We start from the raw sequence: 72,089 nt of genomic DNA, 5'->3' as shown, positions 1-72,089 counted from the left end.
AACGCGCTAAAAAACATAGTCACGCCCTCGATTCGATGAAACAAAGAAACAGTTCTGTTGTCTCGATCTTTTTGAACAAGTAATGTTGTAATATTCATCTCTAAATTACGAAGAATTTAGCAACAAATATTAACGAGATAAACAATCGATCTCAAGCGAACCTTCAAAGTACTCGTCTTTGACAATCCGAGTGAAGAACAATCTCAAACGCCAAAGTGTTAAACTTTGATAAGTTTTATTTGAGAAACACATAAGATGTATACAAAGCCAAGCTTTTAAATTTGAGAGAAAAGCTCACAAAATATGAGTAAAACTCAAGAATTATTCTAAAGTTGTTTACAATGAATAAAATTCGTTCATATATTGTTTACAAATCAAAAAAATACTCAAAATATAATTACCTAATTAACTAGGACTATAAACTAGGTAAAGATCAAATCTTCCGCAGGTAGGCGCGCTCGGCCGCGAGATTATGTTGCTCGGGCGCCAGATCATCTGGACTGGGCGCGCTCTGGCAGTAAGATGTTACTGCTCGAGCGCGGAGGGTTTTGGAATTCATGTTCTGGACAGTCACTTTGGCGCTCGGGCGGTAGGATTTGACCGCTCGGACGCAGAGGCTTCTGTCTTCCTCTCCGTTCTAAACAGTGACTTTGGCTCATTTCCATGCTTTACGAACCCTTCAAGGCTTGGAACCTTGATTGCAAGCTCTTCTCGATTGCTCATAAGTCCATGCAATGCTCCTTTGAACCTCCTTCCAATCATTTGCATGCCATGTTCCGCCAGATTCATATCACACTCCTCTTCTTCAAAAAGATTTGTCATCAAATCTTGGCTACCTACAAAAAAACGAAGCAAGTTGGTAATAAAAAGAATTAAATTATCAACATGCTTACTTTTCAACACTAGATTGTAAATGTCATCATTTGCTCGCTCCATTAGCATTAGGAAATTCCAACACCACCGTTGTCTTTTCTATAAACTCATCAACTTCACCACATACCAAATAAAAAATGACACCAAATGATAAAATATCACTAAGTATCACAAATGTCAGATTTCTCCCCTTCTTAGACCTAGTCAACATCAAAATAATATCCATACACGTGTACGACCATAGCTCACTAGGAATAAGGCATAGTTCATGCATAATATAAAAATTTTGCCAAAATGTCAATCTCTTATATGCAATGCATGTTTCACAATTTTAATCAATATACATCTTCATTTGCAACAAACACATATAATTATGCAATTTATCAAAGATAAAACTACCAGAATACTCCTCACTATCACGTAGCTCATGCAATGAATATAGAATGAAAAATTTGTTCTCTTTAAACATATATTTATCATGAATGAAAAAAATTATCATAATCAACCATACACTTTTCACCTCTATCACCAATCAAATAATATTCATGCAAATAGGATACACTAAATGTACTATCCATGCAATCATTTAACTCATCACAAATGTTTGATTCTAGTGCATATATTTCATTGCCACGATAGAGTCTCATCAATTTGACAATTTTTAAGAAATCAAAATCAATAACATTTGAAATCAAATCAAGCAATATTTCACCACTCTCAGTTTCACGCCACTTACACAAGCAAATTGAATCATAGTCATACCTCCTAAATATCACAGTTTCAACCCGTTCTCTAAACTCTTGAAAACAAAACAACATACAATCAAGGTAATGAAGAAACTCATACCTCATAGTTGTTGCGGTGGTAACTAAGCTTATCTTACGGTGATTGCTCTCAACGTCACATGGATAATCTCATTGCATTTTTATACTATCAACATTTTCTTGCCTCCTCCTCATGACTTCATCGAAATCCTGCAAATGAGAAATAACAATGCTCGAGATTGAACCGGATAAATTATCACAATGATAATAAACATCTTTGTACAAAGGTACTTTAAGGGGTTTATACAAAATTAATAACTCTCAACCTCACTCTTTTGGGCCTTCAATTTATTTTTTTTCTTTTTCTTTTTCATATTTCCCTCATTTTTCTTTTTTATGGTCATCTCACTATTTTGTTCTCTCTTTCTTTCGGCCATTTTAAATTCCTTTCACACACTTTTGAATAAATTTCAATTGATCCTCAAGAATATTTGGATTTAATTGAACCAATGAAACATTTTGTTCCTCAAGAAATTGATGTACAATAGTTCCTCCTTGCCTACTCTCCTCCTCCATAGTACACAAAATAGGCACTTGTCCTCCACCTAATGATTCATTTTTCATTATACATCATTTAACATCATTCGACTCACCAACTAATGGAATACTATCACCAACAACTTTATTAACGACAACCTCAAATTCAGGTTCCACTACAACATCAATTCCAAGTTCAGGCTCAACTACAAGCTCAACATCAGATTTAAATTCAACTACAACCTCAAACTAAAACTCAAACTTAAATTCAACTACAACCTCAATTTGAGATTCAAGCTCAACATAAGACTCTGTTGCTCTAACCTCTTTACTTGGATATTGGCTAATATCATGCCCAACTTCGAAACACCAACAACATATAATATCATAAGTACGAGAAATTGAATTTTTAAATGTACCTTAATATTCATATTTGGTAGTTTCACGTCTAAACTCCTCCATTGGCCTAGCAATGATTTCTTCTTCCAATCTCGTCCGCCAAGTGGATGTCAAAGGAGTCTCACACAAGCCATGCTCATCTCTCCTTCCACCTCTCTTATTATCATGATTTGCAACAAATCGCATCTAGATTCCAAGATTATCTAGATAGGAAGATAAATTTTGATTTGTAAATTCAGAAACTCGGACACTCATTATCCAGTTTATTATAAAAAAATTCTCATTTTGAAGACATTTTAAAATTCTGATCAATTGGATAGGAGTTTTATCCTAGGATTTAAAAGCATTACCCAAGTAAATATAGAGAAATCATCTACAATAACAATAGTTTATTTCATTTACCCTAAACTCATTATTGGCATGAGAAATATTCTAAGCATCGGGCTGATGAGTAACACCCTTTACACTACAAGAAAAAAGGCCTACGACAACGGTTTTTCACCGTTGTCGTAGGTCTTTTAAAATTGTTGTTAAAGCCCATGTTGTTAAAGGGTGCGCTCAAAGACAACGGTTTTTTTCCGTTGTTGTAGCTACAATTTGCGACGGTTTATGAGAAACTATCGCCTACAAAATTAGCAACGGATTTATGTAAAATCATCACTATTTAACGACGGATTAGAAAACCGTCGCCTACAAATGTAGCGACGGAAATAAAAAACCGTCGCTAAAATTAGCGACCGTTTGCTCATGCATTCCGTCGCTACCTTAGCGACGGTTGTATCATGATGTCTGTCGCTAATATTTTCGATAAAATAAAAAAATAATTTACTTTTAATTAATTAATAAATCTAAAAAAACTTACAATATTACTATGATAACATAATTCTTGATCTTAACTAACACTTAAAAATTTACCAAAAATTAAATGGAAAAAATTTACATTATATTGAAACTAAAATCGTGTAAGAGATGAAAATTTTAAGTTTTGTGAAGTGGTAAAATTGTGTAAGAGAGAAAAATTTTAAGTGTTGTGAAGTGGGGGTAAGAAAATGGATTGAAAGTGGTGGCATTTATAGAAATTTTTGCGACGGTTATTTGTTTAAACCGTCGCTAATTATGGCGGTATTTTCAAAATTTAAATTTTGCGACGGTAGCTCTTATGCCCGTCACTATATTTAGCGACGGTAAAGCTACAACCGTCGCTAATATTAGCGACGGGTTTAGTAAAATCGTCGCTACGTGAAAACATGCGACGTTTTCTTTAACCGTCGCTAAAGGTAGCGACGATTTTAATAAAACCCTCGCTAAAGTTAGCGACGTTTTTATGTCAAACCGTCGCAATTTTGAAACAACGACGGGTTTGATTTAACCGTCGCCAAATTTAGCGACGGTTTTTGCAAAACCGTCGCTAAATATGGCAACAGCTTACACAAACCGTTGTCGATTGTCCAAAAAATATGCTAATAGACAAAAGTTCACAGAGCCGTTGTCATAAATGCTCAAGGACAACGGTTTTATAGAACCGTTGTCATTGACCCTACAAACCGTTGTCTTTGACCCCTAAAAGACAACGGTTTTTATAAAATCATTGTTTTTTGCTTAAAAAAACGCTCTACAACAACGGTTTTAGTTAAAACCGTTGTTAAAAAACTTTTTAACCAGCAGGATTTTTAACTATGAATGGGTGTTTGTGAAATTCTACCACATATCGATTATAAAATAATTGACTTATACTAATCAAAATGTAGCACAAACTTTCAAATAGAAGTATATCATTAATGATAACGTTATTACGGATAATTTTACTCTTGCCCATAGTTTTACCTTTGGAGTCATCACCAAAAGTAATTCTACGATCATGGCAGTTAATTACTTTATATAACAGCTTGATGTTTCTACTCGTATGTCTAGAACATCCACTATCCAGATATCAGGTGGATTTCCTCAGCAGCTCAGTCTCGTTAACCCGAAATCACATATTAAAACAACTTTGGTACCCACCACCTATTTGGTTCCATATCAGATTAGTCTTTTTGGGACCCAAATTTTAATTATCCGAAAAGATTTTCCTTTGTGTGTGTCAAAAAAGGTATGTTCTTGTGCTGAAAATCTACCAGTGTTATGTGGGTCTGTGCTTAACAAAACTCTTTCTAGGGATTTCCTTCGAATCAGTCAGAATATATCCTTTCTGAACTGGTTTTCAATTGTAGTATTGGTTATGTATGACCTTCATAAAGCTTTGCCCAGATTGATATATATCCGACCAGACCGATCTGAAATGAGAACCATATCCAGTCTTGGTGAGTTTTTTATGAAGCTAGATTGGATTATAACTCTCAATTTTTTCTTATTCAAGACCACAATGCATCCCTTTGTTCTATTGATACACAAGAAGGTTGGGCTGAATTTTGGACTCTAAATATTCATGTATTGTGTTGTATCTAACAAAAATTTTTCGATTTAGATTTACCATCTTCTATATACAACTGAATATTTGATTAAAAAGAACTACAATCATTATTGTCAAAGCCTAAGCTTATTGTGTCACCAGCTTGTTTTGCCTTTCATGAAATTTTCCAAGTGAAACCGAAGATTTTGTTCAAGTGTTGACTAAATTGTTCAACCTCTGATTTTCAATCATTATAATTTGGAATTCAAATTGCATATTTTCATTTTCAGTCATCAGCATACTTACTTTGGTCCTTAGCATGTCTAATTCATCAAGTTGAATATAGCTCGATTTGTTGTATTATCTGTTATACATTGTTTTCTTCTTTAAATTCCCCAAATGTCTGTGAAAGTCTTTTGTACTCAATTATCTTCTCGTTAAGTGCAATAACTAGATCATCATGTGTAAATTCATCAGATGTAAAGTCAAAAACCTCATCACTAATTCCATATCATCATCCGCCAGAAGACACTTGGTTGAATCATCGCCCTCATTGGATGAATCATCTAAGCTTGAGGTTTTTAAACATGATTCATCACATTAGCTCTTGCTTCTTTTTGCTACCAAGACCTTACGTTCTCTTTTCTTTTTGAAGGATCTCTTCTCATCTTTAGTTCTTCTCTTATAGGAAGACCTCTTGTCATCCTTCTTTTGTCTGGTATAGCCAATAATGAAGTGACATGTTTTGCCACAAATAAAACATGTTTGATAAGATGGATTTGATTACTTTTCATAATTATTTTTCTTATCATTAAAATTATGTCGATTCTTCCTCATAAACTTCTCAAATTTCTTAACAAAGAGGGACATGGTGTCATTGCTTAGTTATTCTGCAAATTTTGATGGTAATTATTCTGCTAAAACAAGAGTTTTTGCCGGTTGAGAAGTAGGTGGCTCTTCTTCATTTCTGGTTCCCAGATCAAACTCATAAGCTTTTAGATCGGCAAACAAGTCATGCAGCTCAAGCTTATTCAGATATTTTGATCACATGGCTATGGTTTTGACATCTCATTATATTGGTAAGGCTTTCATTACTTTCAGCGCGACTTCACTATTGTTGTATTCCTTTCCAATAGTAGTCATTTCGATCATATAATTGTTAAGCCTCTCATCAAACTCAATAATCTCTCCAGCTTTCATCTTGATTCTATCGAACTTTTGAATGGTCACTGCTAGCATGTTGTCTTTGGTCTGGTCGTTCTTTTCAAAATATTGGGTAAGCTTCTCCCAAATTTCTTTAACTATAGACAAATTTTAATTTTATTGAACATGTTTTCATCAAGGGTTTTATATAAGATATCATGGGTCACGTTGTGAAATAGATTCCTTTTTGTCCTCAGCAACCCATTTAATCCATGTCCTCTTGATCATTTGTGGAGCTATGTCTGATATAGCAACTAATGTATTGGCTTACATGATCTTCATGGGTCCATCAGTGATTATGTACCACCTGTCATCATCTTGGGCTTCCAAGTGTATATGCATTCGTATTTTTCAATCATTATATTCTTCTTTTGAAAAAATAGGACTCTTAGGAAAAGAAACCATTGTGTATATGTACGTTCAGAGATCCGAGAACCTGCTCTGATACAATTTATTGGATCAAAATAAAAATTTAGAAGGGGTGAATTAGCTTTTATACGGTTTCAACAACATTTTGCAAACCAAGTTCTTTTATCAACTCTAGATGAGATTACAATAACAATGAGTGAGTCGAGCTATTAAAAGGTTTTCTTAAATTGTGGGAACAACTTGATACATAAAGTGATTTAAATAGACAAAAATGAAATATAAACCAATAAATAATATAAAGTAAAATGTTTGAGAGTTTATTTATGAAAATTTGAATACTAAGCTTTTCTGTCTCCTCTTGTTATGTTTCCAAAAGGATTCCACTTGAAGATTTGATCGATACAATTCTTTTACAAACTCATTTCATCTCGCTTTACCAACCCTATTGAGTTGAAACTCCTAGTCTCAAAGCTACAACTTTATCTATTTCGAAACACACTTCTGAAAGTTACAATGCTTATCACTCTACAATATAACTCGTGTAAACAAATGATAAATGAGAATAATAAGTGCACAAAGTGATCCTAAATTGATCTGATGGAGGTAGTAAGCGTCTGCATTAATATCAGCTCGAATATGATGAGTCTTTTTTGAGTTCTAATAAATTTTTGGGAATACAAGCATTCAAGATTTTCAATAATGTGGACATTCATTTCTATGTCTGATAAATAGTCGGAGATTGCAACATTGATAAATTTGAACGATACTCATGTTTGTACTAAAGGAACAACAATTTTTCAACCTGTGTCAAGTGTCTCTTGTCAGTTTATAAAGATAGTACTTAGGAATTTAATACCCCTAGTCAAAAGCTATAAACGTAGCCAGCATTTCTTACTAACTGTCGCAAACAAAGTGATATATGAGATTCTTAAAGTACGAGGAATATTTAGATTGATAGTATCATCTGTCTTGTATTACATTAGCTTGATTCAATTTTCTTTATAACATCTTTAGCTGAATGACTTTCATATCAATTCAGTTTAATATTGTAGCATGTTTGTTTCGTTGCTTAGCTTTCATATCGATTCAATATAGGTTTTCAGCTCAAATGTGTTCAATTTAATTTGTATCACCAAAATTTTTTATTAATATAACTTACACACACACATATATCTAATAAAATTTTGAGATAAGTGCTATTTTTTTTTATCCCTTTTGTAGTTTTGTCTGTGCTTATGATTAAGCTATAATCATTTTGGTCTTTCTTATTTATGGTATGCCAAAAGATCCAACAAATTATAAATTTATTGTACTATCAACTATAATTGTTAATAAATTGACAAACGTTTGATCTTATAATTGGTAATAACTCAATGTCACATGCTTGTTTCTCATGGATTGTAAGAAAGGCTATTATCGAGATGATTAGTTGAAAAACAATAATTGTATGTCCCTCTCTGGAGAACGATTAAAATTTTTCGGATTGATTGTTATTTGGTTTAAAAAATTGTAGTTGCATCATTATCATAAATTAATAATTTTTTTATAATTAAGCCACATAGATATTTAACCCTAAAATGTTTGAACTTTAAGCATGATAAATATTTAACATTATTAAAATATTAATCATCTATCACTATACGTAAAATCAATCAATTTATTCTAAAAAAAACCCAATCAAATTGACAACAAGGTCCTCACATAGAGAATGGAGTGAAATTATACCATATAAAAAAATACATGCATTTAATTATTCTCTAGCCGGTCACTACAAGAAAATAATGAATACACAACACTTAAAAGACAACGGTTTTACAAAAAAAACAGTTGTCTTTTAGTTTTTAACAACTTTGAGCATTTTTAAAGCAAAGACAACGGTTGTCTGAAAATCGTTGTCTTTTAGTGTTTTTTTTTGCGTATAAACCGTTGTCTATTAGCGTGTTTTTTAGATAAACGACAACGGTTTTAGGGAACCGTTGTTAATTAACGACGGATTTGGAAAATATTTTGCGACGATTTTAATAAAAGCGTCGCAATTTTTAAAATAGCGACGGTTTTTGCTAGCAATGATTTAATAAACAACCGTCGCCAATAGAGACAGTTTTGGGTAACCGTAGCTAATAGCGACGGTTTAATATACAACCGTCGCTAATAGCGACAGTTTTATCAAAAACCGTCATAAATTGTCTATAAATACTCGCGTTTTCGGTCCATTTTCTTCCACATCGTCCACAAAAAATTTCTCTCTTAGGCGATTTTACTTTCGATTTAGGGTAAGCTTTTTCGCTTCAATTCTTGGTAAATTTCTAAGTGTTAGATAAGATAATGAATATTATTAGCTTAGTTAGATTGTAAGTTTTTTTGATAGATTTATTAAATTATAAAAGTAATTTTTTTATTTTACTTAAAAAATTAACGACGGATTATGTCTAAACCGTCGTTAATTGACGACGGTTTAGTCGAAAACCGTCGCTAATGAGCGACGGCTTATTCCAAAACCATCGCTAATTATAGCGACGGTATATCTTAAACTGTCGCTAAATAACGACGGTTTTTTATATGACAGCTACAACGTTCAAAACTGTTGTCGTTGAGCGGACTTTTGACAACACTGTCAATTAGAACAGTTTTATATTAACTACGACAACAGATAAAATCTATTGTCATTTAGCTTTTTTGTTATAGTGGGTGTTTGGGATACGCCTTGGATGGTGGGAGCTCATGCCTCCCCAAAATTTCAATGAATGTCTATGTAACGTACCGTACTTTTGAACTACTTGAAATTTACGAAAAAATAAAATTTTTCTTAAATACAAAATAAAATTTCAAATTTGCATTAAAATAACTTGTTCGTCTAAAAACATTTGCAATAAAAATAACCAAAATCAAGTTTGCCAAAAGTAATGATCGTTTAAACATCATAAACCACTTCATGAAATCAGAGTATTAAAAATCGTCATGCATAAAATCTTAAAACATGGGCGGTCCTTGGGTTTAGCCTCATGCGCAGTCCAAGCCGGCTCATTGGTCCCCACCCCTCGTCTCCTCAAAGTCATCCTCACCTGCATCGATCAAGTCTAATGAGTCTAAAGACTCAACATGTATAAACTAGAGATAACAAGTACTACATAATAAAACCACATGCATCTTTAAAGTAGGGCTTACATACTTGAAACTTGAACGTAATAGCATAAACATACTTGAAACTTGAACGTAGTAGCATGTAGTATAAACATACTTGAAACTTGAACGTAGTAGCATGTAGTATAAACATACTTGAAACTTGAACGTAGTAGCTTAAACGTAGACGTGCCATCATCATAAGATTTTTCTTAAATATACTTGCATCATACATACTTGAGCATACATAACATCATTTTGCGTAGAGATATGTTTCAAAGCAAGTGACCTGCCTGATCAGACTAAATAACAGTACTGAGCTGACAGGGAAGATCCACTGCCACATACATGAGATCCCCATTCATGCTTTAACGAGTGGATTGGTCCCTGGTCATGCTTTACCGCTTTCCAATCTTGATATAAACCCGATCATGCTTTACCGGGGTGGATTGGTCGCTGGTCATGTTTTACCGCTTTCCAATCCCATAAATAATTTGGTCACAAGACATTTAGCATACCTCAAAAACATGAAAATATTTTCTTTTGCACGTCGAACATACTTACTTGGCGTTGAGGGATTCGTTGGATCTCGCTTGAGGCCACTGCTGCACATACTAACGTGAGTTCAAACCCTTATCTTTCATAACTTAGACGTAGGTACTCGTGCTCACTACCGAAGTAAATAAATAGCTTATGACATTCTAGATCACTCGGGACTTGACCTCGTTTAATCGTACTAAACCATGATATAGAACCCCAAATCAAATCCTATGTTTTATATTCATAACAACAAAAAAAATCCTATATTTTATATTAAAAATTTTTTTGGATTTTTTATAAACGGGGGTTACACGGACCCCGTGTAGGGGTCCGGGTAGGCACTGGAATTTCGTATTTTTGAAGTAAAAGTGACACGCACTCCGTGTCGGGGTCTGGTTAGCCTCTGGACATGGAAACTCACGAAAATTCGCTTTCTTATTCATTCATTCTTCCAATCTAAGCCTAAGGACCATGAACCAACACCTTGAGACTCATTCTAGGATGCTATTACATTGATTCAAACCCGTACAAACACCCCAAACGTCCCCAAGCATCGACAAGAAACTTCAATACAACAATAACCCGTAATTCGACATCGTTTCGCTTCCTACGACTTCTATTACATCCCAAGCCAATCTCGACCCAAATGAACCACCAAATAACACTTAAATACAACCCATAACATATCTAAATGTATTAGCACAAGCCCGGCGGTGCCCAACGAAGCCTGCAACTCATAAACTTCAAGAATACATCAATAACATATTTTTCAGAAAGACGCAGTTTGAGCAGTCTCACGAAAACAATCATAATTCACTCAATTCTTATCCAAATACTTTGAATTTTATATCAAATCGAAGGTATCAAAAAGTTCTACGATTTATATGTTGAAAGTTTTTCCATAAAACAGACCGAAAAATCGAAGTATTTAAAAGAACAGTAAATTTCGAGTTTTGGATCCAAAAACGTTTCAGAAATCAATCCAACAAATTTCTGCTCAAACTTTGCATATCATACATGGTTTTTTACGCATAATAAACATCACGACACATAATATGACGAGATCGACGTAGGAAAAACAGAATATACATGCCTTTTGATGATTTGAAATACAGGAACGACAATACCGAAGCGGGAAAGATGCGAGGTTGATCCGGAATGATTTGTGGCTCGATTTTCTTGAAGAAACCCAACGAAAACTGCTGGAAGAATTTCAGAGGAGTGGGGCGGCTGCTACTAGAGACAAGAACCCTAGCTTTTCTTTTAAAAAAAATGAAAGTAAACAATGAAGTGTGTGTCTGTTAACGTATAAGTGTGTGTGTTAAAGTGTGTGTGTGTGTTTAGATTTAATGAGGGGTAATAAAATGCTTGATTAAAATAAAAGTATTAATCAAAAAGTTAATCCTCCCTATTTTTACAAACTCCCCTAATTAATAAAATAAAACACACAAATGCTAACTTTAAAAGTTTTAAAATTCTAAAATCACTAAATAAATAATTTAGGCTTTAAAATGCTTAAAACTTAATAAATAATTTAAAATGCCCCAATCTTAACTAAAATAAAATATCATATTTTAAAATATCCAAAAATCGTCGCCGGTCTCTTTTCCTCAATCCTGCATCGATTAATCGCCTGAAACATGAAACTCAAGAAAACATTTAACGTGCATCACATAAACATAAATAATTAAAATAATGCAATTTAATAAATCATGCGTCGCTAAAAATCATTTTAAACTTAAATAAATAATTTAATAATTAAATAAATGCTTGGGTTCTACGTGTACTGATTTTGTGCTCTACAATATACATATTTTTTCGACATATTCTGTATAGTGGGATGAAAAAATTGTTAAGGTGGGCAATATTAAGTATTCTCTAAATAAAAGAAAAAAATAATTTATCCGAAAAAATGTTTTCTTTTAAGAATATCAAATACCATTGTTGTATGTGAATAATTTATATTTTCATTTGTAATTCTGTTGTATTCACACAACACGGCGACTTACGACAACGTATTTGCTCCCCGGAGGCTTTCTGAATTGACCGTGGCGTTGTTCTTCGAGTCAAATAGATATTATTTTCCACTTGTTAATTTTCAGGCGCATTTTAACTATACATATATTATTCAATATAATGATTCCCTTCACGCCACGTTTGGCACGAAACTCGTAAACGCGTCGGTAACGGTTCAGACAAAACCATTTCCTCGTTGACATCAAATTTGGAGCTAATAGTAAATTTTTTTTAAATAGAGCTAAATGGGATGCCAAAGGCAGAAAAAAAAAAAACGAAAAAGAAAAGAAGCTAAATGTAAAAATTTATTTTAGTAGTTATTATTATTAATTTTTTGTAATTTTAATTTTTTTCAATATGGGGTCGACACGGATATAACGTGACAATGTATGTAGTGCCACAATAGTACTCGAGAAATAACACTGAAGTTAAAAAAAATGATTGAAAGATATATAATTATATCTTAAATTTGATATCATAGAAGATAAAAATCATAAAGATACAAACAAAAGTGTATTTTTCCTAAAAACTTTTATATAATGTTGGTCAAATTTTGGTTTTAGTGTATTAGGGATCGATTCTTATCCATTTTGTTTTACTTTTGCATATTCAATCTGATTGTATCAGAGTTCTTAATTTCAATCGGAATTGGAGGAGGTTTTTTGAATATAACTAATTTCAGGAAAAATTATTTTGACTGATCAAAAACCAAAATTTTATTTAGATCAACTTGGTGGAGGTTTTTTGAAAATTTTGCATTATTAGAAACTGATTTTAATTAACGAAAAAATTACTGTATATCCCGTATTTTAAGTGATGATCATCATACTATAATTTACATTGTAGCTTATGTTTCATTTCTTCTTAATATACCCCATCAAATTATTAGGACAGCGCAATAATCAAGCTAAAGGCTTAACTTATATTAAAATATTTCTCTAATAAATAACTTTAACGTATTGAAAATATATACTAAGAACAACTATTAATGAAAAAAATAAAGATTAAGTATGTTGTTAGACGGTTTCACGTATCTATATTCATGACACATGTCAACCCTACTCATACGTACCTATAATGAAAAAAATACTTTTAACATAAAAACAATAGTTTTATTAATTGAGTCAGGTCGAATTTCCATCTCACAAAATTATATTGTGAGAAGGTCTCTCATGAGTTTTTATGAAAAATATATATACATATATATGTATGTGGAGATCGGGTTAAAGTTTAAAGGGGGTGAATAAACTCTGTAAAAAAATTTCTTAAAATCGAGTTGTTCTAACAGATTTTAGGATGTTAAAACAAGTATCATTGAATAAATAGTTTACTGGACCACTAAAAGATGAAAATTGTACAAATGATCCAATAATACTAGTAATAAATTATATATATTTAAATATCTACTCAATGAGTACCTACGACTAGAAAAGATAAATTACTGAAAGTAAATGCGTAATGAAAATCACACAATGAATTTTATGGATGTTTTGAGACTCAAGCTCATACGTTACTCATTCTTCCACTTAGGTGGTTTTTCATTAAAAGACTTTGGTTTTACAACGTCTTGTAACAACTCACTTCAAGTTGGATTTATCAACTATCTAAGTTGAAATTCTTAGTGATCTTTTTAAAAACCTAGATATTTAAGAATCCTCGATTCACCAGATACTTAGAAACAAAACCAATAGATAGCTTGTAACGGCTTGAGTATGTGAAGTAGCACAATGATGATCCTTAGAAGATCTGACATAAATTGTTGAGCATGTTCTTAGTAAGCGACTTGCAAATGTATAGTTTTAATAGTGCTCAAAGATCTTTAAGATGCAGATAAGATAATATACGAGTTCGAGAGCAAGAGAGTGAGAGTCTTCTTGGAATTGAATCTACATCTATATATAGTTGAAAAGCTCTAACAATCAAATATGCTTATGCTTTTCAACGATCACTTGTGCCAATTCCTGACATAATGGTCTTGTCTCTATAAGAATCATACAATGTAGTAAATATCATTTAATGTTCCCTTTGAATTTTCGTCTTTATCTTGAATAGCCTCTGAAATGTAACTTGACTTTTTACTAGGAAACTTGCTATCGTATCGGGAGTTGGTGGGATACTATAGTCTTATACCTAAATAATCAGTTTCATAACGGTTGGAAAAGTGGTAGTATACACTTTTCTTTGCACATTTCTGACTTGCGGTTTGATAGTAACAGTCTACATTGAATGCTTATTTAAAAGCTTGTTCCAGTCAGAATTATGAGTAATCTGTAGCTTGAAAATAATAAATAAATTGAGCGGTCTGACTTCTTCATCAATGTTCGGAAACCTGATATTACAAAACAATGTAGTGGAGTCAATTATTGTATTCGTTGCATTTGGAATATGTTCCTTGAAATATGTCTGTACTTCACAATAGCCATTTTGGAATATTTTGGTTTTAAGCACTGCTGCAACGTCTATTACTGTCCTTTAACTGGACAAAAATTTTTCCTTAGTGCACACAGCTGGATTCTATTGAATAAGCTTGTCGTGTTATGCAAACTGATTAATTCCTAACTGATGTTCTGAACTAGTCAGTTGAACTGATCTTGAACTAGCTCGGTAAAATCAGTTGGCTCGTTAGCTGCACTGATTTCGCTGCTTCATTTGAACTGGCCAGCTAGACTCTTCATCCGTTGAGCTCTTCATCAGCTGGTCGGGCTTCTGAAGATCTTCTGTTGAACTGCCTATCAGCTGGACAATCAGTTGAACTGGTCTATTCATATTTCAGTTGAACTGGCTCAGTTTGGGCGATCAGTTGGCGGTTTCAGTTTGCGTCTCGATAACTTCAGTTTTGGCTTGATAACTGATCAGTTTGAATTCTGATCAGTTCCAGTTTCTGCGCACTTAGGTAAAATTATTAGAAACAAAATAACAAGTTTTCTTAACATCAAAATCAAGGTTGAGAACAATAAATGTTCCAACAGAAGATAACAATCGAAATTGAAATGAACCTTCAAAGAACTTGTCTTTGACAACTCGAGTGAAGAACAATCTACAAACGCCACAAAGTATTAAACTTTGATAAGTTTGATTTAAGAAACACACATAGGTATATACAAAGCCACACTTTGAAATTTGAGAGAAAACACACAAAATATGATTAAAACTCAGTAATCTCATTCAATAATTCATGTTTACAATGGATTATATAATAAAATACAACAAAATTGAAATCTAGGGTTTTCATATCTAAAATCCGCAAGGCGGCGCACTCGGGCACGAGATTCTACCTCTCGGGCGCCGAGTGTTCTGGAATTCGCTTCTTGTACAGTAAGTTTGGCGCTCGGGCGGTAGGATTTGGCCGCTCGAGCGCTGAGGTTTCTGTCTTCCATTTCATTTAACACTTGCACAATGATCCTATGACCCCCAAGCTCATTTCCATGCATCACGAACCCTTCGAGGCTTGGAACTTTGCTTGCAAGCTCTTCTCGATTGCTCATGAGTCCATGCAATGCTTCCTTGAACCTCCTTCCAATCCTTTGAACGTCATGCCTGGCCAGATTCATATCATACTCCCATTCTTCAAAAAGATTTGTCCTCAAATCTTGACTACCTACGCAAAACGAAGCACGTTAGTAATAAAACAAATTAAATTATCAACATGCTTACCTTTAAACTCAAGTTTGTAGGTGCTATCTTTTGCTCGCTCCATCAGCACCGGAAATCCCAACTTCACGGTTGCCTTTCCTATGTATTCATACATTGCTTCATACGATGAATAATAAATGATACAAAATGACATTAATAAAATCTCATTAAGCATCACGAAAATTAAATTCCTCCCCTTCTTAGACCTAGTCAACAACACAAAAATTTCCACACAAGTGTACAACCATAGTTCACTAGGAATAAGATATAACTGATGATGACATATGAACACAGTCGACATGTCATTCTCTCATGTGCAATGCATATATCACAATCACGCTCAACATGCCGTTTCATATGCAACCAACACACATAATCATGGATTATATCAACGATCAAGCCACAGTTATGTGTCTCAAGAGCACTTCTATCATGAAATGAATATAGACCGAATAATTTATTCTCTTTAATTATGCAAATAGAACATGCCAAATGTACTATCCATGCAATCCTTTAACATAACACCAGAATTTAAGTCTAATGCATACAAACCATTGTCACTACGGCATCCCACCAATTTAGAAACTATTGAGAAATCAAAAATCTCAATAGGTACATGAAATATCTCACTACTCTGGAAGCATAAGAATTTGAGACAGGAATGAAACTTAAATTAGGTATCATAACTACCACACTTATAGCATGTTCTCCAAACTTTTGAAACCAACAAAACAAGGAATTAAGGTAGCGAAGAAATTCATACCTCATAATCGTTGTGGTGACAAATACGCTTACCTCACGGTGATTGTTCCCAACATCACATGGGTCATCCCATCGCATTGTCCCATCATCAAAACTTGTTTGCCTCCTCATCACGACTTCATCACAATCCTACAAAGGAGAAATAACAATGCTCATGATTGAAGCGGCTATTTCATCACAATGATAATAAACCACTTTGTACAAAGGTACTTGAAAGGGTTTATGCAAGAATAAGCAACTCTCAACTTCACTCTTTTAAATTTTTTTTCTTTTCTTTGGCCTCTTTTTTCTTTTTCATCTTTTCCTTTTATCTCTAAGGTCAGTTCACTTTTTTGTTCACTCTTTCTTTCGACCATATCACATTTTTTCCCACTCATTTCAATAAATTTCAATTGATAAAAAAATATGTTTTTACTCAAATGATGTGCGTAACAAAGTTTCTTCTTGCCTACTCGCCTCCTCCTTAGTAGACAAATCACACACTTCTTTCCCACATAATGATTCACTTTCCACAATGTTTTGTTCAACAGTACTCGTATCATTAACCATAAGTACGAGAAATTGAATTTTTAAATGTACCTTGATATTTATATCTTGTAGTTTCACGTCTCGATTGCTCCATTGAACTAGCAATGATTTTCTCTCCTCCATTTCTATACACACTATTATCCTCATATTGCCTATCATCATCATGATGCAAATGCAACGCTCTACTTCTTTCAACTCCAATACCTCGTCTATTCTCATCAACATGCCCATCATATGTCTCATCTTCTTCACACCTTTTATACCTTTCACGTAGAGGCTTAAACTCCTTCTCTCACGCTCTATCCAGTTCCCTTAAAATTGTTTGAAATTGACGATCATCAATCATTTTACCTGCAAGAAAAGGTTAGTAGAAAACAATATAGAATAAAGTTTCTCACCACGAATCCTCACTAGTCACTCCAATGAAAATTCTCTCGACTCTTTTTTTCCTCACTACATATACCCTGCACGTCACTCCAAGAAATAAACGCTCACCCTCAAGTATTTCACTCGATTTTGAGAATTCTCTCGTAAGGTATACTTTCATGCTTTGTAGCTTGTGTGCATCAAATCACAGGTTCAAACTTCACGACACTTGCAAACTGACTTACACGGACTGCGTAAAACATGAAATTTGAAATATATATTTTTTTATTGTGAGAGGCACTTTAATTTGTCTCCCACAAAAGAATAGAACAAAACTCAAAAACCAATCAATGGCAAATTTTCGAATTTTTGGTATTTTTTTTATTGCACAAGGATGGCTGTGCAAACTCGAAAAAAAAAAGACAAAGAATGACTCACGAAATTTCGAGAATCACCGGCTCAAGAACGATGAAGAACGACATGATAAAACAGATATGATAACAGACGAAATATAAACACATATATGATAATAAAAATGATAAAATTACTTGAATCAAAGGGAACCAAAAGCTCCGATGCAAAATGATGCGATTTTTCGACCACGAAAAGCAAACGCGCTCAAAAACAGAGTCACACCCTCGATCCAAAAAAACAAGAAACGGTTGTGTTGTCTTGATATTTTTGACACAAGTAAGGTTGTAATATTCAGCTCTAAATTACAAAAAATCTAGCAGCAAATATTAACGAAGATAACAATCGAAACTCAAACGAACCTTCAAAGAACTCGTCTTTGACAATCCGAGTGAAGAACAATCGACAAACACTACAAAGTATTAAAATTTGATAAGTTTGATTTGAGAAACACACATAGGTATATACAAAACCACACTTTGAAATTTGAGAAAAACTGACAAAATATGATTAAAACTCAATAATCTCATTCAATAATTCGTGTTTACAATGGATTATTTAATAAAATACAACAAAATCGCAATCTAAGGTTTCCATATCTAAAATCCGCAAGGCGGGGAGCTCGGGCACGAGATTCTACCGGTCGGGCGTGGGATCTTTTGGACAGGTCGTGCTCGGGCGATAAGATGTTACCGCTCGGGCGTCGAGTGTTCTGGAATTCGCTTCTTGTACAATAAGTTTGGCGCTCGGGCGGTAGGATTTGGCATCTCGAGCGCTGAGGCTCATGTCTTCCACTTCATCTAACTCTTGCATTGATCCTATGGCCGCCAAGCTCATTTCCATGCATCAGGAACCCTTTGAGGCTTGGAACCTTGCTTGAAAGATCTTCTCGATTGCTCATGAGTCCATGCAATGCTTCCGTGAACCTCCTTCCAATCCTTTGAATGTCATGCCCGACCAGATTCATATCAATAATAAATGTCATTAAATGTTCCCTTTGCTTTTTCTTCTTTAGGTTGAATAACCGCTGAAAAGTAACTTAAATTTAGGCATGCCTAGAAACTTTCCGTAACATCGGGAGTTGGTGATATACTCTAATCTTATACCAAAATAGATAGTTTCAGAACAGTTGGAAAAAAATATCCAATTTGCTTTGCACATTTCTGTACGGCTGGATAGTAACGATCTATATTGAATGCTTATTTAAAAGCTTGTTCCGGTCAGAAGTTTGAATGATCTGCAGCTTGAAAATATTAAACAATTTGAGCTGTCTGACTTCTTCATCAGTAGTTAGAAACATGAAATTACAAAACAATGTAGTGGTTTGTTTTCTGTAATACTTTGATGTTCTTTTATTTTGTCAATCACCAAAACTTAGGATAAAAGAAATATTCTGACAGAATGCGTATATATGTATATATATTTCTATACCATATAATTAAAGGTGAGGCTTATATACAAAGTACTAACTTCTAATTTATTTGTTAAAGCCTTATTTAAAATTACAATCATACCCTCATTAAATAACTTTAGTAATTAAACTTTTTATATTTTCCTAAAATAGTCTTTTTTTAAAAAAATATATATTCAAGACCAGTTCAGAAGATCAGTTAGAAGCCGACAAGTTTGCAGAACACGACAAGCTTATCTAAATGGAATCCAGCTATGCGCATTAAGGAAAGTAATTTTCTAGTCAAATGACAATAGTGAACGTTAGCAGACCTTAAAGTCAGGACATTCCAAAATGGCTGTCAGAAAGGACAAGACACAAATATCGAGGAACGAATTCAAAATGCAACGATCATATTTGATGAGTCTTGAAGAACCGTCACGAAGACTCTATGATACAATATCAAGACCATCAACGAATAGGTGTGTGAAAATCATGAGAAAAGAAGAAGGGCATGCTCATTATATACCAGCTTACAAGAAGTAATCCGCCCAAATTTGAGGGAACACTTCAACGTGTTATCAGCTTGGATTAGAAGCAATATTCCCTCAGTGTGTGAGAACACTTTCGTGTTGTATTCATAGATCATTTCTCACACACTCACACACAATCACTCACATATACTGATAGTTAAGCTTATTGAATAGCTGAGTGAGTCTTGCACAAAGACATTAAAATTGTGCATGTAGTATTTAACGCATAGACTTTAAACAAGTGTTGGCTGGAAGGTGTTGCCTTCAATCTAGGATAGGAGTTCAGTTAGACAATAGCATAAGTCCTAAGCTGAGTGAGTTTGTACAAGGTGTTGTATAAATCAAAGTCTTCTAGTGGAACCTACTCGAGTGGTAGAAGGGGTGACGTAGGAGCAGTTGAAGTCTCCGAACATCTATAAACATATCTTGTATACTTAACTGTTTAACTATTGTTTTCAAATTAATTTGATCAGTTCAAGTTGATATCAGTTCATTTCTCACCATAACTGAACTGTTATAAGCAAGAACTGATCCCCTCATTTTAGTTATTTAATTCACACAAGTTAAAATGCTTTCAAGTTAATCAGCTTTCTTAACGAATAATTATTTCGAGTATTTTTCGCTTGATTTAAAACCAAACTCGATCTAATTCATCGGTGTTTACATTCTTAGAACACGAGCTATTGCAGCTCATTGAGAATATTGTGCTTGAAACACTCTCGCAGGTGTTAGAACCGTTCCATAGTCCTTTAAAAAAAAATCTTCAATCAGATCTTTATCTATATTTTAAAATTTTTAAATGACTGTGTCACTCCTAATAAATAAAATACGAAAGAATAATTGTTTTTAAAAACAACAAAAATTATAATGTTTATATAATTATTTCAACTGTATTATCAATTGGACACTAGAATATAATTATAACTAATGCGATATTTCAGTATCTGAAATCAAAATCCTGCTACGAGTCAACATGAAATTAATTAAAATTAAATAAAGTTGGTGGAAATAATAATGGAGTTTATAATTTGGAATTATAAACTCCATTATTATTTCCACCAACTTTATTTAATTTTAATGAATTATAATTCATTGGTAATTATTAACTCATCTACCTCAGTTATGCAATAGCTCGTACTTGCAAGTCGAACCACTCATTAAATATATATTAATTAATAATACGACCTCCGAAATCTAAGGTCATATACTGCCCCCATTGTTTCTTTATTACCGCCAGCATGGACGGATTTATGTTTGATCCGCCTTAGTGTCTCTAGCCTAGCCTAATTTTTTTTAAAAGGAGTTATAAAAATTCGACTCAATTCTAATTTTTTTTTGAAAATATATATATAGAGATTTAAGCAGAGTCTAATTTTTTAAAAAGATATCACGGTGCAAATAACTCAGAAAAAATTAGACTCTGCTTACATCTCTATATATATATTTTCAAAAAAAAATTAGAATTGAGTCGAATTTTTATAACTCCTTTTAAAAAAAATTAGGCAAATAACTCAGAAAAAATTAATATCTAGAATATCTATTCAACTTTCACACCGAATAAATGTAGATTTTTGATATTTCAAAGGGGGTTTGGTGCAATAACTCATAAAAGTGATAAATTTATTTTATCAATTCTTTTATTTAATAGAATTTAATTTTGAAAGTACATTTAAAATATTTTAAAAATAGTTTTAAAATGTAAATTTTGAATCTAAGTGAAACTTGTCTTATATTACACCGGTTACATATTAATTTAAATAATATATAAATTTTGAAAAATGATATTGATTAAACTTCTTTTTTGAAAATTAACTCTCCTATTTCGAATACATTAGGAACAATAGGTTTTTTTTTTTTTTAAAATACAAAGTCATTTTGCTAACAATTTTCATATTAATATCTCATATATATATATATATATATATATATATAAATTAACTTATTATATTAAGTTCAAGTCCACCTCAACTTTAATTTCTTGATCCGTCCCTTACCGCCGGTTGCAAAATTCAGGCAAATCACTACAAATAAATAAGTAAAATCCAGATAACAATTTCTAATATTTTAAAAATGACTTCCAGTTTATAATATATGTTGGGTTTACATTGAAATAATTTATGGAGTATAGAATTTCTTTTCTAAAAAAATGATTTCAAATGATTCCTATGATTTAATATTATAAATATCCTTGTATTTGAAAAATTGTCTAATTGTTATGGAAGAATTTAGAGTCAAAATCTTTTCCATCGAAACAAAACGTTATCTACGGGAGCTGTGATGGACTGGTGATTGTTCTAAATTCGATAACCGATTAATTTAATCCGTCAATTACGTTAAAAATCTTACCAGAAAAACTAGTAGAGTCAAAGAAACAGACAGACGTAAGTCGCGCTATGTTGTTTTCAAATTTTTCTACAAATTTATTTATTGTATATTTATAATAGGGAAAATTACGAAAATAATCTCGTAAATTGGCTTATTTTGGCTATTGATCTTTTAAATTGTTTGAATTTAGTCTTGGTGCAATAAATTGTCTTCGACTGAAAATATATATCGTAAGTTTTGGTGATAATAAACAGCTTCGAATTGTTTAAGGAACTAGCTGCTTTTTACATGTACTCACAGGTTTTTATCTGGTCGACGTGAAGTCCAGTCGGACTGTAATGTTTATATCAAGTCGTTCAAGTTCAAGCCGTTATTCAACCTTACCGTTTTAATTCGATCAAGCCGCAGAATGATCCATCAACCAAATTACGATGACAGATCATGAACAACATTCTAATAACTTCCTATTGACGTGAATGTTTCTTAAAATGTCAAGAATCAATCAATTTTTTAGAAGCCAATCTAGCCAAAGACGTAAAAACCAAAGAAGTGATTAATGGAGATAAAATGTAGTGTACTATGAAGAGAATTTGACATTGTTATCTTGTCAGATGTTAGTGCATATGATCGTTGACAAAATTTAGACCGTTAGTTGAATTTTTTCTCAGTTATTTGTTTTGCCAAGATCTAAAATTTTGAAAAAAAAAAAATCAACTTATCGTATTAATATCAACTTTAACAAACGAAAAGTCAAAAAATACCAACCGTGGAAAGACTCATCTTTTAAATATTTCCTAATTATTTCAATAAAATTATGATATCATACATATACTAAAATTTGAAAACTTTTAACTTAATTCGACTCTTTATTTTATATAAAGAAAAAGAAGGAAACAGTTGAGAATGCATGTGCTAGTAGGGTCTACAAGATTAGCAGTTGGTAGTTCGAGTAGGAACAAATGCATGTGCATCTTATGCCTATCTTGTCTCTTTCTAACACAAACTACATTTTGCAAACTCCTCCCCATCCCCCTCTATTTAAATAAATCCCCTTCAACCAAATTTTATACTAAGCCCACACCACGTAAACATTTTGCTCTATTAACTCTAAACTTGAGCTCTCTTCCTACAATGGTGTCACTTGCTTCTCTGGTTTTGTTCTCGTTGTTCTTCAACTTTAGCCTACGAGGTGCTTATGGAAACTACGGAGGATGGCAAGGTGCGTCCGCCACTTTCTATGGTGGGGGCGATGCATCGGGAACAATGGGTAAGTTTAATCATTTTTATAACATATATATATATATATATATATATATATGAAAAGTTGTAGAACTCATTGTTTTTTCACTGGTTAATATTGTCTCTGTGAATATTGTTAGAGTTTTAATACAAAATATGACTTTTTATATATTAGATTAGATTTGTGTAATTTGGAAAAGAAAATTGGTAAGTTTTGGAGGATGGGTCATTTCATACTTGACATTATAGTATAGATTTTAGTGGATTTGTCGAATTGTTTTAACGTGTACAAGAAAATGACATTGATTTTAACTTCATGAATAAAAAACATGAAATATAAAAAGATAAGTTGTGCTTGTAAAATACACCAAATTGTCACATCGATGTATTAAAATTTATTCATAGGATTCTAAGCGGTGACAGACAAACATTTGTTGGGTATTGCTGCAGGAGGTGCTTGTGGATATGGTAATCTGTACAGTCAAGGATATGGCACAAACACCGCAGCACTCAGCACTGCTCTGTTCAACAATGGCCTGAGCTGCGGGTCATGCTACCAGTTAACATGCTCCGGCGGATCCAAATCGTGCCTGCCAGGCACCATCACCGTCACCGCCACCAACTTTTGCCCCCCGAACCCTTCTCTCCCAAATGACAATGGAGGGTGGTGCAACCCTCCCCGCCAACACTTCGACATGGCCCAGCCCGCTTTCATGCAAATCGCTCAGTACCGAGCCGGGATTGTCCCAGTCTCCTTTAGAAGGTACTAAACCAACACCAAATACGGAAACCAATTGTGACTTTTATAAGATTTTAGAAGAAACATTTCTCTCAATTTAACAGGAACAAGACTCAAGATATGACTCGAATTCTGATATCTTTTACAGGGTACCCTGTGTAAAGAAGGGAGGAATAAGGTTCACAATCAATGGCCACTCTTACTTCAACCTAGTACTCGTCACCAACGTCGCGGGCGCCGGGGACGTCCACTCGGTGTCGATCAAGGGATCAAGGACAGGGTGGCAACCCTTGTCTAGAAACTGGGGCCAAAACTGGCAGAGCAACTCCTATCTCAACGGGCAAAGCCTCTCATTTCAAGTTACCACAAGTGATGGCAGGACTCTTGTGAGCAACAACGCCGCCCCCGCGAACTGGCAGTTCGGGAAAACGTACGTCGGGGGGCAGTTTTAGTTGCAATATGCAAGATTTCTAAGAAGAAACCACTTAAAAAATAAACATATATGCATAATTTGAAAGGAAGTATATGGGATCAAAGGGTATGTAGGAGGACGTGGTTCTATATGCTGTGGTTGCAGGTTGGCACCCGCTTAGGCCTAATATTTGTACCTAGTTTAGATATAGAAATCTCCGTTTTTACTTATTTTTTGGAAGAGATTCGAAATTTATGTGGCTGAATTTGTGTAAAGCCACAAAGAATGTCTCTTACTGTAAGATTCTTATAATTATGCTTGAATGTATACATCTTTAAGTACTTTAATCTCTAGTTTCTAATTATTTTTTCTTGGGTCGAGATCTAAGTTTAACGTGCAAAAGTTTTTAATTTTGGAATTTTAACGTCACATGGGCTATAAATCATTAGAATTACTGTGTAGTCTTTTAAATCAATTAACTTGTGTTTAATGGACTTTAGAAAACTTAAATTCGACATCCCTCTTAGTTTTTTCTTTCAATGTTCTATTTGCATGATAATAATCCTTACATTCTCTCAATAAGGTGATGATTTGAAATATAATCTCAGTTTTAAGAATCTTAAATAATATGCACACAAACTTATGTATATAAAGGATTTTAAAAATAAGGCAAGTTTTCAAGAAATTCACCAACATGTGGTGCTTATGTGAGCCATTTCAAATGTTGAGCATTAATTTTATTCAATATTATGGGTTGTTGATATGGCATTATTTTGTCCACCTATGTCATACAATGTTGTCGGATTAAATTAATACATGATTTATTCTTCAAAAAAATTTAATAAATGATTTATGATATTTTCAACTTATATCTCACACTTTTTCTTTTAGTTTATTTTATACATGGGAGGAAAGGATCGAAGTTGAATTGCGACCATTAGGTCAATCGGCTCATATTTCACAATTTTTGGGTGGTCTTTTTATAGAACATTGTGGTAGACAAACAAGTATAAATTACCAATGTCTGATTAACATCTTTCGTGTAAAGTATTAAAAAGTTGAGCAACGGGAAACTTAGAGAAAATTTCAAATATAAATATACATCAAATTCATAAAGTGGTGCAGGCTATGATACATATAAAGGTGAACATTCGATTTACCGAACAGAATTATGAAAATCGAATAAATTGATATTTTAATTTTGTCAGATCTAACCGATACATTTTTCATGAAAAAATGATAAATCGAACAATATTTCTGTCGGTAACTGCATTAATTTTTTTAACTTTGGTGATTTTTTTAGTATATAAAATATGGTTATCATCATTTATTTAAGAAAAGCAGCTAATTAGGTTGAAAATAAAATAAAGGACAATATTTTTATTTGTTTAATAAACCAACCATCGCACATTTTTTTAACTAAATGAAATTAAAGCAGTGGCTCAATATCAAAGGCCCAACTCAAGGGAAATTATATATATACATACATACATATATATATATATATATATATATATATATATATAATAGCTATCTTGTGAGACGATCTTACGAATTTTTATCTATGAGACGGGTCAACCCTACTGATATTCACAATAAAAAGTAATATTCTTAGCATAAAATGATATTTTTTCATGAATGACCCAAATAAGAGATTCGTCTCACAAAATATGATCCGTGAGACCGTCTCCCACAAGTTTTTGCCATATATATAATTTACATAAAATAGATTAACTAAATATTTTGGAAAATAAAAACATATCATATTCTCAATTTCAGGTGCTGATTCTCCTCTTGTACCGTGATTACCGCCTAAGAAGTGAGTGAGCTGTACCTGAAAACTCACTCTGTAATTTAGAGATTGGTAAAGCTTCAAATTTCTTATTTCAAGAATTGTATTATCACTGAGGCACAAAAACACCACGAATACTGACTCACCCAATGAAAAGTTTGATTTTTTGACGTCCCTTGTGACTTTAATGACTTATTTTGATTCCGATTATTTGAAATGAACAAGCGTAGAAAGTAAAGGCAAGTCAATGACAATGGGTTTCAGTTGGGAATGAACTTGATTATAATATCCTGGGAATGAATTTGAGTGTTTTAGATGACAAGTTGGGAAAACAAGTTTAGTTTGGGAGCTTGGGATCGAGGAGTGTTACATTACTTGGATTATTTTATGTTTAAGTTTGGGATATTAGGATAACTTATATGTTGGGCTAGATGCAATCAATATTCGTTTTAACTTTTCTATTTATTCCGATTTGTCCAGTAACTTGTCTTAGCTGATTCTCGTCTACAGTTATTTGTATTTGCTGGCGCTAAGTAGCAAGATAAGAACCTGGTTGTCAATAGACTGGTTACAGGGGACACTCGCCTCTACCTTTCAAGGTTACGTTAGGAACGAGCCGTTAAATATCTCATGTCCATTTGTAGATTGGCTTTTGATAACCTATATGTTTTTTCCTTCGACTGTATACGACATGTATTGGCGAGTGACATGAGTTTTGTATCTCTATTGCTAGATTTTATTAACAAATGTGTATGTTCTGAATCATTTATTGTGGTGTGGGTTTTAATCGCTCTATCCCAACTGACCGGAATCTGAGTTAATTTACTTCATTTTCTGTGACAGGTGTTTCATGTCACCTATCAAGTTTATTTGCATCTTAAGACTTGTTTATCTTTAAATTTTGGTTATGTTTGAGTTGGTTATTTATTTAGCTCTAGGAACTTTTTCATTGATTATGTGTAGAACCCGAAAATCAGATTACGTATAAGCCATGCATAATTTATATTATTTAAATTAAAAATGAATTTTTATGAAAATATGAAGTGTTTTAGTTATTTTCAAAAAATAGATGTTTAGTTTCATCTTTTCAGGATAAATACGCGAGGTCGGACCGGAGTTTGGAGATTAGAAATAAGATTAATAATAAGAAAATATTCCTAAATTTAATTTAAGTCAAGAAATAATTTAATTTAAAGAAATAGAATGTTTTAGAATTTATTTAATTAATTAGAGCTAAGTTGGTAAATAAATTCTTTTAAGTTCAATATTTAATTAAAGCTGAAATTAAAATATGTAAACAAGAGAGAATAAATTAATCTAAGTATAAAGTATTCAAGAAATTAAACATAGTATTTAAATGCTTAAAGTTAAATTCATGCAATGCCATGCAAGAGGTCATAATAAATTAGGGTATAAATTCATTAAAATGTAGAATGAGTATTTAAAACCTTAAGCAATTAACATACAAGATGTAAACAATAAAACACCATGCAAATAAGTAATAATTTTGGGTCCAACATTTAAAATATTCAAAGGTGGATAACTCTCCATTCCAACAATTCCTAATTACAATTCATGGGGTATTCATTTCTCATTTTAATTATCTAATGGGTAGTAAATTTAAATGCAATAACATACCTCATTTCTACTCAACCTATTAGACAACAAAACCGTGTAAATGCAGTAGGAAATAAGGAACAAACCAACGGCAATAAGGGGAGTAAGAAACAATTCAAAACCCTTCACCTCCTTCACTTGTAACTCTCATTTTAATGTATATTATGGACCCTTTAACACCATTATTAACATTCCTCTTCCTTACCTACATGTCCTACATTCATATGCTCAAAAAATCAGTAGGAAACATCTGAGAAAAATCATGAATTAGCAGCAAGGAGGAGAGGGTAGGAACAACAACACTAGAGGAGGAAAAACAATTCATATCCATTCAACTTCTTGACTTGTAACCTCCAACTAAATGCACTTCAAGACTCCTTTATCACCCCTTGTAACCTTCATACTCATTACCTAGCAGCCCTTCATCCATAATTTCGAAATTTACAGAAGAGAACAACAGCTAAAAATCGAGAATAACAGCACAAGAACAAGAAGGAATTCTCAACTCCGACTCCGTCGCTCGTATTCGTCGTATTGGTTTGTTTTCGTGTCAAAACAATTTCCAGGCATGTATATGTTGTTTCTTTGCTCTTCAATCAAGTCCTATAAATATTTTTAAACATTATATGTTAAAGATTCATGAGGCAAAACGAAATTATGGCAGCAACATTTTCGAAAAATCTGCACAGGTCCTCGGAATTGGCTTATGTTTTTGTTTGAGATGTTTCTTGTGATTTCAGGAGTTGTTTCGGTTCCAGGCTCCCAAGGCTGATTATAGGCATGATTTAGAGTATGTTAGGGGGTTTTGGGTTCATTTGTTTCAGTCCATACACTCAAGAACGAAAGAATGACCGCAACTTTCCCTTAGGTGCAATAATGAGTCACGGTTTTGGTCATTTGGGTGGTTAAGGTGTGTGTTCTAATCTTGGCTGTCCTAGGGACTGTAGCCATGGTTATAACCCTCACTTACCATGTATAGGACGTGACCAAGGTGTCTTTTCAAGGTTTGGTTCATGGTTCTCTCAAAATTTTTAAACAACAACACAAGTGCATATTTCGGTCTTTCCATTTCCTGTGTGAGTGTGTTTCGGTTTTGGGGTGTGTTTTGGTTTGTGGTTGGCCTCTAGCCCTTAGCCATGGTCCAAGCCATACCTTAGGATGTTGGTAAGAGTCTTTGGGTGGTGGTTCAAGCCCTTGGTCATTAAATTTCAGAATTTCCCCTCAAATACACAAGCTGCTCCTGCTATAATTTGACAGCAACTTGCTGTTCGGTTCATGAGGTTGGTTTGAGTCCTTGGCTGGCTTTTAGCCCATGGCCTTGGACCGGACAGTACCTCAATGAGTTAGGAAAGTCATGTTTTTGGCCGTTCGTGATTCGGTCGAGTTTAGAGGTCGTACGAGAATTTACGGTAAAAGGTGCCAAAATGACTCTCGAAAGAGTGTTTTATGTTTTTGGATTCCTTTCACCCATTTTCGTGTTTTACAGTTATTATGCATATTTTTCAGTATGTTTGGGGTATTTTTAATCATGGTTAAACGTCGGTTTAATGTTGGTTCGGGTTGGTACGAAGCCTTGGTTAAAAATCAAGTTGTTGGTACGAATCGTCTCGTTTTTGGTTCTATTGTTAAGATTTTATCAAGTTAAGATTTATTTCATGTGTCACATATTAGTAGTAAGTCGCAGCAAGCCTGGGAACGATCCAACTCATCCGGTAAAAAAATAAGGTTATAATTATATTACGTGTATAAAAATATAAAATGTTTATTTTTGAGATATATGCGATATGTCTTGTGGCCACCTTATGCTTATGGGTTTGGAAGTCGGTAGGAACAACCGATGACCTCTCCGCCCGGTGACTTACGACCGGTTTATGATTATGTATGGGTACGGACATCCAGTCCAAGGGCTGTGATTGATCTCTACCGCCCAGTATATTGTGGTTTAGTCTGATCAGGCGCTTACGCTATGTTATGGGCCACTTGCTTAGAAACATTATCTCTACCAGAAAATTATGATATGACATGACAAAGCTCTATTGAGCAAAGCTTTTACGTATGATTTTCAGATATGCACGTAGTTATAATTATTCATGATGCTATTTTCACCGTACGCTTTACGATGCTTTATTTTTACGTTGTATGCGATTTTATGTTATATTTACTTGTTATTCACGATATATACATGTTGAGTCTTTAGACTCACTAGACTTGATTGTTGTAGGTATTGATGAGGTCGGGACCGCGGACGGAGACCAATGAGCGATCTTGGGACAGCAGTAGTAATCCCGAGGACCTCATGATTTAATTTATGCACCTTTTATTATTCAAACTCAGTTTTAATACGTTGGATTATTTTTAAGTTGATGTTTACGTTTAATTATTTTTAAATTGTTGGTTGAAAACAATATTTGCTTCCGCTGTTATTTTAAAATTAAGATTATTTACATGTTTACTTTAATTAAATGAGACAAGATAATTATTTATTTAGAAAATTTTTAATAATTTCGCAAAATTACGAATACGAAATACGGGCCTTTACAGTTGGTATCAGAGCCTATGATCTTGTAAAGGGTTGTACTACTACTGCTCTCGAGAAGCTCATGAAGTCACGTCTTCGTTCTGTAAGTCTTACGATTACGCATTTATTTTAAAGCATGAAATATTTTTTTAGTCATGATTGCATGAAATATTTTACATCAAGATTACGATTATGCATTATTTATTTAAATGTAAAGAAATAGTGGAATTATGCATGTTGGTTACGTATGGGTTATAATTATGGAACAGCATGCCTCCTAGACGCCGTGTTGGACGCCCGAGAGGTGATGATGAGCGCCGTCATGAGGGCGGTGAGGATCAGAGACAAAGGGAGAACGAGGAGAGAGATCTACCACCACCTCCTCCACCAGACATGAATGCCCAGATGCTAGCTAGGATGACTCAGTTCTTCGCACAGTTTGCGGGGAACAATGCAGTGGGAGCTAGACAGCCGGGACCGGAGGCTATCTATGAGCGGTTCATGAAGATGCATGTTGTACCCCTAATTGCTAATGATGCTGGAGCTAAATTGAGGCACTTTCTGAATGGTCTACGGCCGATCATACGCCGTGATGTTAGGGTGGCTGGCCCTACTACCTATGATGTTGCTGTTTCCAGAGCTCTAGTGGCAGAGCAAGACCAGAATGATATTGAGCACGATCGCCTTGGAAAACGACCATTTCAGGCACCGCACCGTCCTCCTCAGTCACAGCATCAGAATAAGAGATCTTTCCACGGTCCACCCAAGAACAGAGGGCCGCAGCAGCAATCGCAGGGACGAGCAGTCCCGAGGACAGTGGAGTATCCAGTCTGTGCCAGGTGCCACGTCGTCATGCTAGGCCATGTATGTATGGTTCGGGAAAGTGTTACAAATGTGGTAGTACTGACCACATATTGAAGAATTGCCCACAGAAGAATCTGCCTACCCAAGGCAGAGTTTTTGCTCTCCATGCTGCGGAGACTAACCCGGAGATGATGCTCATGACATGTATCATAAATCCTTAAGTTGTATTTGAAGTTTAATGTTTTGGGTTAATATTTTAAACTTAGAATTTATGATAGGATTGCATGCTCTAATCAGTGTTATTTACGGGAACGTAGGTTAGAAGAACTTTGACCTTTGCATGTCTATAAGCATAGTTCTTGTAAAACTATTGGGTTTAGCATAATATTCCAATCTTTCAGGGAGAATCTTTATAGCCGGTTCAGCTACGAAAGCCCTGATAGATTCACGGGCTACTCATTCGTTCATTTCAGAAACCTTTGCAAATTCTCTCAAGATCAAATCAATTGGGCTAGACATAGCGTATTCCGTAACATTGCCTTCTGGAGAGGAGATGACAGCCACTACTGTGATCCGAGATATAGACCTTGAACTTCATGGTAATCTTGTGTATGCGGATCTTATCGTTCTGCCGATGCCAGAATTTGATATCATTCTAGGGATGGACTGGCTATTGAGGAACAGAGTTTTGATTGACTTTCAGCAGAGATCTGTTCTCGTCCGACCACCGGGGATGGAACAATTCTTATTCGAGCCAGACAGGTATTTTAATTTACCGCGTATGATATCTTGTGTCCAGGCTAGGAAGCTCATTCGTAGAGGGTGCCGAGCATTTTTAGCTACTCTTGTATCCGTTCCCGAGACGCCCAAACAGTCAGCATCCGATGTTCCAGTTGTCCGGGATTTTCTAGACGTTTTTCCTGATGACGTCTCTGGATTACCACCTGTACGAGAGGTGGAATTTTCTATTGAGCTTATGCCCGGTACGACACCAATCTCAAAGGCGCCGTACAGATTAGCACCGACGGAGATGGAAGAACTCAAGAAACACATACAGGAACTTCTTGACAAGGAGTTCATTCGCCCGAGCTTTTCGCCATGGGGCGCACCGGTATTGTTTGTAAAGAAAAAGGATGGTTCTATGAGGCTCTGCATTGATTACCGGGAGTTGAACAACGTTACAGTGAAGAACAAATACCCACTCCCGAGGATAGAGGATTTATTTGATCAATTGGAGGGAGCTTCGGTATTCTCCAAGATTGATCTGCGTTCTGGTTATCATCAGCTGAGAGTGAAAGACGCTGACGTTCTCAAGACTGCTTTCAGGACTCGTTATGGCCACTTCGAGTTTCTTGTGATGCCGTTCGGCTTGACGAATGCGCCAGCGATCTTCATGGATCTCATGAATCGCGTATTCCAGCCATATCTTGATCAGTTCGTGATAGTATTCATAGATGATATTCTCATCTACTCAAAGAATCAAGAGGATCACAGCAGACATCTGACCACAGTACTGCAGACCTTACAAAAGCACAAACTATTCGCGAAGTTCAGCAAATGCGAGTTCTGGTTAGAGAAAGTGGCGTTCTTAGGCCACGTCATTTCTAGCAGTGGGATCTAGGTAGACCCGGTGAAAGTTGCAGCAGTCAGAGATTGGGTCGTGCCTCAAAATGCATCCGAGATCCTTAGTTTCCTTGGACTAGCAGGATACTATCGGAAGTTTATTCGAGGATTCTCCTCCATCGCAGTTCCACTCACATCATTGACGAAGAAGAATGTTAAGTATGTGTGGAGCGAGGAATGTCAGAAGAGCTTCGATACATTGAAACAAGCTCTTATTTCAACGCCAGTATTGGCCATGCCTTCAGGACCCGGAGATTTTGTTCTGTATACCGATGCTTCGAAACTCGGGTTAGGCGCAGTATTGATGCAGCATGGGAAGGTGATAGCATATGCTTCTCGTCAGTTGAAGACTCATGAGAAGAATTATCCTACCCATGATCTAGAGTTGGCAGCCGTAGTATTTGCATTGAAGATTTGGAGGCATTATTTGTACGGAGAGAAGTGTCAGATCTTCACCGACCACAAAAGTCTCAAATACTTCTTTACACAGAAAGAGTTGAATATGCGGCAGAGGCGTTTGTTGGAGCTAGTAAAGGACTACGACTGTGACATTAGCTATCATCCTGGCAAAGCTAATGTAGTTGCAGACGCGTTGAGCAGGAAAGTTGCAGGGATGGCTCATTTGGTGGTTTCGAGACCTCTTCAGTTTGAGATGCAGAGGTTTGATTTAGAGACATAATCCTCGAGGTAGAATTTCTCATCTATCTACTTTGACGATCCAGTCTTCTCTCTTAGACCGTATTCGCAGTGGGCAGTTGGCAGATGAGCAATTGGCTAAGTGGAGACAGAGAGATGAAGCCAAGGGCAGTATCTTGTACACAGTTAGAGACGGTATTGTCAGATATCGGGACAGAATGTGGGTTCCGAACATCGATTCTATTCGAGAGGATGTCTTATCTGAGGCCCATATGTCGTCGTACTCTATTCATCCTGGGAGTACGAAGATGTACAAAGACCTGCAATTATTATATTGGGGGCCAGGGATGAAGAGGGATATCAGACGATTTGTTTCCGAGTGTTTGACGTGTCAGCTAGTGAAAGTGGAACATCAGAGACCAGCGGGTATGCTCAAGCCTCTTCCTATTCCCGAGTGGAAGTGGGAGAATGTCACCATGGACTTCGTTGTCGGTCTGCCGAAGTCAATCAGAGGGTCGAATGCTATATGGGTGATTGTTGATCGTCTTACGAAATTAGCTCATTTTTTGCCTTTTAAGACTATTTTCTCCATGATCCAGTATGCAGAGTTATATATCCGGGAGATCGTTAGACTTCATGGCATTCCCGTTTCTATAGTGTCTGACCGAGATCCTAGATTTACTTCATCATTTTGGAAGAGTCTACACTCAGCTATGGGTACGAAGTTGTTGTTTAGCACAGCTTTTCATCCACAGACAGATGGTCAATCCGAGAGAGTTATCCAGATTTTGGAGTATCTTCTTCGTGCATGTGTTCTTGATTTCTCTGGGAGTTGGGAATCAAAGCTACCGTTGGTGGAGTTTACCTATAACAACAGTTTTCAGTCGTCTATCGGTATGGCTCCATACGAAGCACTGTACGGTCGCAAGTGTAGATCTCCTATCCATTAGGATGAAGTGGGGGAGAGATCAGAGTTGGGTCCGGAGATTGTGCAGCAGGCTGCTGATGTAGTAGTCAAGATTCGTGAAAGGATGAGGACTGCTCAGAGTAGACAGAAGAGTTATGCGGATCAGAGGAGGAGAGATTTAGAGTTTGCTGTTGGTGACCATGTTTTCGTGAAGATTGCACCGATGAAAGGTGTCATGCGGTTCGGAAAGAAAGGAAAGCTCAGTCCGAGATTCATTGGACCATTTGAGATCCTCGACAGAGTTGGGACATTAACATACAAGATGTGAAAAATAAAACACCATGCAAATAAGTAATAATTTTGGGTCCAACATTTAAAATATTCAAAGGTGGATAACTCTCCATTCCAACAATTCCTAATTACAATTCATGGGGTATTCATTTCTCATTTTAATTATCTAATGGGTAGTAAATTTAAATGCAATAACATACCTCATTTCTACTCAACCTATTAGACAACAAAACCGTGTAAATGCAGTAGGAAATAAGGAACAAACCAACGGCAATAAGGGGATTAAGAAACAATTCAAAACCCTTCACCTCCTTCACTTGTAACTCTCATTTTAATGTATATTATGGACCCTTTAACACCATTATTAACATTCCTCTTCCTTACCTACATGTCCTACATTCATATGCTCAAAAAATCAGTAGGAAACATCTGAGAAAAATCGTGAATTAGCAGCAAGGAGGAGAGGGTAGGAACAACAACACTAGAGGAGGAAAAACAATTCATATCCATTCAACTTCTTGACTTGTAACCTCCAACTAAATGCACTTCAAGACTCCTTTATCACCCCTTGTAACCTTCATACTCATTACCTAGCAGCCCTTCATCCATAATTTCGAAATTTACAGAAGAGAACAATAGCTAAAAATCGAGAATAACAGCACAAGAACAAGAAGGAATTCTCAACTCCGACTCCGTCGCTCGTATTCGTCGAATTGGTTTGTTTTCGTGTCAAAACAATTTCCAGGCATGTATATGTTGTTTCTTTGCTCTTCAATCAAGTCCTATAAATATTTTTAAAAATTATATGTTAAAGATTCATGAGGCAAAACGAAATTATGGCAGCAACATTTTCGAAAAATCTGCACAGGTCCTCGGAATTGGCTAATGTTTTTGTTTGAGATGTTTCTTGTGATTTCAGGAGTTGTTTCGGTTCCAGGCTCCCAAGGCTGATTATAGGCATGGTTTAGAGTATGTTAGGGGGTTTTTGGTTCATGTGTTTCAGTCCATACACTCAAGAACGAAAGAATGACAGCAACTTTCCCTTAGGTGTAATAATGAGTCACGGTTTTGGTCATTTAGGTGGTTAAGGTGTGTGTTCTAATCTTGGCTGTCCTAGGGACTGTAGCCATGGTTATAACCCTCACTTACCATGTCTAGGATGTGACCAAGGTGTCTTTTCAAGGTTTGGTTCATGGTTCTCTCAAAATTTTTAAACAACAACACAAGTGCATATTTCGGTCTTTCCATTTCCTGTGTGAGTGTGTTTCGGTTTTGGGGTGTGTTTTGGTTTGTGGTTGGCTTCTAGCCCTTAGCCATGGTCCAAGCCATGCCTTAGGATGTTGGTAAGAGTCTTTGGGTGGTGGTTCAAGCCCTTGGTCATTAAATTTCAGAATTTACCCTCAAATACACAAGCTGCTCCTGCTGTAATTTTACAGCAACTTGCTGTTCGGTTCATGAGGTTGGTTTGAGTTCTTGGCTGGCTTTTAGCCCATGGCCTTGGACTGGACAGTACCTCAATGAGTTAGGAAAGTCATGTTTTTGGCCGTTCGTGATTCGGTCGAGTTTAGAGGTCGTACGAGAATTTACGGTGAAAGGTGCCAAAATGACTCTCGAAAGAGTGTTTTATGTTTTTGGATTCCTTTCACCCATTTTCGTGTTTTACAGTTATTATGCATATTTTTCAGTATGTTTGGGGTATTTTTAATCATGGTTAAACGTCGGTTTAATGTTGGTTCGGGTTGGTACGAAGCCATGGTTAAAAATCAAGTTGTTGGTCCGAATCGTCTCGTTTTTGGTTCTATTGTTAAGATTTTATCAAGTTAAGATTTATTTCATGTGTCACATATTAGTAGTAAGTCGCAGCAAGCCTGGGAATGATCCAACTCATCCGGTAAAAAAATAAGGTTATAATTATATTACGTGTATAAAAATATAAAATGTTTATTTTTGAGATATATGCGATATGTCTTGTGGCCACCTTATGCTTATGGGTTTGGAAGTCGGTAGGAACAACCGAGGACCTCTCCGCCCGGTGACTTACGACCGGTTTATGATTATGTATGGGTACGGACATCCAGTCCAAGGGCTGTGATTGATCTCTACCGCCCAGTATACTGTGGTTTAGTCTGATCAGACGCTTACGCTATGTTATGGGCCACTTGCTTAGAAACATTATCTCTACCAGAAAATTATGATATGACATGACAGAGCTCTATTGAGCAAAGCTTTTACGTATGATTTTCAGATATGCACGTAGTTATAATTATTCATGATGCTATTTTCACCGTACGCTTTACGATACTTTATTTTTACGTTGCATGCGATTTTATGATATATTTACTTGTTATTCACGATATATACATGTTGAGTCTTTAGACTCACTAGACTTGATTGTTGTAGGTATTGATAAGGTCGGGACCGCGGACGGAGACCAGTGAGCGATCTTGGGACAGCAGTAGTAATCCCGAGTACCTCATTATTTAATTTATGCACCTTTTATTATTCAAACTCAGTTTTAATACGTTGGATTATTTTTAAGTTGATGTTTACGTTTAATTATTTTTAAATTGTTGGTTGAAAACAATATTTGCTTCCGCTGTTATTTTAAAATTAAGATTATTTACATGTTTACTTTAATTAAATGAGACAAGATAATTATTTATTTAGAAAATTTTTAATAATTTCGCAAAATTACGAATACGAAATACGGGCCTTTACATTATGGGTTGGTCCTATAATCTTATAATTACACTCTTGATAATTTGGAAAAAGGTGAGAAACAGCAGCAGCAAATAATGTATGAATACTGCTGTTTGTTCTTCTTTCAGAATCAGTAAATTGTTCGTTTTTTGATAATTTGATTTGAAAAGAGACGTGTATTGGCTATATGCTCCGAATTGTATCTTTGTTTATCATGTTTCCAGATAAGTGGAACATGAATCTGATCCGTTGTTTCACATTGAAGGTAAATGATGTTACTGTCTTGATAGACAAATTTGGGAATCAGAGAAGGATCGGCGACTAACTTTTATACCACGACTTCGGTTATGATATGGGAACAAATGAGTAAAGCCTTCCTTGTTTTGAAGTAATGACAAGAGCTCGAGCTGTTCACTTCTTCTCCTCTCTGTATGATTAACATGTATACACGTCACATACTACAGTCTTTTGCAAGATTCTCTAACTTTGTCATTATTATCTATTCAGGTTAAAATGATAGGTGTGTGCACAAAGGTGTTAAAACTTATCTTTTATACAATCTCAAATGAAAAGTTTGGAGCTTTGTGCCCACATTCTTTGTGCTTTCTGATCTAATTTTTCTGTCACTTCAGAAGAGAATTTCAAACTAGAATTAAAGCATGATTTATCATATTATGAATGGAAATCGATTAGACTCTTGAAATCTTGATAGGAGATTGCGACTCTCTAAAAATCTGACTTTTTAAGAATAAAAGATCATTTTGGTCAGAGTTATACTAGTGAAATCGGGTTTGCCAAATCTACCCCATCTCAAGTACTCTCTTCCCTCAGTCCTCGTAGTGCAAATTATCTGTACCTATTCATCTATTCTCACTACCACTTAACGCTTTATTGAAGTTAATCAATCCTAGTATGCTAGTTGAAATGATCAGCTTAAGAGAGAGGCTTCCAGGTCATTCTTAACATCTTCTTTTTATTGAGTTAGTTCCTTTGCTCTGCCGGCTTGCTGTTCCCAATTTGTGTAAAATAGAGTGCAAACCATCATGCATGTATGTACTTGAAACTTCTGCTCCCAAACCACTGCCCAAAAAAGCCCATATTAAATCCGAAGGCCAACAGAGCTGCAACTGGTAAACCAATAAGCTAGGACACAAAATATATGTTGCATGCCATTTTGGGTCGAGCACATCCTACTGAAATCCCACATGCTGTTGTCTGGGGGCTGTTACCTAGTTCGCAAAACCCCATTGTAGGGAGATTAATGGATGTCAAATAAAGAATCTGTGATTTACTAGTAAATTGTTCTCCCCATACATCGCTTACTGCAATTGTGAAAAGTAAGGCCATAATTCCCCATAGAATTGCTAGAGTGAGTCCAATAACTGTTGTCCGTTGAGACTGTCTAGGCTGATCAGCCCCTAATTCATGGTCTTTACATTGACAAACCTGTGCTCAAAGAAGAAGGCAATATATAAAGCAAGCTCATGGTTTGGATTAGAATGCACTTTGCAGCCACATTAGCCTGTGGATTACGTAGTAGACTGCAAAACAGTAAGAATGTTTCATAACACCACCACTCTTGGAATGCAGATAATACACTTGGTCCTGCAAGTACTAGGAGAGGCTGCCAACCTTTCGAGGTTTTAAAGAGATTTTTGATAGGAGAAGGTAAATTAGCAGCCCTAGATTTACATTTAAAGTGTTCCAAGCCGGGGCTAGGGCAACTCCTTTACACCCATGTTCAGATGCACAACAAGAAATATCACTGATATGGTTAGGGGTCTGATAATGTTTTGGGTTCTCAAGAATGTTCTCAGCAGATGGAAGCGAGCCTGAGCAATCAAGTCAGGAATGGAATACTTTATGTCAATCTTGGCCACTACGGCAATGTTCTCATCTTGGCCTAACCATAAAAGGATAGTTCCATGTTCAGAAACAACAAAAAGATTGGAATGGCTGCAACTAATAGAAAATAAGAGTCTTTCTGTATGTTTGACCAAGAATTCCCCATCTCTTTGCTCCATGAGCTTGATAACATATTGGCTCCATCCCCATGGCCAGTCCCTTGAGGACAGAGTAACCTGTTATACTGGAAAAACTACAATGACCCCCAGAGAGTGCAACATCCCCAAGACATCCAAAGAATAGCATTAATATGAAAGAAATGGAATACATAAGCAAGCCTATTAAAGGATTCGGCCTGCAATATTTGCTACTGATGCTAGCTTCTCTGCAATCTGCAATGCGTTAATATATTTAGTTAAACAAAGATATCCAGATCTTTTCAGTATTCACTAAGCGAAAATGGTAAAGTAAATATTGATTTCTTTTTTAGCTGTTGCATGCAATTGCCACGAACTTGAGCGATATGATGATTGTGTATTGTATTTGATCTGTCTGAAACTCCTTAACTTTGATCATCAGGTACACCCCTTGGGATTGTTGTATTACGATCATTTGGCTAAATGTATATGTAGTCTACCTGATAACCGAGTGCTGAATAGTCTTAAGATGGATGTTTATGCAACTTGCAAACCCCACAGCGAGAAGAATGAAAGGGAAACCTCACACCTCGTACATGTGACGAACATGTAGTATCTATGAATATTTTGGGATATCTCTTATTTGTCATGAATGGCAAGGATGAATTCTAAATGTCCACGGAACACAGCGTGATGCAACAGCTTCTTTTAAGAAACTGATGCCAGTTGGTATTTTGCATGTTGCAAGATCAACATATGTTTATCTTTGTATCAAAGTCTTCTGTTTCTCCATTTGCCTTTCCTACTATGGCATTAGGATAAACGGGTATATAATCTGATATGAAAATCCAAATGTTATTTTAAATTATTTGGTGTTTTACAGTTACCTGCTCTGATGTTATTTGATACCATTTGCTGAAGTTAAGTTTTTGCACCAAGCGTGACAAGAAAAAAACACAATTTTTTAACAGACCAAGTAAGATGCAGTTGCTAACTTTTGTCTTGAGGCGAAACACGTGAATTACGCCACATTGCATCTTTTTTCCTAAAAGTTATCTGATTCCTTCATGTTCCTCTCTGTATAATTTTTGTTCTATCTTTTGTGAAGTTTTATTGTTGGATCAATTATTTATATGGGCTTATATGTGAATAATTATGTGTTGTGGGTTGTCTATTAAGTTAAGCCCAAAATAAAGTGATCAATTAATAGTTCGGGTTATTGGGCTTTAATGTATCTAATGGGTTGTTGGCCTTTAATGTGTAGAGAAATAAGTGTAATTTCTGTTTTTATGATGGGCTAAAACAGAAATATCAGAAGATATTGGTAAACATTATCTATAAATATGGGTCATGGTCCCCAGATCTCGCGTTATCACTTTCACTATTCTCTCCCCCATTAAGAAAATAGTTCTGAAGAGAAATTAAAGGATTCTCTCAAGAAAAGAGCGCGTAGATCTGGAAGATCAAGACACGTTCTAAAGAATTCAGGATTATGACTTCAGGTACGCTTCCGCTCAAGTTTTCAGTCAAATTCTTGATGATTTATCATGATGGATTCTGCGGTTTATGGGTTTTCCCCAACAAGTGGTATCAGAGCCATTCATGTTTGAATCATTGAGATTTGTTTAAAGTTTTTGGATACTTTTTGGATCCAGATCTGAAAAAAAATTAAATTTTGTTTAAAATTCTTTTGATATGGCTTCAGATCTGGAAAATATATTGATATGTTTTCAGATCTGAAAATATTTTGATACGGTTTCAGATCTGAAAATTATTTTGGTTTAGATCTGAAATTTTTTTTTGATAAGGTTTCAGATCTGGAAAATATTTTGGTTGAAAACCAAATCTTTTAAAGTTTCGGTTTTGGTAAAAAGATTTGGTTGTAAAATTTTAAAGATTTGGTATAAGATTTCGATTTTCCTTCCGGTTTTTGTTCAACAAAATATTTTAGAGGAAAATCGAAAATTCAGATTAAATTTTTTTTAAAAAAAAAAAATTTCGGTTCAGGTTTATTCGGTTGAGGTTAAATATTCATTAATTCAAATAATGACAAGGTTATATGTATTTTTAAAATTGATTAATTGAAATAAAATGTCGCCAAAGTGACCTCTTTTATGGAAATTAATTTTATTTTGAAATACAAAAGTATTTTGAGTATATGTGATTTATATGAATATTGATCGGCCCAAAGGAAGGTTAATATTTAATATAATCACATATGCAATTGTGGTGGTAAACATGTGATAGTTTTTCGGTTTTTTCATGTGAATAATAAATCGGCCCAAAGGAAGGTTGTTATTTGACATGATAGTTACTATCAGTGTTTGACTGCTGCGCCAGGATATCACTTACAAGTTAATCTTTTGTCCAAAGATGAAACATTAATGGAGTGCTCGATATTCTGTTTATGGAGGTTTACATTATTTGAATTTATTGATTATTTTATTTGTATATTTGGTTGAGCATGTATATTTGGTTTTTTGTTCTCTATTCAGATTTGACTCCTGCAAATATTCACTCCAACATAAATTCTATTCCTATGTTAAATGGCTCGAATTTTAAATCGTGGCAAGAGAATTTGTTGATAGTTCTCGGAGTCATGGATTTAGACCTTGCGATAAGGATTGACTCTCATCCCGCCATTACGGATAAGAGTACCTCTGATGAAAAGAGGGAGTTTGAAAGGTGGGAGAGATCGAATCGCATGTGTATGATGATCATGAAGAGGGCCATTCCAGAAACATTCAGGGGCACAATGTCTAGCGACATTGCTACGGCTAAGGCTTTCCTTCAAGACCTCGAAAAGAGGTTTGCTAAAAGTGAAAAGTCTGAAATTGGTACACTTTTGGCAAGCCTCGTTTCAATGAGGTACAGGGGTAAGGGCAACATCAGGGAGTACATTATGGAAATGTCTCATCTTGCTTCAAGGTTGAAAGCACTGAAGCTTGACCTCTCTGAGGACTTGATGGTGCATCTGGTTTCGATATCTCTTCCTCCTAAGTTTAACCAGTTCAAGGTGAGCTATAACTGTCAGAAAGAGACTTGGTCTCTGAATGAGCTCATCTCGCACTGTGACCAGGAAGAGGAAAGGTTGAAGCAAGACAAGACAGAAAGTGCTCATTATGCCTCTACCTCGAAGGATAAAGGAAATAAACGAAAGTATAAGGAAGCTGCGGATACACAGCCTCCGAAGAAACAACAGAAGAATCCTAGTGATTCTCAAAGTTCTGGTTGTTTTTCTGTGGCAGTGATGGGCATATGAAGAAGCAGTGCAGTAATTATCACGCTTGGCGTGCTAAGAAAGGTATGCTTCTGAATATGGTTTGTTCTGAGGTTAATTTAACTTCAGTGCCTAGACACACGTGGTGGATAAATTCTGGTGCAACAACTCACATCAGTGTGTCTATGCAGGGTTGCCTGGATTGCCGAAAACCAAGTGATGCTGAAAAATTCATCTATGTTGGTGAAGGCAACAAAGTTGAAGTTGAGGCAATAGGAAAATTTAGATTATTGTTGAAGACTGGAATATATTTGGATCTTTATGAAACATTTGTTGTGCCGTCTTTTAGACGGAATTTGATTTCCATTTCTGCATTGGACAAATTTGGTTATTCTTGTTCTTTTGGAAATGGAATATTCAGTTTGTTTCTCGATTCAAAATTGGTTGGTTCTGGTTCTTTATCAGGATACGATAATCTCTATTCTTTGGCTGTTATCGCTTCATTTAATGAATCCCTGCAAACAAGTAGAGGCACTAAAAGAAAATTAACCAGTGAGAATTCAGCTGCGTTATGGCACAAAAGATTTGGTCATATCCCTGAAAAGAGAATAAGGAGACTCGTGTCAGACGAAATTCTCGAACCTTTAGATTACACAGATTTTAATAATTGTGTTAATTGTATAAAGGGAAAACAAACCAACAAAAGAAGATTTGAAGCCAATAGGTGTTCAGGCGTCTTAGAACTTATACATACTGATATTTGTGGACCATTCCCTTCGGCTTCTTGGAATGGTCAACAGTATTTTATAACGTTTACAGACGATTTTTCAAGATATGGCTTCATTTATCTCATTCATGAAAAGGCACAGTCATTGGATGTGTTCAAAAACTATAAAGCTGAAGTTGAAAATCAACTTGGCTTAAAGATTAAAAGCGTTAGATCTGACCATGGTGGTGAATACTATGGTAGATATGACGGTTCAGGTGAACAACGTCCAGGATCTTTTGCTAGATTCCTGGAGGAATGCGGTATCGTCCCACAGTACACTATGCCGGGTTCGCCCACTATGAATGGTGTTGCTGAAAGACGAAACAGAACGCTTAAAGACATGGTGAGGAGTATGATCAGTCATTCTACCTTACCAGAATCACTCTGGGGAGAAGCACTAAAGACCGCAGCATATATCCTTAACAGGGTTCCAACTAAGGCAGCGACCAAAACCCCTTATGAACTTTGGACGGGTAAAAAGCTCAGTCTTAAGCATCTGCACGTTTGGGGATGTCCAGCTGAGGCAAGGGCTTACAAGCCTAATGAAAAGAAACTGGACTCAAGGACGGTTAGTTGTTATTTTATTGGATACTCTGAAAGATCCAGGGGGTACAAGTTTTATGATCCCACGAGTAAGTCGATTTTTGAGTCAGGAAATGCCAGGTTCTTTGAGGATGTTGAGTTTGCGGGGGGAGATAAAGTAAGGGATATTGTCTTTGAAGAGGAATATGTAAATATTCCCACAGGTGTCTTGGAAATTGGTCAGGATCATATTCCTCACTTTGACCAAGACACAATACAGGAAGACAATATTAGAGATCCTCTCATTCCAGATGAACAAACTCAAGCACCTCCAGAACCTATGCCATTAAGGAGATCCACTAGAGAGCGGAGAAATGCAGTGCCAGATGATTACATTGTATTTCTTCAAGAACATGAGGCAGACATTGGATTGATGGAGGATGATCCTATTAACTTCCATCAAGCCATGGAAAGTTCTAACTCTCAAAAGTGGAATGATGCCATGAATGAGGAGATAAAGTCCATGAAGGACAATGACGTATGGGATCTTGTCCCATTGCCTAAAGGTACGAAGCCCATTGGTTGCAAATGGATATTTAAAACCAAGAGGGATTCGAAAGGCAATGTGGAAAGATATAAGGCTCGTCTTGTCGCTAAAGGCTTTACACAGAAAGAAGGCATTGATTATAAAGAGACTTTCTCTCCGGTTTCTTCGAAAGACTCTTTAAGGATTATAATGGCTTTGGTGGCGCATTTCGATCTTGAGCTTCATCAGATGGATGTAAAGACTGCGTTTCTAAATGGTGACATTGATGAAACGATTTATATGGTGCAGCCAGAAAATTTTGTGTCCAAAGACACAAATAATATGATTTGCAAATTAAAGAAATCCATCTATGGGCTCAAGCAAGCATCTCGACAATGGTATTTCAAATTTCATCAAGTGATCATCTCATTTGGTTTTGAGATGAATTTGGTCGATGATTGTGTGTACCATAAGTTCAGTGGGAGTAAGCATATTTTTCTGGTTTTATATGTTGATGACATTCTGCTCGCTAGCAGCGATATAGAGTTGTTGCATGAAACCAAGAGATTTCTAGCTAAGAATTTTGAGATGAAGGATCTTGGTGATGCATCTTTTGTACTGGGTATTCAATACATCGGGATCGTTCTCGGGGTATTCTTGGATTATCTTAGAAAGGCTATATCGAGAAAGATCTCAAGCGATACAGGATGCAAGATTGTAAACCAACAGATACCCCTGTGGCTAAGGGAGACAAATTTAGTCTCAAACAATGCCCAAAGAATGATTTTGAGGAAAAAGAAATGCAGAAGGTTCCCTATGCATCTGCAGTGGGGAGTTTAATGTATGCTCAGGTTTGTACACGTCCAGATATTGCGTACGTGACAGGAATGTTGGGACGATATTTAAGTAATCCAGGAGTGGAACATTGGAAAGCAGTCTAAAGAGTTTTACGGTACCTACAGAGAACAAAAGATTACATGCTCATATATCGGAGGATGGATCAGCTAGAGATCATTGGGTATACTGACTCCGATTTTGCTGGATGCCAAGATAGTATGAAATCTACGTCGGGCTACATCTATCTCCTTGCTGGAGGTGCCATTTCCTGGAAGAGTGCTAAACAGTCTCTTATAGCTTCTTCCACCATGGCAGCTGAATTTGTAGCGTGTTATGAGGCATCCAATCATGGAATATGCCTGCAAAATTTTGTCACAGGACTGCGTATTGTTGATGGCATTGAAAGGCCACTAAGATTACATTGTGACAATAAATCAGCAGTTATGTATTCCAATAACAACAGGATCTCGACGAAGTCAAAACACATTGACATCAAGTTTCTGGTTGTTAAAGAAAGAATTCAGAGTGGAAAGTTGTCTATTGAGTATATCGGTACAAACTCCATGGTTGCGGATCCGCTTACTAAAGGACTACCACCCAAACAGTTTCATGAGCACACTGCTAGTATGGGTGTTATGTCAATTTAGGAAATTCAGTTTTAGTGGGAGTTTGTTATTTTAAATGCTTTTCAGTTGTAGACATTGCAGTTACATTTATGTAAATTTATTTTCTGCAGAAATAAATTTCAAGTTAAGTCACACTCTGATTATGATTTAAAGTTTGATCTCAATAAGGTTAAAGGGAGGACCAGTTGGAAATAGGCATGTTACGGTCACATTGCATGAAATTTCCATGCTACACATCCACTTCATGATCCATGTCATTCAGTTGTGTTGGCATATGTGACCATTGATGGGTCTAGTTACCTTGAGTGTAGCGAAGACTGCTTTGATCCTATGTTGATGTGATTGATGGACCTGATTGGTTATAGATACATTTCGGAATGACAACAATTTTGAGCTCATAAGGTTATTTTCACAAACATAATTATAAAGTTACACATATAGCCCAAGTGGGAGATTGTTGGATCAATTATTTATATGGGCTTATATGTGAATAATTATGTGTTGTGGGTTGTCTATTAAGTTAAGCCCAAAATAAAGTGATCAATTAAGGTTCGGGTTATTGGGCTTTAATGTATCTAATGGGTTGTGGGCCTTTAATGTGTAGAGACATAAGTATAATTTCTGTTTTTATGATGAGCTAAAACAGAAATATCAGAAGATATTGGTAAACATTATCTATAAATATGGGTCATGGTCCCCAGATCTCGCGTTATCACTTTCACTATTCTGTCCCCCATTAAGAAAATAGTTCTGAAGAGAAATTAAAGGATTCTCTCAAGAAAAGAGCGCGTAGATCTGGAAGATCAAGACACGTTCTAAAGAATTCAGGATTATGGCTTCAGGTACGCTTCCGCTCAAGTTTTCAGTCAAATTCTTGATGATTTATCATGATGGATTCTGCGGTTTATGGGTTTTCCCCAACATTTATCACTTTAGAAATATCAAAATAATAAGTGACCAATAAATCTTTTTAAGTCTTGTGTTTTCTTATATACAAATACAGCATTACGGAACAATTATTATTCTAGCTAAGTTGGCTAATGTTGCCTTTCGCTTTTAAGTTGGTGTTGTGATGAAAATTGCATTAATGCACGAGCAATAAACGTGTCTTGTACTTTTGACCTCTGGATTATTATTATTATTAAAAATTTTCAGGTTTGACTTCCATGTACTGTTTCACATGTTTGGACGAAGTCGGATTTATACAAATTTAGAGTTCAATAATTCATGTTCTTGATTAGTTGGAATATATGCGTAAATACTTGCAGCCTAGTTTATTGTTAGAAATGAAAATCAAATGAACCTCGCATACGTTTATAAATGAATAAGTGGACAATTTTTTCTCCAGATTCTACATATTCCCCTGCAAGGAGAAGTATAGACGTAGAGTGGCCAGTTGTAACTAATAGATGAAAGGACTGGAGAGAGTATTTTGTATGTATAGAAAGACATAGAAAGATTTGTTGCTTTTGCTAACCTATGAAGATATCCAAGTTCGTTACATATTCTAGCTCATCTACTTCTTGCCATTAAGTCTAATCATTTTAACAATCAAAGTGTTTTCTTTTACAGTGGACAATCTACAAGTTTAACTTTGGAGGTAAAGAGTTGCTGTACCAAACTTGATTTGTTTTAGTTCTTACATGCTTCAACGGTGAGTTTTGTAAAATATGGTACTTTCTCCTTCTCATCCACTGTGCTAACGTTGTTCTTCCTTGTCTGTGATTAAATTAATTGTTAGAATATAATATATTATTGTTAACTCTCAAGGGTAGATTAGTCATTTATTCTTTTTGTGTTTACCCTAGGTATATAAACATATTCTCTTTGTATTCTTTATTCAGTTTTACAATACTACGACTTGAGCTTTCCGCTCACTCTCTATTTCTTCATGGTATCAGAGCTTCCATCTCATGGATCTGTCAATCGTAGAGAAGAACTGTTAATCTCATCCACAGCTTTCGCGGATCGAACTCCGCGGTGAGTTCGCTGGGGGATGCGGGGGGCAGCGCGCCCCCGCCCGGGGTTCGAGGCGGAGCCCCGAACGATTTTTTTTTGTTGTGTTCGTACAACTTTTCGTTTGTCTAGTTTCTCTTTGGTAATCGACTTCTTCTCTGCATCGTGTTTTGTTTTATTCGTTCGGTTTTGTTTGGTTTTGGCATCATGGCTACTCGTAAAGACGATTCTCTTCAGTCAATTAGTGTTCAATTGGATGGAAAAAATTATTCGTATTGGGGTTATGTTATGAAGAATTTCTTGCGGGGGAAATCGATGTGGGGCTATGTCACAGGTGTACGAGACAAGCCTACAGACCAGACGAACCCTGATTACGCTGTGTCATTGGATGTTTGGGAGGCAGATAATTCGAAGATTATTACGTGGATTAATAATTCTGTTGCGCACTCAATAGGTGCTCAATTGGCAAAATACGAGACTGCTAAGGAGGTTTGGGATCATCTGGCACGCTTGTGTACGCAGTCTAATTTTGCCAAACAATATCAATTGGAGACGGATATTCGTGCCCTTCAGCAGAAAGATATGAGCATCCAAGAATTTTATTCTGCCATGTCGTCACTCTGGGATCAATTGGCATTAACAGAATCTGCAGAATTGCGAGCATTCTCACCTTATATTGCTCGGAGAGAAGAACAGCGCTTGGTACAGTTTTTGATGGCACTTCGGAATGATTTTGAGGGTCTGCGTGGGACGATTCTTCATCGTAACCCTCTTCCTTCTGTTGACTCGGTTGTAAGTGAATTGTTAGCTGAAGAGATTCGTCTTAAGTCTCACGTTGACAAAGGGACAATCCCGATTACACCATCTGTCTTTGCAGCTCCTCAACGACCTCAAGCTAATCACCAAAACAGGTCAAATACGAAGGTTTCTCAAGATGAGTGTGCTTTTTGTAAAGAGAAGGGGCACTAGAAAGCTCAATGCCCACTATTGTTGAGTAAAGGAAAAGTGCAGCCACAACAGCAACAACGACCACACAACACTCCGTGGAAACCACAGCAGCAACATCATCCATCTCAGAACACTCCATGGAAACCATAGCAGCAGCAGCAGCCATCTCAGAACACTCCATGGAAACCTGGTAATCCATCAAACCAGTGGACATATCGACCACCTCAGTCTAACAATGCAGTTGCTGCACCGTCTTTGGATCCGTATTTGTTTGAGCAGTTTCAACAGTTCCTCGCTTCACAGCCTCATGCTATGTCAGCTTCTTCACATATAGGTTTGTCATCCTCTGGCACTTCAGGTATATCTTCGTCCATCTGGGTCTTGGATTCAGGAGCATCTCATCATATGTCTCCTGATTTGTCATCTTTTGCTTCTTTGTCTCACAATTCTTCCATTGAAATTGTGACTGCTGATGGTACACCTATGCCATTAGTAGGCGTTGGTTCTCTTGTTACATGTTGTTTATCTCTTCCCGATGTATACTATATTCCCAATCTTACACTTAATCTTGTTTCGGTCAGTCAATTATGTGAGTCTGGATACTTAGTCTACTTCTCTTCTTCAAATTGTTATGTGCAGGACCCGCGATCCCAGAGGCTGATTGGGACAGGCCGTAGACAGGGGGGACTTTATGTTTTGGATTATCTCAGAGTACCAGATGTTGCAGTATCTAGTGTGGATCTCTCTTCTTTTCGTTTGAGTCAGTCGTCTTCTGCTTTTTATTTATGGCATAATCGTCTAGGACACGTTTCTGCGTCTCGTTTGAATTTTTTAGCGTCTACAGGAGCTCTAGGAACTTTGAAAAGTCATGATATTTCTGATTGTAGTGGTTGTAAACTGGCAAAATTTTCGGCATTACCTTTTTATAAAAGTCTATCTTTTTCTCCTACTCCTTTTGATCTTGTTCATTCAGATGTGTGGGGACCATCTCCTGTTCCCACGAAAGGGGGGTCGAGATATTATGTTTCTTTTATTGATGATTGCACTCGTTATTGTTGGATTTATCTGATGAAACATAGATGTAATTATCTTGCTATTTTCAATGATTTTAAAGCTCTTGTGAAAAATCAACATTCAGCTGTCATCAAGTGTTTTCGTTGTGATTTGGGGGGTGAATACACCTCTAATGATTTTTCGCGTTTGCTTGCTTCTGATGGTACCATACGTCAAACCTCGTGTAGAGAAACCCCTGAACAAAATGGTGTTGCCGAAAGAAAACATAGACATATTGTTGAAACAGCTCGCTCTTTCTTACTGTCTTCTAATGTTCCTAGTGCATTTTGGGGTGAAGCAATTCTTACTGCTGTTCACGTGATCAATAGAATCCCAACTTCACACAATTCAGGTTTGTCACCCTTTGAAAAAATGTATGGTCATGCTCCTCATTATTCTTCATTGCGTGTTTTTGGTTGTGCCTGTTTTGTTCTCCGACCGCAGATCGAGCGCAATAAGTTGTCTCCGCGCTCTGCTCTGTGTGTTTTCCTGGGATATGGTATTGGTCAAAAAGGGTATCGTTGCTTTGATCCAATTAGTCAAAAACTTTATGTCTCTCGTCATGTTGTGTTTCTTGAACATGTTCCATTCTTTTCTATACCTGTTAGTTCGCATAATATGACACATGCAAATCTTATTCGTATTGACCCTTTCACCTCCGACACCGACGAGACTTTGCCCACGACCACACTAGAGACTCCTGCTCCTCCAAATCCCCCTACAACAACCCAATCATCTCCTGGCATCGCGGATAATCCTCCACTCTGTCAGTCCACTCGGGTTCGTAAGTCTACTCGACTACCTCATTTTGCTTATTCGTGTTATTCTAGCTCTTTCGCTTCATCTGTTGCCTCTGTTCATCGTCTCTCTGAGCCTTTATCCTATAGCGAAGCTGTTGGTAATCCACTTTGGCAGAATGCTATGGCTGAGGAACTGACTGCTCTTCATCATACTCATACATGGGATTTGGTTATGTTGCCACCCGGAAAGCACACCATTGGCTCTCGTTAGGTCTACAAGATCAAGACCAAATCTGATGGATCTATTGAACGCTACAAAGCTCGTCTTGTTGCTAAAGGTTACTCTTAGAAGCATGGCATGGATTATGAGGAAACATTTGCCCCCGTTGCTAAAATGACGACAGTTCGTACTCTAATTGCTGTTGCTTCTGTTCGTCGATGGAAAATCTCTCAAATGGATGTCAAGAATGCTTTCTTGAATGATGATCTTCATGAAGAAGTTTTTATGGCTCCTCCTCCTGGTGTTGCTCACCAACCTGGTGAAGTTTGTAGACTTCGTAAGGCTCTTTATGGTCTCAAACAAGCTCCTCGTGCTTGGTTTGAGAAATTTTCTATAGTGATTACTTCGCTTGGGTTTATTCCTAGTCATCATGGTTCCGCATTATTTGGCAAGTGTACTCCTGCAGGTTGTATACTTCTGTCTTTATATGTTGATGACATGATAATCACCGGTGATGATATTGATGGTATTGAGGCTTTGAAGTCTGAATTAGCTCGCTGCTTTGCTATGAAGGATTTAGGTTTGCTACGTTACTTTCTAGGAATTGAGGTTGCCTATTCTCCAAAAGGTTATCTTTTATCTCAGTCAAAGTACATAGCAGATCTGTTTGAGCGTGCACGTCTAACTGATAACAGAATAGTTGATACTCCTCTTGAGACCAATGCTCGGTACTCTCTGTCAGACGGACCTCCTTTGCCAGATCCTACCTTATACCGTACTGTTGTTGGCAGCTTGGTTTATCTCACTGTGACTCGTCCAGATATTGCGCATGCTGTTCATGTAGTAAGTCAGTTTGTCACTGCACCAACTACAGTTCATTGGGCTGCTGTTCTTCGCATTCTCAGGTATCTTCGGGGAACTCAGTTTCATAGTCTTTTGTTTCCCTCTACTTCCTCCTTAGAGCTGCGTGCATACTCTGATGCTGATTGGGCTGGCGATCCCACGAATCGTAAGTCAACCACTGGCTTGTAGAAGTATTTTTCTTGGAGATTATCTTATCTCTTGGAAAAGTAAGAAACAATCTGTTATCTCTAGATCTTCTACCGAAGCCGAGTATCGTGCTATGGCGTCAACTACTTGCGAGATTGTTTGGTTACGTTGGTTGCTTGCGGATTTCGGTATTCTTCTTTGTCATCCTACTCCGTTATATTGTGATAATCAGAGTGCAATTCAGATTGCACGCAATTCAGTTTTTCATGAGAGGACAAAGCACATTGAGATCGATTGTCACGTCACTCATCATCATCTCCAGCTTGGCACCATCACGTTACCTTTCGTTCCTTCTTCTCTGCAGATAGCTGATATGTTTACCAAGGCACATTCCGCTTCGCGCTTCCGTTTTTTGTCTGACAAACTCTCCATGCTTTTAGCTGTAGCATCGTGAGTTTGAGGGGGATGTTAGAATATAATATATTATTGTTAGCTCTTAAGGGTAGATTAGTCATTTATTTTTTTTTTGTTTACCCTAGGTATATAAACATATTCTCTTTGTATTCTTTATTCAGTTTTACAATATTACGACTTGAGCTTTCCTCTCACTCTCTATTTCTTCATTAATGACCTCTGCTGTGTCTCACATCCATGCCTCCTATTTAAGCTTGGAAAAGCTTTGCAGTGGGAGATTTTATTAAGGTTGTATTTGTGTATTAAGTCACAATTGTTGTCTTCACATCGTATTTGGACCAAGGAAAAATGTAGGGGGTTTTGGATGTATTATTAGGACAAAGTATGTTGCTTATCTTTGGTACATAGAAATAAAAATGCACAGCCAAAAGAGATCGAAATGCTCGTGATACTTCTAATGATATAGTCCTGGAGGCTGAATATGTCTCGCCTACATAAAAGTCAGTATAATTAGTAAGTGTGAAAGAATCCAGTATGCTGTCCAGGTACCCTTTCATATGAAGCCCTTGTCAATAAAGGTGATGCATGAACTCTTCATTATAAATTTTCTGCAATTATTGGTATTTTATTTTGGTGTTCTACTTCATTTTTCAGGTTGTTAATTACGACATTTCTCACGTCCTAAAATAACAAAGGTATCCAGTTAATGTAGAAAATGATGTAGTATCAATTTCTGTAGATATATGTAAAGATATTCCTTAATCTACGAATTCATAGATTTCAAATCTTTCTGATACATTAGTGCTTCATATCCATACACTGATCGAATACGTGCAAGCGTCTCCCCAACATACCGAATGATCTAACAACAAGTGTTGTAAAAGAATCCTGCCGAAACTTGTCCCAAGTATCCTAAGAGGTTGTAGAGAACTTGAAGAGACAAAATATGAATGAATTTCCGCATTTTCTCGAAGAAGGCTCCAAAAGCTTTTGAGCATTTAGTGTAAAGAATAAAGCAAGGTTTTCTTGGAATTGCCCGTGTCCACTCTGTGTGGTGGTGGTTCTGTTATTTGGACTTCCATGATAATACCATGCTCAAGCTTTGTTGCTTAAGCTGTCTCAATAATCTTGACTATTTCTTCATCATTGTTGTTCACCATCAATATTTCCGAATCACAAATTGCAAAAGGAAATATTCAGGCCTTGGATGGATGTTTTTTTAATATTGAGAAAATGATTAATGAGATGTTTTAATAGGGTATTTATTATCCACAACATAAATATAGTTACACATTTTGTTTTTCTGATAAAATAATAAGAGTGTTTCAATTCCATTTATAAATATATACTTGGGATATTAAAACTTAAATTACGTTTACAATTCCGATTATAATTCAAAGTGTTCGAAAATTGTTATTGTTTTTCTTAATGACTTGAGAGCTCGTGTCCATTGAGTAAACTTTCGTACTCACACAATAGACTGCAAACAACGTTAGTCATGTAAATCATACTGGACGAACCATGTGTGACAAGTTCATCCGTTAAAGTATTGGTATGGGGAATTAAACTTCTGACCATTAGTCAAATATTCATTTACTCTACCACCTTGATATCATCATTAGGGTTTTTCTTTTGTTTTCTTTATGGGAAGATGAATCAAATCTTAATTTATTGGTTTGGTTTTAAATTTTTGGAAATAAAATAAGAAAATATTATTCTCTATGTCCATCAAATGAAAACAAAGCCCATAATTGAAATGTCCAAACTGAATCCCCATACATCTCATGAAGTCCAAAAGCAAAACGAGTGTAAGCTCAACCGGGCCTACTTAAAAGACAAATAGGCCTAGGGGAGCCACGTGGGCTAATCGAGGGAAAAGAAGCCCAAAAGGTGATATCAACCAAAAAAATAGCATATAATAAAATAATAGTAATATTATTATAATATTTCTAAAAATATTTTAATAATAAATAAAAATAGACTATTTAACTATGGTATTTCAGCACATCTGCTACCACATAGTATTGTAATATAATCGACAAGATTATTTGGATAAAAGAGAACTATTAGTAGTTGGAATCCAGTAAAATTATTTGATGTTTGATTCCATAGTTAAGTTTTTAATGTATTTATTTGTTAAATAGAAAGTGAAGCAAAATCCTAAAATTTTAATCTTGGATTTAGCTATATATCAGTCTCTAATATTGTTTAAAGATTTTATAAGTATATATAGATAGAAAAGAGAAAATAGTATAATATTTGAATGAGAGTTAAAAATTTAACCGGAACAGATCTTATATTTATTAATACTATAAATTTAATGTAATGCTCCAAATATTAATATGAGATTAATGGTAATTACTGGACTAAGTCAAAGTTATAAGAAAAATGTGTAGTAGAATAAAATGAAGATTTTGACCACTAAAGTGTACACCGTGACTACATAATTAAAAAATAAATATATGCAATACACACCTCTTACCATTTATAAGAAAGGGAAAGGAAATAAAAAAGAAGAAAACTTTTCCCCCAATTCACTCACTCCTGTCACCAGTGTAGCAGCTGTCGTAAAATAGCTATAACTTCTCCGTCCGATGTCGAAACTCAAAATTTTTTGAAGGGTTGGGTTCCTAAAATCCTCAGCTTTGATTTATGTCATAAATCGTAATTTTTGAACAAGGATTCTGTTGGAAAATTTCATGTTCGCTATCTTTATTTTGATGTTCACAAAACTTGTTAATGTCCATAAACTGAAATTGATTAGGATTCGAACTTATCAGTTATCGAGCAAAAAATGAAGCTATCGAGATGCAAACTGAAAGCGCCAGCTGATCGCCCAAACTGAATCAATTCAACTGATATATCAAAGATCAGTTCAACTGATTGTCCAGCTGATAGGCAGTTCAGCAAAGACCTTAGAAATCTGGCCAGCTGATGAAGAGCTCAACTGATGAAGAGTCAAGCTGACCAGTTCAACTGAAACAGCGAAATCAGTTCAGCTGACGAGTCAACTGATTTCACCAAACCAGTTTAACATCAGTTCAACTGACCAGTTCAGAACATCAGTTGGGAACCAATCAGTTTGCAGATCACGACAAACTTATTGAATGGAATCCAGCTGCGCGCAATAAGGAAAAAGTTTTTGTCCAATCAAAGAATAATAATAGATGTTGCAGCAGTGCTTAAAGCCAAAACGTTCCAGAATGGCTGTCGAAAAGTATAAGACAAATATCTAAGAACAGATTCAAACTGCAACGTTCATATTTGATAAGTCTTGGTGTACGGTCTCATTACCTCTATAAATATCAGACCAAGATCATCAATATACAAGTGTGGAAAACACACAAGTGCATGAAGATCAAAAGAAGAGAAAAATAGGGCATGCCAAATGCTTAGTCTAGAAGCAAAATTCTCAGTGTGTGAGAACACTTTTGTGTTGTATTCATAGTTTAGTTCTCTCTCTCTCTCTCTCACACACACACAAAATCACTCACAAGTCACATATACAGAAAATTGAGCGTATTGAATAGCTGAGTGAGTCTTGCACAAAGGCGTTAAACATGTGTATGTAGTCTTTGACACATAGATGTTAAACAAGTGTTGGCTGGAAGGTGCTGCCTTCAGTCTAGACTATAAGTTTAGTTTAAGCAGTAGGATAAGTCCTAAGCTGAGTGGGTTTGTACAAATCTTTGTATAAATCAAAGCCTTCTAGTGGAACCTACCCGAGATGGTAGAAGGGATAACATAGGAGCAGTTGAAGTCTCCGAACATTCATAAACATATCTTGTGTATTTAACTTCTTAACTTTCGTTTTAAAACTGATTTGATCAGTTTGAGCTGTTATCAATTCAGTTCTCGCCATAATTTTCTTAACGAATGATTATTTAGAGTATTTTTCGCTTGGTTTAAACCAAGCTCGGTCTAATTCATCAGTGTTTACATTCTTAGAACACGAGCTATTGCATCTCAATGAGAATATTGTGTTTGAAGCACCTTCAAAGGTTCCTGAACCGATCCATCAGATTCAGTTGGATCGAAGCTGCTGTTTTTCAGTTCGTTTCTGCATAGCTTCTTGTCCAATTCGGTAAGCTTTTGCTTCTGATTTTCGGGTTTATGTGGATTATGCACTAAGAATGTCGACTTGTGGTTCAAATAAAACTTGTAGATCTATTTGTTAGCTTTCTATAGTTGCTAGAAAAATGAAATTCCAATTAGAAACAGATTTGATATAATTTTTCTACCAACGGTGTCACAATCGAACTTTTTATTTGAGCTGGGTATAAAAGCTACTGTAATTCGAGGTTATGACCTTCTTGCAGTTGTATTATGGATCTTTGGTTAAAATATAAATTGTAGATCTATGTGTTATCTTTGGAACGAGATTTAATCGTTAAATACCATTAATTATTGAATATGTAATGCACGTTTTATTGAAACTACTCATTTTTAGACTTATGTCCGCGAATTTCCTGAGTAGCAGTGTGTTCTTGTTAATTCTGAGATTAATTGGTTGGGATTCTGGATTTTGTGTTCAAATAAAAGTTATAGAACATTGTCTTGTCTTCGAAATGGTATCATATTGGCTTGATTCCATTGAGTATTGAGGAAGTTATGCTCAAAATACTAAAATGTGCTATATATGTACCGATGCAAAATTCGCGAGAATTATGTGGTATGTTTCAGGTTATGAACGACTGGGTAAATGAAATTATTTTCAAAACTTTGTGAAGAATAATTGTTGTGCTTTGAGTTTTCTTGCATATCGAATTTGCGGATCTTGATTTGAAGCGTTATTGAATTAATTATGAATTCTGGACAAAAACTGCTCTGTTTGGATAATGATTCGGGTTCTTGACTTATTATTTTAAGATTCGGTTGAAGTATTGACTTGGATTGGCTCAAGATTATTTACTTTAAGTTGGTTAGTAGCAAATTGAGGTTTCTTTATCGGCATATCATACTTACCGCCTAGCGCCTAGGCGACTAGGCGGGACCTAGGCGGTTGCCTAGGCGGTTTTTTTAAAGCTTAAATTCATTAAGTGGTTCATGAGTATTATGTTTGTATATGAAATATATATTATTATAAAATTTAAAATTGTAATAATAAATATATATTAATAAATTTTTATATATGAATCATCCACATCAGTTTACTACTTTACTACAACCGTTGTACAATGAAAATTAAATTGTTCAACATTTTTTCCAACATAATATATTGATATTAAACCTAAACATCTAACTCTTCTATTTCATCTCCATATTTTTCCAATACTTCTTCTGTATCGGATTCAAACTCAAAATCCAAGGCTTCTTCCTCCTCTTCATCCGATACAAATTCTTCTTCGTGAAGTTCCCTTACATCTTCAACATTTGTCTCAACATCTTCATCTCCACCATCAACAATCCATCCTTGTACCATAGTTGCTTCTTCATAATTTTTTTTTTTAATTGTAAACCGCCTATGCGGATTTTTAATTGTAAAATTGCCTAGGCGGCTTTCGCACCCGGTGGGTGCCGCCTAGACAGCTTTCGCACCCGGCGGGCGCCGCCTAGGCGGCCGATTAATATGGTGGCGCCTAGAAGTTTCGACTAGCCTAAAATCGAGGCGGTTTTGGACCGCCCAGCGCCTAGGCGGTCCTAGGCGGGGATTTTTAGAACACTGAGTAGACCTAGACAGAACATACCAGTGGCACAAGATCAGGGTAGTGCTACTCATACTCAGATGGATATAACTACGACTCCGATGAATATACTGTTAGACAGATTTCAATCTTTGCACCCACCGATGTTGAAGGTACGGAGAATGAATTAGAGTGTGAGAGCTGGTTAAAGAGTATGGATTAGTTATTTGAATCTCTCGAGTATCCAGATGATTGTAGAATCAAGTTAATTGTTCATCAGTTATTGCATGTTGCTAAGAGTTGGTGGATCATGACCAAGAAAGATTTAGAGGGTCGAAGTACGATTGTTAAATGAGATATCTTTAAATCTGAATTTTATCAGCGTTTTTTTCTACTTCTTACAGGAAAGATAGAGGAGCCGAGTTTGCAAATTTAAAGCAGGGAAATCTAAATGTTGAGGACTATGTTGCTAAGTTCTTGAATTTACTGAGATTTGCGCCTCATGTAGCATCCGATGAGAAGCTAAGGCCGATCACTTCATAAATGGTCTTAACCCTGATATCTTTACCTTGGTTAATACTGGAAGGCCTAACACTTTTGCTGAGGCTCTTGATCGAGCCAAGGGAGCTGAAATCGGGCTCATTAGATAGAGAGGTTCTCAGTATATGAAATTGAAAGGGGATCGGTTTTAGGGTGTTCAAATGCGCAACGGAAGTTCAAAATTTTTAAGGGCATGAAAACCGAAATTTAAAGGAAAAATTTCTTGAACACCTCATGTACTAGCATGTAACATATACAAAAACACAACTATGACATTCATAGGGTGTTGAGAAATCGTTACCTATCAATCTCTTGAGATTGATGATGGCTCCAACTTAGTTGATATACAACTAAGCTCTTCAAGGCAAGACAAATCTACAAGCTTCCTTACTTCAAATCAAGCCCACCACCAAACTTAAAACATCCACCTTACACTTGCACTAGAAAATGTATGGCATTTTTCTTTTGAGAAAAGTTTTCTTTCCTCAACTATTGAAGAAGAAAAGAGAGAAAAATTGGAGGAGAATTATATTCAATATTTCGGCCATGGCATGTGTAATGGGGAGAAGGATGACTTGTCTTGGTTGTGGGAAAAGCTAAAACACCGTTTAGCATGCCAAGCTTTGGAGATTGAAAAAGTAGTCTCCAACCCTTCACCTCCCATGCATGCAAATCTTATTTGATTTTAACAATTAAAAATCCATGGACTTAATTTAATTATCTTAAAAATATTTGAGACAAATTAAACATTACTTGAATTTACTCAAGTCTACTAGTTAAATAATAATTTCTAATTGGGCTCTACAAGGCCCAATGTAGTTTAATTAATTCAACACTTGAATTAATTTAATTATTTGGACTCTACTAGGCCCACTAGTATTTAATTAATTCAATACTTGAATTAATTTAATTTAGTCCATAATAATGTTTATGAAAATCACAATTTTCAAATATATTATTTATTTGGCCAACTTTTAATTTAGGAACACTTCCATAAATTAAAAGTTACATTTCCCTCATAGAAGTCATACTTCTATTATTCCTTACGCTTATAAACTCATTTATAAGCCGTTCAACACATTGAACTATTTTAACTTCTCAACGGGATCTAGAAAGCTAGTACTTGTGTGGCCCTCAATGGTTCATTGATACAACTAGCCGTGGGTTCACATCTCCATGTGATATGAACTAAACATGTCCTTATACGAGCATACCCCAATTGCTCCATTCTTAATTATCAACTCCTTGATAACAAGAACGTTAGAACTCAAGTTTGATAATACCCAACCAATCATGTTAAACGCCTAGCAGCATCGCTTACATGATTCCCTAGGTATCAAATGATAGTACCTGCAAGAACCATTCAATTATGGTTAGCGTACAGTACGGTCCCTTCAACTCATATATCCCGACCGATTCGACAACCATTGGTATATCGAGAGTTGTCAATGAATCGATACTATGTGTCATGTCGTAGTTGCATCGATGGTGTAATCTATGAAACCCCTTTCATAGTTACCACCATATTCTGATCAGAGATTTCATACTACACATATATGTGAACACATAGGATATCCATACCCGAAGGTAAGCGGTGAATCCCCGACTACAATGCATCGACTCCTATATGTTTCGACAGAACACCCAACCTTACCACCTGATGACCCCATGAGAGTTGGTAAACAAGTCAAAGTGTAATTCTAGCACATAGAGTCTCAATGTTGTCTCGGGTCATAAGGACTAATGGTGTACAACCATAAACTAGGACGTTTCCACTCGATAAGTGAGAACCACTTGGAAAGTCATTTATGGAGGGTTGTTCAATGCACTCTACCAGGAGCACCTATCTGCATGCTCGGACATCACAATGTCCCCTACCAATGAAACATGGTACTCACATCGCAGATACTAGTCTCGAACTCGAGCGACCTATATCCTTCTTAGCGACGGCTGAATCGATTAGGAACTGTTTAGAATATACAGTATTCCAAATATGAGTTTCATGATACTTATCATATGAGCATCTCATATTCTTTCTACTATTTGTATATTCAAGGGCTTTATCTATGCAACTAGCATGGGTATACAGATAAAGATGTGCCAAAATAATAATTTCAAATATTATTAAAATAAAGACTGTTCATACATAGAGTTTAAACATGAACTCTCGGCCAACACTTGACTCGACGGGCACCTACTCTAACAAACATGAACTCTCGGCCAACACTTGGCTCGACGGACACCTACTCTAACAATCTCCCACTTGCACTAGAGCCAACTACCCATATGCTTCAAACCCATCGATTCGCGATGCTTCTCGAATAATGGTCCAGGTAAAGGCTTAGTCAGCGGATCAGCAACATTATCTGCGGAGCCGACTTTTTCAATCGTGACGTCTCCTATTTCCACTATCTCTCGGAGGATGTGATACTTTCTCAGTATATGTTTGGACTTCTGATGAGACCTCGGCTCCTTTGCTTGAGCAATGGCTCCCGTGTTGTCACAAAACACCGGGACAGAAGCAACTCCATTAGGAATGACGCCCAACTCTTGGACGAAATTCCTTATCCAAACAGCCTCTTTTGCTGCAACTGATGCAGCAATGTATTCTACCTCAGTGGTGGAATCCGCTGTACTGTCTTGCTTGGAACTCTTTCAAGAGACAGCAGCACCATTGAGCATGAATATGAATCCAGAGGTTGACTTCGAGTCATCGATATCGCTTTGGAAGCTAGAGTCGGTATAGCCTTCCAATTTCAGTTCCCCACCCCCATAGACCAAGAACAACTTATTGGTCCTTCTCAAATACTTGAGGATGTCTTTCACAGCTTTCCAATGTGGAAGACCAGGATTCGATTGATATCTACTCACTACACTTAGTGCGAAAGCCACGTCAGGACTTGTAGATATTATCCCATACATGATGCTACCAATCGCAGATGCTTAAGGAATGCATGTCATCGCCGCTATCTCTGCATCAGTCTTGGGAGACATAGACTTGGATAGGGACACGCCATGACACATTGGTAGATGTCCTCTCTTGGACTCATCCATCGACAACCGCTTCACGATGATATCAATGTATGTGGACTGGGTGAGACCAACCAATCTTTTTGATTTATCTCTATAGATCTGTATTCCCAATACAAAAGATGCTTCACCCAAGTCCTGCATCGAGAACTTACTTGCTAACCATATATTAGTTGATTGCAACATTCCTACATCATTCCCAATGAGTAGAATGTCATCAACATACAGCACCAGGAATGTCACAGCACTCCCACTGACCTTCTTATACAAACAGGGTTCCTCAGGATTCTTAGTAAAACCAAACTCTTTGATTGTACTATCGAATCTAAGGTTTCAACTCCTAGATGCCTGCTTTAGACCATAAATAGATCTCTGAAGTTTGCATACCATATGCTCACTTCCTACAGATGTAAACCCTTCAGGTTGAGACATGTAAATTTCTTCCTTAATATCCCCATTAAGAAAGGTTGTCTTAACATCCATCTGCCATATCTCATAGTCATACCATGCAGCTATGGCTAGCAAAATCCTTATGGACTTGAACATTGCAACTGGAGAAAAGGTTTCCTCAAAGTCAACTCCTTATCTTTGAGTATATCCTTTTGCTACCAATCGCGCTTTGAAGGTCAATACCTTCCCATCCGCCTCAAGTTTCCTCTTGTAAATCCATTTACACCCTATGGGAACAATTCCCTCAGGTGGATCCACGAGATTCCACACTTGGTTCGAATGCATGGAATTCATCTCAGATTCCATTGCTTCAAGCCACTTGGATGAATCGGCATCAGATAATGCTTCCTTGAAGGTCCTTGGATCACATCCATGGTTAGGCTCATCATGGCCCTCTTCAAGAAGCAGACCATACCTCATAGGTGGTCTCGAGACTCTCTCGGATCTTCTAGGAGCTTGTATCTCCTCTCTTAGCTCTTTGGGTGTGGGTTCTACAATTGTGGGTGTCTCTCGAACCTCTTCGAGTTCTATCATCTCGCCTTTTTTATCTAATAGAATTTTCTTTTCTAAAAAGGTTGCATTCCTAGAAACAAACACCTTTGTTTCTTGGGGATGATAGAAGTAGTATCCAACCGAATTCTTTGGATATCCCACAAAGTAAAATAAAATGGATCGACTATCCAATTTATCTCCCACTACCTGCTTCACATAAGCAGGGCACCCCCATATTCTAAGATAAGAATATTTAGGTGGCTTACCCATCCATATCTCATATGGTGTCTTATCAACTGCCTTTGTATGTACATTGTTCAACAACAGTGCCGCTGTCTCAAGCGCATATCCCCAAAAGGATGGCGGCAACTCTGTGAACCCATCATAGACCGAACCATGTCCATCAAAGTCCGGTTACGACGCTCCGAAACACCATTCAACTGTGGTGTAGCGGGCGGAGTCCACTGCGAGAGAATGCCATTCTCCCTAAGATACTCTTGAAACTCGGCACTCAAGTACTCACCACCTCGATCCGATCAAAGTGTCTTGATGCTTCGTCCCAACTGTTTCTCTACTTCACTTCTGAATTCTTTGAACCTTTCAAAGGCTTCAGATTTGTATTTCATCAAATACACATACCCATACCTCGAAAATTCATCGGTAAAGGTGATGAAGTAGGCATGTCCATGCTTAGTGGTGATGCTAAGCGGACCGCACACATCGGTATGGATCAAATTCAATAACCCTTTGGCTCGCTCCACATGGCCCTTAAAGGGAACTTTGGTCATCTTTCCTTTTAGACAGGATTCACAAGTCGTGAGAGCATTAATATCAGACATATCAAACATGTCCACTCCCATTAACTTGTTCATCCTTCTTAGGGAAATATGTCCTAATCGAGCATGCCATAATTGTGCCGAATTTAAAGTATCTTGTTTTCGCTTGTTTATTGTTGTTATTGCTTGGACATTGTTTAGTGGATTATCTTTCAATTTTAAGGTGTAGAGATCGTTTTCAAGTTCTCCAGTATCAATTAAACATTCATTCTTGTAAATATTGCAAACACCTTTGCTAAATAAACAAGAAAATCCATCTTTATCAAGCATAGAAATGGAAATAATGTTTTTCACCAATTCAGGTACAAACAAAACATCTCTTAACATTAACTTAAAATCATTGTTCAAATACAAGCAAACATCTCTTACGGCCTTAGCAGCAACCCTTGCTCCATTGCCCATCCTCAAGAAGGTCTCACCTTCCCTGAGCCTCCTACTTCTTCTCATCGCCTGCAAATCATTACAGAGATGTGAGCCACAACCGGTATCCAATACCCAAGAAGTAGAGTTAATTGAAATGTTTACTTCAATATAGAACATCCATTTCCAGAACTCTTCTGGGCAAGATATTCCCTGCAGTTACGCCTCCAATGTCCAGGCTTCTTGCAGTGATGACAGATGTCAACAGTCTTTTCAGCCTTCACTGGTGTGGCTGCTACAACGGGACCCGGAGTCTGCCTCTTCAAGGGCACGTTCTTCTTGGGACGTTGGAAAGAACGCTTCTTTCCCTTCCCAGGCGGTCCGGTCTTCGTACCAGATGAAGAGCCCACAAAAAAAACCGGCTTCTCTTTCTTTATGGTGGACTCAAAGGTCACAAGCATGTTCACCAACTCCTCAAGGGTCGGCTCCATCTTGTTCATGTTGAAGTTTACCACAAAAGGATCAAATGAGCTAGGAAATGACAACAGCAACACGTCGGTGGTCAGCTCCAAAGGAAACATCAAATCCATGCCAACGAGCTTGTCCACGAGCCCAATCATCTTTAGGCCATGCTCATGGACCGAGGCCCCATCTCGCATGCGCAAAGTGATCAGCTCCTTGACGGTAGCATGCCTAAGAGGCCGAGTCTGCTCACCAAAGAGCTCCTTGAGGTGCAAATGAATGTCAGCAGCATTCTTTGCATCCTCAAAACGCCTCTGCAGCTCATCATTCATAGAAGCCTGCTTATAACACCTGGCTTTCAAGTCATGGTCACACCAATCCTTGTAAGTCTGCAATTCCTCAGGAGTGCAGCTAGTCGGAGCCTCAACAGGGGGCGACTCAGTCAGTGTATATGCAATCTTTTCCGAGTTCAAGACGATTTTTAGGTTTCTTAGCCAAGTGAGGTAATTAGGTCCAGTTAACATGTGTTTTTCGAGTATTGCGGATAGCGGATTGCGAATCGAATACATTGTCAAATTTTGTACTGAAAAGTAAAATAGATAAATGTTAATGACTATTTTAAAATATTTAGTAAGATATAAAGTATGGACTTTTACTTTATCAATTTTCGCTCCCACTGTTTTGACATTTTCACTACTCTCTAGTGAAAACGGGAAAATCCTTTCCTCAGTAGGTACGCAAGGTCCAATTAGCGAATTATGATCCCGAATAATATCAGCCAATCACAATCCCTAAAAGGTAGTTTCCAATTTCATCACCATGCAACCCTTTACGTAAACTTTTGTCTCACGTTTGATTAGGACCCAATAATATGACGTCGTTCATCTTCACGTGTCAAGCCTTACCCATTGATGTTGAACCGTAATGGACGGTCGCCATGAGTTCCCCCAATAATATGAGCCGAAATCATGGGAGTTCCACGTAGTTCACATCACCATGTCAATGGATGTCACAGCTTTCCGGCACCCAGGGCCCCCCAATAATATGAGCCGAGCCCCGAGCACGGGTAGCGTTCATCATGCACCCATTGTCGATGGAAGACATGGAAATTATAAACAAATTTATAATTCCCATTTCGGGCTTGATATTAATTTTGAATCTTATTCAAAATGAGGGTTTTTAATTTTGAAAGGTCTCATCATTAATTTTATTTAAAAGCTTGCCATGTTTGATCGTATGTTTGTCGGATTCATGCAACTTTGTTATTATAATAATAATAACGCACATACTCATTATTTATAACATATCATGCATATATTATAAACAGTAAACAAAACAAGGATGATCAATCGCCCCAAAACTAATGGCCCGTGTGAGCTAAACACGGGCCTAGATCCAATCCTAGGGAAATGCATGGGATGCAAATGCAACTATTTCATTAGCTTCCAATATTTACATGTCTTCGATCTTCATAATCATCATGGCCACCATCTTCCAATCTTGATCATCAACTATACTAATATTTACAAATAAATATCCATGGCAAATAGGGATACATCTCATGGGGGTGGGAACGGGCCATAAACCAAGCTCACTTTATAAATTAATAATTATTACAATCATTCAACACAAAATATCCTAGCATACACCTAGCAAATTGGGCTTGAGCTTTTGATCATCCTTCATGCATAATATCACATATCATACACCATCAATTAATTATCACAATAATTAATTGATCCAATATTATATATATTGATCCAATCACTAACCGCCACGATTATAAACTAAATTAACAAAGTATACAAACACCTTTGTCTACTTTCTAATTAATTTATTTATAACCGAATTTCTTGTAAATCACCATTTACTATTAATAACTAAAGTCCAACTTCAATTATTTATTTCTTGAGAAAATATTTGCAACTTTTGTAATTTTAAACTTAAGGGCCCAAAAACTCATTTTTCACCCAAAAACATTTTGGCTCATTTAAAATTCACAAATATGTTAGCCATCTAATGGCCCAACAACTCAAGGCCCATGACGCTTTGATATTTCAAAACACCTTTTGAAAATCCTAATCGTCATCGCCGTCGCCAGAGCTCCGTCGCTGGATTCCGGCCAACAAAAATTTCTTTTTTTAATTTTTGAGGGGGACGTTCGGGCAGCCCCTCGGGCTGCCCTTGCTGCCCGAAATGGGCTGCCCGAGCCGAGCTGCCCGAAATTTTCCCCCAAAATGCCTTGATTTTGTTGCAAAAATTTCATCTCATGCGGTTAGAAATCAACCACAATATAATATTATGTATATGCTACACAAACTAGTACCCTTAGCTCTGATAGCACTTGAAAGGGGATCGGTTTTAGTGTGTTCAAATGCGCAACGGAAGTTCAAAATTTTTAAGGGCATGAAAACTGAAATTTTAAAGGAAAAATTTCTTGAACACCTCGTGTACTAGCATGTAACATATACAAAAACACACCTATGACATTCATAAGGTGTTGAGAAATCGTTACCTATCAATCTCTTGAGATTGATGATGGCTCCAACTTAGTTTATATACAACTAAGCTCTTCAAGGCAAGACAAATCTACAAGCTTCCTTACTTCAAATCAAGCCCACCACCAAACTTAAAAGATCCACCTTACACTTGCACTAGAAAATGTATGACATTTTTCTTTTGAGAAGAGTTTTCTTTCCTCAACTATTGAAGAAGAAAAGAGAGAAAAATTGGAAGAGAATTATATTCAATATTTCGGCCATGACATGTGTAATGGGGAGAAGGATGACTTGTCTTGGTTGTGGAAAAAGCTAAAACACCTTTTAGCATGCCAAGCTTTGGAGATTGAAAAAATAATCTTCAACCCTTCACCTCCCATGCATGCAAATCTTATTTGATTTTAACAATTAAAAATCCTTGGACTTAATTTAATTATCTCAAACATATTTGAGACTAATTAAACATTACTTGAATTTACTCAAGTCTACTAGTTAAATAATTATTTCTAATTGGACTCTACAAGGCCCAATGTAGTTTAATTAATTCAACACTTGAATTAATTTAATTATTTGGACTCTACTAGGCCCACTAGTATTTAATTAATTCAACACTTGAATTAATTTAATTTTGTCCATAATAATTTTTATGAAAATCACAATTTTCAAATACATTATTTATTTGGCCAATTTTTAATTTAGGAACATTTCCATAAATTAAAAGTTACATTTCCCTCATAGAAGTCATACTTCTATTATTCCTTACGCTTATAAACTCATTTATAAGCCGTTCAACACATTGAACTATTTTAACTTCTCAACGGGATCTAAAAAGGTAGTACTTGTGTGGCCCTCAATGGTTCATTGATACAACTAGCCGTGGGTTCACATCTCCATGTGATTCGGACTAAACATGTCCTTATACGAGCATACCCCAATTGTTCCATTCTTAATTATCAACTCCTTGATAAAAAGAACGTCAGAGCTCAAGTCTGATAGTACCCAACCAATCATGTTAAACGCCTAGCAGCATCGCTTACATGATTCCCTAGGTATCAAATGATAGTGCCTGCAAGAACCATTCAATTATGGTTAGCGTACAGTATGTTCCCTTCAACTCATATATCCCGACCGATTCGACAACCATTGGTATATCGAGAGTTGTCAATGAATCGATACTATGTGTCATGTCGTAGTTGCATCGATGATATAATCTATGAAACCCCTTTCATAATTACCACCATACTCTGATCAGATATTTCATACTACACATACATGTGAACACATAGGATATCCATACCCGAAGGTAAGCGGTGAATCCCCGACTACAATGCATCGACTCCTATATGTTTCGACAGAACACCCAACCACCTGATGACCCCATGAGAGTCGGTAAACAAGTTAAAGTGTAATTCTAGCACATAGAGTCTCAATGTTGTCCCGGGTCATAAGGACTAATGGTGTACAACCATAAACTAGGACGTTTCCACTCGATAAGTGAGAACCACTTGGAAAGTCCTTTATGGAGGGTTGTTCAGTGCACTTTACCAGGAGCACCTATTTGCATGCTCGGACATCACAATGTCCCCTACCAATGAAACATGGTACTCACATCGCAGATACTAGTCTCGAACTCGAGCGGCCTATATCCTTCTTAGCGGTAGCTGAATCGACTAGAAACTGTTTAGAATATACAGTATTTCAAATATGAGTTTCATGATACTCATCATATGAGCATCTCATATTCTTTCTACTATTTGTATATTCAAGGGCTTTATCTATGCAACTAGCATTGGTATACATATAAAGATGTGCCAAAATAATAATTTCAAATATTATTAAAATAAAGACTGTTCATACATAGAGTTTAAACATGAACTCTCGGCCAACACTTGGCTCGACGGGCACCTACTCTAACAGAAATGACCCCAACAACTACACTATCGACAGCAGTTCAGACATGGTAATAGTTGTGGTAAAAGTGGCAACATAAGAGAGCAGTTTAGGGCTAGAGGCAAGCAATTTTAGAGGCATGGCAATAATTATTCGAGTTCTAGTGGATCGAGATAGTCTGGTTCAGTTCAGATCACTGGATACTCAGGCCCGACTTGTGGTCAGTGTGGTGGTATACATTATACCGATCAGTGCAGAGGAGTCTCATGAGCTTGCCACTTGTGTAACTAGGAGGGACACTATGCTCGAGTGTGTCATAACCGTGGCTGTGATATATCTCAGAGTTGGGGATCATCAAGACAGACACCTAACCAGAACCGCCAGACCCCTACAGTTCATTCCTATCAGCAGTCTAGCAGGTCAAGTTAGAGCAAACAGATTGGTAGCCACAGGGTAAGACAACCACCTAGACAGCAGGCCCGAGTTTTTGCACTCACTGAGGATGAGGCACATAATGCTCCAGATAATGTCATTGCAGGTAATATTATTCTCTCAAGTTATCCTAGTTATGTTTTGATGGATACTGATGCACCACACACTTTCATAAACGGGCACTTTGTCTCATTGCATTCATTGCAGTCTATGTCATTATTATCTACATGATCTATTTCTACTCTACTGGGAAAAATGATGAGGTCAGCTGAAATGATAAGTGGTTGTGAATTTCGTTATGAGGATAATGTCATTGAACTTGATTGTATTGTGATGGAGATGCCTGATTTTGACTGTATAGTTGATATTGACATGTTGACAAGATACATGGCTACTGTATACTGTTTTCAGAAGGTTGTTAAGCTTAGTCCTGATATGACAGATCACTGGACATTCTATGGTAAGAGTTCTCGAGCTAAGTTTCCTCTGATATCTGTTTTGTCCATGACTCGTTTGTTACAAAAAGTAGCAAAATGTTTCTTGGTTTATGCAATTGATATTTCAAGTTCAGTACCTAAATTGGCAAATATTCCAATTGTCAGTGAATTTTTAGATTTATTTCCAGATGAGATTTCAGGATTTCCTCCAGTCCGAGAGATTATGTTCAACATTGAGTTGATGCCAGGTATACAGCCTACTTCTAGAGCTCCTTATAGGATGCCGCCAATTGAACTGAAGGAATTAAAGGAATAACTTGAGGATATATTGGGTAAATGATATATAAGACCAAGTGTTTCACCTTGGGTGCTCCGATTTTATTCTTCAAGAAGAAAGACGGGTCTATGAGGCTTTGTGTCGATTATAGACAGTTGAATAAAGACACAGTAAAGAATAATTATCCTTTGCCGAGGATTTATGATCTCTTTGACCAGTTCCAGGCTTCTTCAGTATATTCTAATATTGATTTAAGATCGATCAATTAAGAGTTAGAGAGGCGGATGTGCCTAAGACTACTTTCGTACCAGGTATGAGCATTTTAAATTTTTGATTATGTCTTTTGGATTGTCCAATGCACCTGTGGTATTTATGGATTTGATGAACCGTGTGTTTCAAAGGTATATAGATCAATCTGTTGTGGTCTTCATTGACGGAATTCTTGTTTATTCAAAATCTGAATTTGAGCATGCCGAGCATTTGAGAGCTATTTTGCAGATTTTGATAATTGAAAAGCTGTATGTTAAATTATCCAAATGCGAGTTTTGGTTGGATAGAGTGGTTTTCCTTGGACGTGTGATTTCAAGTGTTGGTATATCAGTTGATCTGAATACAGTTGAGGCAATCATCAATTGGTCTAGACCAACATCAGTTCCTGAGGTACGTATTTTTATGGGTTTGACAGGCTATTATCGTAGATTTATTGAAGGATTCTCATAGATTGCGAGGCCAATTACCCAACTGGCACAAAAGAATGCACCATTTATTTGGTTGCAGGCATAAATCATTCGAACTTTCTCTTTGGCATTTCATCAAACACTTTGCATACTCTTTTCTTTTGTATTCCCTTTTACACAATTGAGACATAAAATGCCTCTAATATACAACAAAGTGTATTAATACATAGCATGAATCAAATGGAAGGGAATAACATGTTAAAACCATTCAAACACAATACATATATTATCATGTAAGCACAAAGAAATGAATTCCACTTACAACCACTTGAAACCTTGAATATAATCTCTTGGTACACAACCTACAACAATAAACCATGTATTGCACCATTATCATCTCAATAATCACAAACCCATACCATTAAATCCATAAAACCAACATAATCAACAAACCCATCATATCTCCCAACACCAAAACCAAGAAATAAACAAACCCATAAGCTTACCTTAGCTCTTAGAACCTACAATAACTTTTCTCACACTACAAAACTCTAACAAGATGCAAGAATCAAAGAGATGAAATGAAAGGAAATGGAACCCTAGCCTTCACTTGAGCTGCAAACCGAGAGAATGGAGAGAAATGAGAGAAATGAGAGTAACTCTACCATTTATATCACTTAAATCTCGAAAACACGCTTTCACTATTCATCGACCGTGGGTGCGCTGCCTTCTTCACCGCGGGTGCGCTATGCCTTCGGCATCTCATCCAAAAATCCAAAAATGACGACCGCGGGTGCGGTAACTCTTACACCGCGGGTGCGGTGTGTCTTCGGTAACTCAACCAAAAATCTGAAATAACGACCGCGGGTGCGGTCTTTTTTTGAGCGCGGGTGCACTGACCATACCGCGGGTGCACTGCATAAAGGAGTGCGGGTGCACTCTCCTCTGAACCAACAATACTCTTCGCAACTAAACTGAATCGTAACGTAACTTCTCTTCATATATTAGAAACACTCCCAACAAGAAAGTTGCACCTCTATAACATATCTAACCACTCCAATTGTCCTCATACCAATCGGCTCAACATACAAACTACCATGAATTAAATCGCAACGACGCTACAATACAACTACACAACATCTAATAACAACAACACTATAAACCATAAATCACAACTCTTAACATCAAAACTATAATAAATCTCGGACTCAACTTTTCCTTCTTGTCAAACCGCATCACACCCTTAAGAGGTGCTATCTTCAAGAACACATGATCGCCAACCTCAAACTGCAATGGCCTACGTCTTACATCAGCATAACTCTTCTATCTCGACTGTGCTGTCTTCATCCTCTCTCGGATAACAGCAACAACATCGGCTGTCTGTTGGACCAACTCTGGACCCAACATCTTCCTCTCACCAATCTCATCCCAATACAAGGGCGATCTACACTTTCTGCCATAAAGTGCTTTATACGGTGCCATGCCAACCGTCGCTTGGTAGCTATTATTGTACGCGAACTCAACAAGAGGCAATTTGAAATCCCAGCTACCAGGATAATCAATAGTACAAGCTCTGAGCATATCCTCTAAAATCTGAATAACTCTCTCTGATTGACCGTCGCTCTGGGGGTGATATGCTGTACTGAATGCTAACCGTGTACCCATAGCTCTGTGCAAATTCTTCCAAAACTCTGAAGTAAATCTAGGGTCACGATCAGACACGATCGACACAGGAACACCATGAAGTCTAACAATCTCTGCTATGTACTCTTCGGCAGACTGGTTCATGGAATACATCGTCTTGACTGGAAGAAAGTGTGTTGACTTGGTCAACCGATCAACAAT

The 72,089-nt window shown here is 36.4% G+C and overlaps 1 protein-coding gene, 1 long non-coding RNA gene and 1 pseudogene across 4 annotated transcripts; 2 read left to right on the top strand and 1 right to left on the bottom strand.

Annotated features, from left to right (window-relative positions):
* The first annotated feature begins 23,211 nt into the window (after positions 1-23,211).
* Positions 23,212-24,895, top strand: LOC142549250 (expansin-A4-like). The gene is made up of 3 exons (XM_075658100.1): positions 23,212-23,425; positions 23,848-24,160; positions 24,285-24,895. The coding sequence occupies exons 1-3, from the start codon at positions 23,290-23,292 to the stop codon at positions 24,586-24,588; spliced, it is 753 nt and encodes a 250-aa protein (XP_075514215.1). The 5' UTR covers positions 23,212-23,289; the 3' UTR covers positions 24,589-24,895.
* Positions 24,896-26,315: 1,420 nt separating this feature from the next.
* Positions 26,316-47,646, top strand: LOC142549249 (uncharacterized). 3 transcript variants are annotated; one of them, XR_012821147.1, is made up of 4 exons: positions 26,316-26,412; positions 37,702-37,865; positions 39,027-40,394; positions 47,491-47,646. It is a non-coding gene; the product is annotated as an uncharacterized LOC142549249 (long non-coding RNA). The 3 variants fall into 3 exon arrangements; XR_012821148.1 differs by lacking the exon at positions 47,491-47,646 and having other exon boundaries at positions 37,702-37,824; positions 39,027-40,489; XR_012821146.1 differs by lacking the exon at positions 47,491-47,646 and having other exon boundaries at positions 39,027-40,489.
* On the bottom strand, positions 37,863-38,922 carry LOC142548317 (protein DETOXIFICATION 53-like; annotated as a pseudogene).
* Positions 47,647-72,089: the final 24,443 nt, after the last annotated feature.

This window comes from Primulina tabacum, chromosome 6 (assembly GCF_025594145.1).
Source record: "Primulina tabacum isolate GXHZ01 chromosome 6, ASM2559414v2, whole genome shotgun sequence".
NCBI classification, from domain to species: Eukaryota; Viridiplantae; Streptophyta; class Magnoliopsida; order Lamiales; family Gesneriaceae; genus Primulina; species Primulina tabacum.
Note: the sequence above shows the minus strand (reverse complement) of the source record. Positions and strands in the feature narration are given on the sequence as shown.

Bases quoted from the DNA above. Each gene is read 5' to 3' on its own strand.
- LOC142549250 (XM_075658100.1), top strand. From the start codon at position 23,290: ATGGTGTCACTTGCTTCTCTGGTTTTGTTCTCGTTGTTCTTCAACTTT. The intron at 23,426-23,847 runs GTAAGTTTAATC...GTATTGCTGCAG, and splicing joins CGATGCATCGGGAACAATGG to GAGGTGCTTGTGGATATGGT. The intron at 24,161-24,284 runs GTACTAAACCAA...TATCTTTTACAG, and splicing joins GTCCCAGTCTCCTTTAGAAG to GGTACCCTGTGTAAAGAAGG.